A 72,089-nucleotide genomic window follows, 5' to 3' on the forward strand; every position below is an offset into this window, starting at 1 on the left:
ATTACAGAGTTTACTTTAAACATACTAGGTTAAATTGGGACTGAACAGAACACAGGGGGACTTAACCATATACTTTTTAATGACAGAACAATACTGGGAACATAACCAGTATAAACCAGGGGGTATAGGGGACACTACAATGCCCCGAGGGGCAGGATTCAACAAAGGCTAGACACTTACAATCATAGACATATTCATCCAGTTGACAAAAGACAGGGTTAACCAAAATGTAAAACGCAATGAGCAGAACAAACAATACTGGTTGGTGAACTATAAAAGGCACAAAATGTCAAATGACAAGGAATATAGGGCCTTGGTACCTGGAGGGGGAGAAAGTGGGGAAAACACAATGGCCCCTTTCCACTGCAAGAAGAATTTCTCCCTGTTAGTTCACTCCCACCAAGTCACCGCAGCTGGGACTTGAAATCAGATGTTCCACATTGCAGGCAAAAGCTTTACCACGCAGCCACCCTCACTGGTATTACTCCAAGCTGCTAGGTGTTTTGACCTTCCAGGAGCCCGGGTTTCACACTGAGCTGCCTGGCCTCTGATTGGAGGAGCTGGAAACAGAGCTGGGAACCTCTCAGATCGCTGCTCGGATCCTTGCTGGAGCTGGGGAGCCTCTCCTGCTGGCTGCAGCCTCTCATAGGCAATCCTGCAGCCCAACAGGAGCCCCTCCTGCCGGCCACACGCCGCGCTGCCGAGGGTCCAACTGCTGCCTGCAGGTCCCACTCCTGCAGGCTCTTCTGCAGCAACTGCTCCTGCTCTGCTGGCCCAGCTCTCACCAGCTCTGTGAATCTCCTTCCTTGTGGTCCCTCTCTGGTCTCCCTGAGTCAGCTGCACTGCCCCTTTTGGCCCCCTCCAGGTGACCTAAGGGGCCAATCAGGGAACATGGAGGGTGAGTCTCTGGGGCCAGATTGGTGAGGAAAGGGAATCCCAAGTCCTCCAATCATTTTTGCCTTTTCAAAACCCCTGGGCTAAGTCACTGCTAGCCAGCCCATCACATATGATAGGAGACAGGAGGCAGGGCTGGGGACAGAGGTTTTGCTGACTCGGCTCTGCAGCAGTCCAGGGGAGGGTGCAATGGGCACTCAGCCAAAGCAGCCAAGTACAGGCTGAGTTTCAGCATACCTGTCTGGAAGGGGAGGCTAGCAGGGACCCGCAAAGGCGCCTGGGATGCCGGCAGCCAGCAACCTAACTTGATTCAATAGAGCATTTGGTACAGAAGTTTGATACACCAGACTAACCTAATTTGTATAAGTTTGAGTGCACGTCCATCAAGGACTATTTTGGACTGGATTCTGCTAATTTTAGTCTGATCCGTGTGCCCCAGACTTCTGTACAGTTATGGGTTTGGTTTGATTTCTAAGGATTTGTTTTGGATTATGTGTAATGTCTATACTTAGCCTTGATTTGTGAAGCCATGTCCCAAAAAAACAAGTAACAAATTTTAGATACATTAATACTTTTTAGGAGAGAGAAAAACAAATGTATCAGGTCAACACTGGTTTTAAGCAATGTGAATATCAGTTTTGGAAGAGATAGCATAAATATGACCTGTTTTAAAATAATGATTTCTCAGTGACTTATTTGGCATCAGTGTAAGATGCACCTAGATAAGTAATATAGAATCAGTTCTGTAATGATGTACAGAAAGGAAGTGCTGATGTTTGAAATACCTGAGAAGAAGAATAATTCAAAGTTTAAAGGGCTTTTTTTTTTTTAATTTTATGAAGATTCTTCAAAATGTGTCCAATCAATCTGAAAAGTGGAATTTTTTTTATAAGTTTCAGGTTTAGAAGCAGAGACTGAAAATAGCCTACTTAAAGTTTTAAGATTTATTAGGAATCCAAATTTAATGGCCTGGTTTAGATCAGAGGATTCTAAGTCCTAATTCCTAACTGCAAATGGAAAGGGATTCAGATTCAAGATGGTTCTGGCTTTGACATAACTTTAATTATAATTCTATCTTTGTTATGTAAAAATGTATAAGATCCAAATGACAGTCAGGTAATAAATATATGCTGTTTCATTTGCAGTTTGACCTTTGGGCAAATCTCTGTTATTCTAACACTGTCTGATAAAAGATACTTCAGAAATTGAAAGTGAACAACTCTAAGGTCTTAACACTACTAAAACTTTAAAATTACCCATACCCCACAAAAATGGAAGACTGAAAATAATGCAGATTTCTTTTTCCCTTTTACTGAAAGGAACAAACATTATCTAACTCATACTTCCACCAATTAACTTTTCATTGTTGTTTTCACTGGAATGTATCTGTTTTAATGTGAGATGTGATGATAGGTTAGAGGGTTATTGGTTGTAGCTGTGTTGGTCTCAGGACATAGAAAGGAAGGTTCTTTGGGTAGCTGTGATATCTTTTATCAGACTAAATAACTAGTTGGAAAAATATTTTTTGCAAGCTTTTCAGCACAAATGGCCTTCTTTTGTGCTCAAAGGCTTGCAAAGGGCATTTGGGCCTGAAAACTTGCAAAGAACAATTTTCCCAAATATTTAATTGGTCTAATAAAAGATATCACATCTACCCAAAGGCCCTTGTCTGCCTGTGATAGGTTAGAAGCACTACAGAATTCATGGAAAGCCTTAATATATATGCAGAATTTATCTTGGGTGAAGGGTTATGAGGTGTTGACCAACCAAAGGCAATGGAAAAGACAGGAAAGGAGACTAGACCTCTCAGGAGAGTACCCCAACCACTGGGTAACAGAGTGTTTTCTAAACTTACAATGATCCACTTTGAATAAAGAAATTAAATATGCAGTGCAGTAGGGTCTGGAACTCACATCTCCCAGGGACGTGAAAAAGCCACAATAGCATGCTCCCACCATCTTAGTCCTCTGCAGTTTAGAAATGTATCTGACATATTTAAATGTGAAAAACAGAGATGCAGAGATAAAGGTACCTAAAGGCCTAGTCACATATTCACTTGCAACAGCTGCAAATCACTGGACTGTTGTGATGTATTAAATCTAGTACATATTAGGAGATAACCCCTGCCTGAAAGGGAACAACTTTGCAATGCTACAGTGGCACCTAACTTGTGCTAAACTGCTTGAAATGGTCTCCTTGCTTTTAAATGGCACTTAGTACCCATTTAGTAAGTGCTAAATTGAACATGTGAAAACGCCCAAAGACTAAGGCCAAAACTCACTAGGTGCCTCTCTGACTGACCAGAAAGATCCCTGGAAAGACTACAGCTCTGCAGCTGTATGTGTCTAGAATGAGTTAACAGCCAAGCAGCCAGTTTTCACTTAAGCTCCACAGGGTGCCTCTGAGCATCAAAGTTTCACTTAAGCTCCACAGGGAGCCTCCAAGCATACCTAACGCACACCAATAGAACCGAGATTCCATATTATATATTTTTATTTTTAAAATATGACTGAAAGAAGGTGGGAAGTTGATGCCCTACTTTTTTACAACAACCTATTGATTAAGCTGTTGGGCAACCTGGCAGCTGGAGCTCAAGAGGGTTCTAACTCACATCTCCCAGCAATCAGGAGGGTGCCATAAACACCAAATTAAAGTTTAGGGTAGGAAGATAGGAGCACCCTCCATCTTTCTTGTGGAAGTTGATCCCCCGGTGCAAAAAAGGAATATAGGATACATGAGACCAGAAAGTGAGAGAGAGTGCAAGTAGTTGTACGACTGCAGTACATTAAGGAGAACGAAGTTCTCAGAAGCTGTAGTACTGGAAGTCATAAGTAACACAGAGATGTATATTGCAATTGAAATGCATGTGAGAATGCTTGGCATAAATACAATGTCTTTATTGGCAGCAGAAGGAATTTTAGCAAATGTCCGTTATGAATTACTTTGTTTACTTTTTAATATAGTTTGACCAAATAAAAAACAAACATCAAATAGTAGAGATTTTTCAGATGCTTTTTATGCTCTAATGTAATGCTATAACTGCATTGCATAGTATAATACAGAAAAGAAATAGTAGTCTTAATGTACTTTCTTTTGGATAGCTAATTACATCACAAAAACAGTTGTAACATGTCCATTTAAATTTTTGGCACTCTTATTGGAAAAGCTGGGTGTAAAGGTAAAAGGGCATTTTCTTGGTTTTAGAGATTAGGTAGTACATTTAGTGGATCAGGTCTGAAGAACATTGATCAGGCAGTATTGGGAATATTTCAGTAACAATCTTTGCACTACCATCTGTTTAGAGAATAAATAGAAGCTTCAGTCTTTAGTGCTGCTTGTCTGGGTTCCTTCATGAGAAGTAAATTTACTGAAAAATTAAGACATTGCTAATCATGCTAATTTAAAAATCATAAATATGAGTAAACAATACTTTTACATGCCTGGATGAAAGGCATTATAAACTACTTAATAACTATCAAAATAAATAATGGCAAACTATGGGTCAATCACAAATACGTGATTGAGGGCCTGGACACATGATATTTGAGCACTAATGGGATTTATATTTAATTTACACTCTAATGTAAAATACAAAATGAGTCAGTACGGAAAAACAACCATTATCGCAGGGCAGCTTCTCTGCAGTGGCTGTGCCAAGCTGTGCAGCCCTGGCAGGGAAGGCAGCTGGCTCCAACACGCGGGGTTCCCTCCCATGCTGTGCAAGTGCAGGGGCTGTGTGTGAGTGGTGGGGGATGCCAGTGATACAGACGGCCCAGGTCAGGCTGCACCCCTCACTGTGATGTGCAGCTCTGGCTGGAGCCATGCCCTGCCAAGCACCTGCACCCTGAGCGCCTGGCCTGCTGCTGCTGCTACTACCTGCTGGGGCTGCACAACATGGGGGACTGTGAGGGGAGTGGGGGGGCGGCCTTCACACACCCCACCCTCCCTCACACCCACACGCTGCCCACCTGAGCTCCACGCTGCCACTGCCCACTTGGGCACAGGCTCTGTGCTGCCACCAGCCCAAGCCACACACTCTGTGCTGCTGCCCAGCTGCAGCCCCACCTCCCATGTTTCCCTATCTGCTGCCCAGAGCTAGCAGGAGACTGGGGAAGTGGAGCGGGTACCTGGGGACTGCAGCAATGACAGCAGTAGCCCCACATGGAAGCTGCATGCTGGCCGGGCCGGACCCTTCTGCCCAAGGGCGGGGAGTGAGGCAATAGGGTACATTTGGGGCTGTGTCTACATGTGGCCACCTCATTCCCACCCTTGTGGGCAGAAGGGCTGAGTGGGGTACAATTTGTTGGTGGGTGCTGCAGGCCAGATGAAAGTGCTTGGTGCATCAGATGTGGCATGCAGACCGTATTTTACCCACCCCTGCCTTAGAGACTAATAGGTTGAGAAAGGCATATGCTATCTCAGCTGCAGTCAGAGAACTGACAACTAGCATCTGTTTCTGGAGACAGTCAACAAATTATTACCCTATGCTATGGCATTGTGGATGAGGGTAAGGAGAGTAGCTTTCTTTCATGAAAACACAACGTGAGACCTCTCTCTAGCATTCAAAATCACCAAGATGTAGTTTCAGCAATGAAGCTGCCTGCATATGTTATATGGAAAAGCTGCTACATTTTCAGAAGAAGTTGAGGTATGGCTGCCTCTGTCTTGGGAGATACAATTCAAGACACCAGGCAAATCAGCAAACTGGCAACTGCTGAAGAGAGCAGGCTCCAGTTGCTGTATCAATCCTGTTTAAACAAGGATTTAGATTCAGAGTTTCCATGGCTGCTGAGACCACTATCACAACAGTTTTCCAAAGAGGTACAGACTTCAGCTCAGGTGCTGTCACTTCCTCAACTGTATGCTGCTCTTTAAAGCAAACATTAGTGAAACTTGCTTCACAGAAGAACAGCAAAACAGATATCACTGCACATCATCTCCATCATCCTATCAAAGCAGGTTTCCTTTTTCAGAGAATTTACTAGGCAAATGCAACATTTTCCCCACTCTGTGCTAGCCAAAGTGATTTACACTTCCTAGACTTTGCATCTAAATAGAAAACACTGTACCAATTAACCTCATGTTTAATATTATGGGTAGGTGTAGTCCCTGCCCTCATTTTAAGATAGTGGAAAAGCCATAAAGTGCCTTTATAAACCCAACTAGCTGAAATAATAGCAGCATTCAATGTAGTGCCATGTTAACACCCATAACACAGCCACATGAAAGGGCAGAGGAGTTTCATGGGCTCCTGACTGTGAGAGTTTGTGAGTGCATGAATAAAACGTAGAAGAACTAAAGAAGCAGGAGAAAAACAACAAGGAGGATAGGTAGAAAAGGAAACTTAGGACATAAAACAAACACTGTGAGAATGGCCCTGAGACAAGCTAAAAGAAGAGCTTTCAGGCCCAATGCCAACTGGGAAACTGTGAGCAAAGACAACATATCACTTAATTCCTCTTGTGTTCAAAGAAACAGTATCTAGTACATTCTGTGTAAAGGGAACAGGATTACATTGAAAAAACATCTGACTCCATCAGTTTTTGTTTCTGACTGGAACAACCTGCAAGAAGCTGATTTTGTATAGCCCCTGGGGTTACAAGGGATAACATTAAAATGTTTAAAGACTGGATTTTGTATTTATGGAACCAAACATACAATATTCACCACCTCTGTTCTAAACTATTCATTTTCCTTTTGCTTTAGCTCAATGAATGGTAACAACAGCAAGAAAAAATCTAATTAAATACTTTAACAATAAAAAATACACCAAATAAAAATTGGTGACTTTCTAGAGAAGAGAGGTAACATATATAATAGAATGAGAACCAACCTCTGAAGTGTCTCCTAGAGTTTTAGTACAGATTGTTCGAGCTGCTAAAAATCACATACAGTCTATGGAGATCTTATTTCATTTTTTAAAGAGAAAGTACAAGCTAATTATGCAACATATCAATTTGCTACTGAAAATTGGGATTTCTATGATATGTAATACAGATCTTTCACCTGAAGTCTTCTAATTATTTTAATTAGCTTTGTCTTTTTATCTCACTTCCTCTGAAGGGGGGAGAACGTGTTAAAGAATTGTCTCACATCAGTATGGCAGATGATATAAAGGATAGCGATAATTATTTTTTTTTAATTAGATGTGATCCTCAACCAAACATCTGGATCCAGAATAAACAAAAGGCTTCTGGGATTCGCATTTCCACTGGGCCAGGGTAAGAACTGGGAATAGACTGCACCTCTCCTAATTGCCACATGTCTTTAGATGGGTAAGTTCAGCTGTAGTACAGGCCTTCCTTCCTTCTCCCCTTCTCCCCAACCCTATTTACTGATAAGAAGGACTTCCTGATGCATCTCAGCTGTAAGAAATGGAAACTGCATGCAGGAGAACACGGGCTAGCATCCCAGGAGGAAGTTACAGCAATTGAGACCAAGAGAACAGAATTTGTGAGGTGAGGAGAAGAAAAATCTGAATGAAATCTTGCAAAAGCAGATATTCTTTTGGGCCTACCTATATTTCTAAGTATTAAATCAGATTCCTAATGAAAAATCCTCGCTGAAATTCTAAGCCCACATTTCCATTCCTGCAAACCTTTGTGTGTGTATAGCCCAGTTGAAAGTCACTGAGTTACTCAGAATTTATAAAATGAAGAAATGGAATTGGTGCAAAACCTGCAATTTATTTTGGTAGCATTCAAATTTGGACCCAGGTAGAAGAATTAACCCAAATTGAATTGATTACTGTAGTCTCTTGTGCATCTCCCCTGTGCATCGGCTACGTGTCGTTTTCTCTGACTTTGCCGTTGCTTTGAGGAAGAAACAGGCTTGTTAGAGGTTTGATTCTAGTCAACCTAACAGGGGGTCTTTCCTGCCATGATTTTGCTGTTAAATGGTTTGTTATTGGGAGGAAGATGATCAGTCCCATTCCCCCTGGTGCCTTCCTTTGAGCATCCTGATTGTCCTTCCTGCTTGGTGCTCCGCCTCCCCCGTACCCTGCCTAATGCCAACCAAAGATGTCACAGTTTGGCCCATCAGAATTGATGTACTGATCACTTTGGTGCTTGGGCCTGTTATATTTGTGACAGAGGGAATCAGAATATTGTTTTGGCCTGAGTGTTCCCTACCGCCCTCTTGCCTTACTTAGGCATCTTCCTGATGTGGTGCTATCCTGTGCCTAGGCATCCAGCTCCCTACTTGGGCTCTACACTTGCTGTGGGCACGCTGGTCATTAATCCTTGCTTTGCTTGGTCATGCCAGATACCAGTCTGTGCCATAGATGTCCAGTGTCTATGAAGCTCAGGCCAGTAAGTCACTGGACCTTTGCTGGCCCTGGGTCTTACCGAGAAGCCCTTCCTGGGGCAGCCACCAGGTCCCTGCATGGGGACCGGGTTCCAGATCTGGCCTCTCTGGGCCAGCTAGGGACCTCACTTCTGGTTCCCTTGATGGGTCTTCTGCTGGGCTTTTTATCCCCATCTCAGGGGTCCAGGCAACTAATTGGGCCCAGCACACTGCCACAAAGCATGCCTATCCTGGCTCCTTCTGGCCTGTCCATTTTTTTTCTCTTCGACCGCAGTGTCTTCACCTTCTGCAGTTTCATTTTTGCCGTGCTCCACTTCCGGCACGGTCTCACCAGTTCTGCTCCTCACCCAGCTGAAGAAAGTTTTTTCCACACATCCCCCCACTTAAGTTGCCTTGTGGCATCACATCCTTTGGATCCCAATCATTGGTAATCTTAATGCCAGTCTTGTGTCGGTTCGTCCTCACGCTCTCACTTTTGTTGCACCTTGATAAAAAATCCACACCTTTATTAGTTGCTCCTGGTCTGAAACTAATGCTAAACTTAAAAGGTTGCAGTGATAATGCCCAACATGTAATTCATGCGTTATCATGCCAAAATTTATTTAGCCATGGTAAAGGGGCATGATCTATGACTAACTTGAATTCTCACCTCATTAAGTAGTATCTGAAATAATTTATGGCACATTTTATTACCAGGCACTCTCTCTCAATAATCAAATACCTGATCTCAGCAGTGTTTAATTTTTTACTAGCAAAGGTGATGGGTTGTTCTTTGCCTTCTTGATCCTGATATAGCACCACACCTACAGCAGTCTCAGAGGCATCTGTCTACAGGATAAAAATTTTAGAGAAATCAGGAATCACAACTCCCACATCATTACATAGTGCCCCTTTTATCTCCTCAAAAGCTTTCTCCATTTGAGGAGTCCACTGTATGGGACCTTGTACTTTCCCCCTTACTGTATCTGTTAGTGTTGTTGCTTTTTCCATGAAGTGGGAAATAAATCTCCTATAATAATTAGCTAGCCAGGGCTTGGGGGTTTGGGGCCTGGGGTCTGAGGGCCTGGAGTCTTGGGGGCCTTCGGGGTAGGGGTCTGGGGGCTAGGAGATGGGGGGCTTTGGGGATGGGGTTCCTGGGGGATGGGCTCCACCAGCTCCAGGACACTGCTCCGCTCCCTCGCCTCACCTTGAGTGCAAGGAGACACGTGGCATCAGGGCCAGGGAGTGGAACAGTTCCTCACTTGGGGCAGGCAGCAGCTCCTCCCTGAAGTGAGGCAAGGCAGGGATGGAGGCTGGGGCAGGGCTGGTGTAGGCTCCACCGGCTCCGGGCAACTGCTCCGTGGGCTCTGTCAGGTCTGGGGAAGTGCTCCACCCCCTGGCTCTGATGCCACGTGCCTCCTCACTCTCCAAGGCAATGCGGGGGAGCAAAGCAATTCCCTGGAGCCGGTGGAGCCCATGGAACAGTTCCCCAGAGCAGTTGGAGCCTGCACCAGGCCCAGCCCCAGCCTCCATCTCTGCCTTGCCTCACCTCAGGGAGGAGCCGCTGCCTGCCCTAAGTGAGGCTCTGCCAGCTCCAGGGAACTGTTCTGTGGGATCTGCCAGCTCTGGGGAAGTGCTCCACTCCCTGGCCCTGATGCCACATGCCTCCTCGCTCCTCAAGGTGAGGCGGGGGAGTGGAGCAGTTCCCTGGAGCCGGCAGAGCCCACACTAGGCTCCTGATTTTGCCTCACCTTGGGAGGGAGGTTACCTTCTGTAAGTGTTCCTCACCGCAGCCCAGCTCCTATCCCAGCAGGTGTGCAGCCTAAAAGTTTGTGTGCAGCCAGAGTTTTATTTGTACATGGTCGCACATGCGTGCACCTTAGAGAGACCCTTGGCTAGCCCCAGGAAAGACCTCATATGTCGCTTAGTATGGGGTGGTACATAATTTTCTATCATCTCTATCTTACTAGCCAGTGGACGTATGATTCCATGACCCACTATAAATCCTAGGTCATTGGTTTCTTGCATTCCTAGGGTTGACTGTCATCTGCACACGGCAGAGTTCTCACAGCACTGCTTTCACATGTCGTAGATGTTTCCCCCAGGATTGTGAGTTTATGACAAAGTTATCAATATAAGCGGTGGCGTACATTGTCTGTGGGGCGAGGGTGCGGTCCATGAGTTGCTAGAACGTTGCCAGGGCTCCATGTAGTCCAAACAGTATCCTTGTAAATTCAAACAGGCCCCAAGGTGTACCAAAAGCAGCTTTCTGTTGATTTTTCTCTGCCATGGGTATTTGTCAATACCCTTTTGAAAGATCAGTTGTGGAAACATAATGAGCTAGAACTATCCTCTCCAATAGTTCCTCAATATGCAGCATAGAAGATATATAAAAAATGGCGATTTCATTAACTTTCCAGTAGTCAATACGTATTCAAAGAGATCCATCAATTATGGGCACTATTACCATGGGGCTTCCCCACGGACTGCACAAAGGCACAATGATCCATTGCGTCAACATTTTGTGGATTTTCTGATGTACCCTTTACTGTAGGTGATGAGGAACGGGCCTTCATCGCTCCCGGACAATAGTTCCCTTCGGGGTATTGATCTCGTGTCTCACCCCTTTGGGTGTCTAGGTTTTTCATTAAACACATCATTAAATTCCTTTATCAGAATTTGTCAATGTTTGTGTTGCTCTTCACTAAGTCCTGGTCCTTGTATTAGTTGATTATTTGGAACTACTTTCTCTTGCTAATCTCCCATCTCAGGTCCTAGGTCCTCCCGAGGATACTCTGGGCTTAGCATCCAACTTCAGTTTCCTGCCAGGCTTTTAACAAATTAACGTGGTAAATTTGTTGCTCTTTTCTTTGTCCTGGACAGTATACCTCATAGTCTGCTGGACCAGCTTTTCACACCATCTCGAAAGGTCCCTGCCAACCTGTTAATAACTTGTTGGTTGTAGTAGGGAATAATACAAGAACTTTGTCCCCTACATGAAAGTCTTGTATGTGGGCCCTTTTGTCATACTCCCATTTTTGCCTCTGTTGGGCCTCGGCTAGGTTCTCCTGGGCCAGCTACCTAGCTTTCCCAAGTCGATCTATCATCTCTTGCCTGTGAAGCTATACCCCAACTTCTGGCTGTCCTGTGCTCTCCCATTCCTCTCTCATTTCCTGTAACAAACCCCTTGGCTTATGGCCATATATTAATACAAAAGAGGATAATTTTGTGGATGTTCTTGGCATGTCTGAAAGTGAAAAGGGGAGTTATAAGAATTAAATCCCATCTCCAGAGTTGTTCTTGTGTGCAGCATTGCAACAGGCATTTAATCATTCCATTAATACATTCTGCCAGACCACTGGTCTGTGGATGGTATACCGATGCGTATGACTGTCATATTTTCAACATTTGGCACATGGCTCTGATGACCTCAGACATAATTTCTGTACCTTAATCCATGATTATTTCTCTGGGTACTCCTACATGATATCCAGTTCAGTAATTCCTCTGCAATTCGGGGGGATGTGGCTGACCTTAAAGGTATTGCCTTGGGGTAGTGTGTAGCATAGTCAACTATGACTAGTATATACTGATATATATATATAGTCGACTGTGACTAGTATACAGGATCCCACTATATCTAATGCTATTCTATCAATGGGACATCAATGAACAGCATCACCTGTAACGACGTGCATGGAGGCCCCTTTCTTGGACCCTTTGACACTCTGGGTAGGCCTCACAATGTCATGTGACTTCCTCCCTTATCCTTGGCCAGAAGAACCACTGCTTGATCTTGGTGAATGTCTTATTTACCCCAAAATGACCTCCCATGGGGTTGGTGTGTGCTAGTCCCCACACTCGACTGGAAAGCATGAAGGACCATTAACTGCCGCATCCATTCACCCCAGACTGGGCATTTCCTAACCTGATACAATGGACCATTATGTATCACAAAATGAGGATCACTTACATTTATTTCAGGTCATATGACATCACTATCCACACGAGCCACTTCTGTTTCCCAAATCCTCTGGAACTCCTCATCCTCTACTTGTGCAGTCTGGAATTGGGGCCCCTTGGTGCCCATTCTAAGACTTATTCAGTCATCTTCTCCTGAAGAAGTTGCCTCTTCTTCCGCCATCCAACCCTCCACCCAAGACCATCCTTTGAGTCTTAATTTGTCTCTTTGCACTCCCTCTAGAACTTCATATAGTGGTGGCCAATCTCGCTCCACAATCATTTGACCATGTAACTACGGTACAAATCTCACACACAGCTTCCCCTTGCAGTTGGTGATCCTTAAATTCACAAAAACGCTTTCATACTGTTCCGCTTCTCCATGTATACAGATCATTCTCACCAGCCGATCCCAGTCGATGGCATTCCTCGGGACTAGAGTTTGAGCGCAGCTGGTATCAAGAATGGTCTGAAGGGGTTTACCTGCCACCCAAGATGTCACCATGGGTCTGTCCCATACAGTTATCCCTTCACTATGCCCAAAGCTACAGTCCATTTCTTCAATGGGCTCAGTTGCTTCAGGTCATTCTTTCAGCCCTGTGTCTTCCCCTGTCAATTTCCACCTTTCTTGTGAACTTATAGTGCATTCCCTGGGTATATAACTGGCCTTCCCATATCAGTAACATATCACCCCACGCCTGGTATACTGGAAGGACCAAGGTTCCTCTTCCCTCTTAGTGGTGGCTCCTACTTTTCTATAGCCCTTTTCTTGGGAATGCTCTGCTTCAGATGCCATGAAAACCTCGACCACTCTTAATGCCTCTTCGACTGTCCTGAGTAAATGCTGTCATACCCAAAGTTGTGTATCATCATCTAAATGTTTTATAAATGTCTCTAATAAAATTTGATTGGCCAGTGTCACCTAGTCTACCTTCTCTGGAGGTACCTATTTGTCCAGGTCCTTTAAAAGTTGCATGAGATTCCTAGGCTTACAGTCCTCCTTCCTCTTTTGGGCTCGAAATAATTTATGATAATGCTCAGGAGTGAGCTTTAGGTGGCATAATATTGCCACCTTTACCTTTTCATAGACATAGGCATCATCTCTCGGGAGAGCACGATATGCGGTTTGTGCCTTGCCCACAACAAGGGACCTGAGCTGGCTTGCCCACTTCAGTTTGTTTAGCCCTATTTGTATCACTGTCCATTCAAACAATTCGACATAGGATTCAATATCATCGTCATGTGTCATCCGATGCATTTGAAATTTTGTCCAATTCTTCTGCATCCATTCATGTTGTCGCAGCACCTACTCCTGTTGGACTCCTAATACCTTTGTCACTCCATGCAATGTTTGATCCAACAATTCAATCTGACGGGTTAGGCTAACTTCAATTTGGGCGTTGGCCTCCAGGGTCACCCCTTCTTTAACGTTCCTGGCAAATGCACCAATTTGTAGTCTTCTGTGCCTCTCCCCTGTGCATCAGGTATATGTGGTTTTCTCTGACTTGATGCGGTGCGCTCCTGTGCCCAGGTATCTGGCTCCCTACTTAGGTTCTACACTTGCCATAGGCCCGCCGGTCATTACTCCTTGCTTCACTTGGTCCTGCTGGATACCAGTCTGTGCCCTAGATGTCCAGTGTCCATGAAGCTCCTGCCAGTAATTCCCTGGACCTTTGCTGGCCGTGGGTCTTGCTGAGAACGCCTTCCTGGAGCAGCCACCAGGTTCCTGCATTGGTTTCCAGATCTGGCCTCTCCAGGCTAGCGGGGGACCACACTTCTGGTTCCCCTGATGGATCTTCTGCTGGGCTTTTTATTCCAGTCTCAGGGGTCCGGGCAGCCAGTTGGCCCCAGCACTCTGCCATGAAGTGTGCCTACACTGGTGTAGGAAATGGTCCTGGCTCCTTCTGGCCTGTCTATTTTTTTTTTCCATTTTCTTCTTCTGGAGTGGCATCTCTGCCTGCCATGGTTTCATTTTCATTGTGCTCTGCTTGCAGCACAGCATCCTGCTGGCTCCACTCCTTACCCAGCTGAGGTAATTTTTTTCCACAGTTACAAATGACAATGACTACAGAGTTTAGGTAAGGATGAATAAAAATAACAAATGAGACAAATAATTAGGCCCCAAATCACAGGTATGGCAGCTGAGAAAAATCAGTGTTTTCTCTTTCCCAAAAAACTAAGGATAGTATCCCTAGCTCTTCTCAACTTTCAACAGAGATAGCTCTAAGATGTGCCATCCCATATCCCTGAACAATTGAGGCTCATTCAGGTGAATTGCCATTCACTCCATGTTTGTACAGGACTGTTCTGCTTTTCTTTTGTCCCAGGGTTTGATTCATATCAATCAGTTATATGTTTATCGGGGTGACCACCAGTACCTGATGTTTGTTCACCAGAGCGCCCCAGGGGATGACAAGGTTGAATGGTTATAAACTACTGCAAGACCATTTCAGACTGGACATAAGGAAGAATTTCTTTACTGTCCGAGCCCCCAAGGTCTGGAATAGCCTGCCATCGGAGATGGTTCAAGCACCTACATTGAACACCTTCAAGAGCAAATTGTATGTTTATCCTATGACCCCAGCTGACTTCCTGCCCTTTGGGCAGGAGGCTGGACTCAATGATCTTCCAAGGTCCCTTCCAGCCCTAATGTCTATGAAATCTATGAAATCTAAGAACTGCCTCCACTGTACCCTGTGTCTCTAGCCTTAGAGTTAGAGACAGTTTCATGCATGCAGAAAGATCCAATTTACTAATTGTCTTTCTCCTCTTTTTTAATTCAGTCTCCAGTCGGAAGCACCTCTTGGTTCAGAGAGCAGATGAGGCAAGTAAATGAATAACAAAGGAATGAGATATGAAGGAAGAAGATATGGAAGAAAAATAACAAATGCTATGTGTGCAACTACTATCTGTCCCGGGGGGGTGAACCAAGCCCCAGAGTCACGGTGGGCCGGGGTGGCAATTAGACATGGAAACAGGCCGGGTTCTATTGGCTATGGAGAACTGAGGCACGGGAAGCGTAGCGGTTTCTTAAACAAGGTGGAATTTATTTGACTTACACTTAGGTGCGTAGGAAAACGATGTCTTCAGTTACAGTTAGCAAACTTACGAATAACAAGAACAACAAAGGGGTCTGTTGGCCCACGAGGTTCAGTCCGGAGACTTAGTCCCAGGGCTGGTCAACAGCTCATTGAATGGATAACACAAACAACAAAATGAAACTGTAACGTGGTGAACAATGAAATAAGACGTGACGCCAGTCCCAATTGATGGACGATCGGGTAGCCGTAGAGTAATGCTGAGGTCAGGATGCCAGAATGCTGAGGTGAAGTCGCAGTGGGATGGTCCAAATCGTAGTCAGTAATCGGTGAAACTTAATCGGGAACCAGGAGATCAAAACCGCAATCGCTCTTATAGCACGAAGTGTCAATAGGGGAAGGAGATCAGTAGGCCCAAGAGCCTGACTGCCAGACAGTCCCTGGAAACACCAGCTTCTGTCTCCAGTGACGCAATCTTCTCCCCCAGAGGGAGGGGCCCTCAGACTTTTTATAGCAGCCCTATAGCCAATCAGGCTGCTTGGCTGAGAGAAATTTCTAGAGGTATTACCTCATTCCACTTGTACACTGGGCATGCTCTGCAATAAGATCTGTGTAGCAACTGAGTCTGCACAAGGCTGAAAGTGGGTCAGGGCTGATTGACAGCTCCTGAGGTCATAGAAAGGGTAGTTCAGGCCCTGTATGGAATTTTCCACTCTCAGTCAAACTGAGTTCATGCATTGGCAGCACCTATACTTAAAATTTTGCTCCAACACTATCCAGCCCATTATCTGCTACTTTGGGTGTGTTCAGACACCCTGTCAGGGAGGTGTTCTAACTATGACACTTTACACAAAATGCTAGGAGTTAAAGGGGCATTGAACCCAACGGGCCTGTTGAGTGTGTGTGTGTGTGGGGGGGGGGGGAGGTGCTCAGAGCTTGCCTGCATTGAGGCAGGGGTGCTCTAGCAGCCTCTCACCCTTTCCTCAGCCCAGGCCCCCCAACTGGGAACTGGTAGCAGTGGTGCGGTGGAGAGCGATTTCCCCTGCTGCATACTCCCCACCATCTAGCCCTGCTGTGAGCTTGGGCAGAGCTAGGCTGGGCCTGGGCAGCAGGGGGGCTCCTTTCGCCTCCCCTGTGTATCTTGACAGTGGCAGAGGCTGTTGCTCTTGGAGCTGGAGCAGGGGTGGTGGAAATGGAGTCTCCCCACCTCATGGACCAAGCCTGGATTCCCCCAACACCCCAGCGGGAGTATTCAGGCGGGCTAGGAGACAGGGGAGATCTGTTTCTCCCCATCCCAGTTTCAGGTGTGGCAACCTCTTCTGCTGTCAAAACACTCGTGAGGGGCAGAAGAGAAGGGACCCCCCCACCACCACCACATGGACCCAACCCATCTCCCCCCAAGACCTGAGCAAGTGTAATTGGGGGGTGGAGATAGAGATTTTCTGTTTCCTCTCTGTAACAGTACCAGGCATGGGGTTAGGGTGGCCCAGCTCTGCAAAGTCACATGGCTTGTGGGCAGAATCTCCCAAAGTTAACCCCCACAGGGAACCTGTGCACAAGTTCCTTAAGGTGCTCTGCCCTAGAGAACCCTATCTGATACTACATCAAACAAGGGTTAAATTTTCATGCAATCAGCCATTTTATAAAACACTTTTGGGGCCTCATCATGTTAAAAATGTAACTTCTGTACACACCCTTTTGGCAAGGAAAAGGTGGGGAAATGCACAGTACAAGGGCATTAAATTTTAAACTAGTATTTATAATTTAGTAACCCTTTAGGCTGTTTGTCACTGGTTCGTAGTAAATGGTCCCTAGTAAATAATATTTTATATGTAATGTGGTTTCTCAAATTCCATCATCTCTCTTAAGTGGTGGGTGACAAATATGAGTATGTACAAAGTTTGCCGCACTTAGTTTAGGTTTAGGCAGCTTACTTATGAGTAAATATACAGGGGTTTTCCACTGCTGGGAGCATGGCAAGTAGCCTGAAATAAGTAACTTGGCATGGGGGAAGGGCTAGTGATATCAGAGAAAGCTGGTGGTTCTGCAGAAGCATTGGTGGGTCTATGCAACTAGTGGGGAGAGTAACCCAGTCTGTGGGGGTAGTTAAGAAGGGACTAAAAAATAGCCCATCAGGGTTGGGGGTGAGGTAGAAACAGAATGGCACCAGGGCTAGGGCTAGTGGCTGGACTTTCCCAGCCCTGGGTCTGTACTGTGAATGTCTATGGGTGTTCACAAGACCAGGTTACCCCTTTCTAGAGCCATTACACCTTTCTCAATCTCAAGTTAGTTCATCTCCAGAGGTGAACTAACTTAGATTGGTCACTCCATTTTTTTGGGTAATTTAAGCACTGTGAATATCTGTACACTCAGAAATTTAGATCCACCTAACCTTGGTTTAGTTACACTAAATTCACACAAAGGCTAGGGACAGACCTTCAAAAAGCCTGAGACTGATTTGGTTCAATCTCTGCAGTTTAATCTATCCTGGCTAGGCTGAACTGGTTTGTAACTGAAGATACATTATCCCTGGACTGAGGAAATTCAGGCACATGTCTGCAGTGGTTCAGGCTAGAAGCTAGGGGGCACTACAGTAGCCCTCCCTTCCCTTGCACCATGCTGAGATGAGGGGGATGCAGCCAGGCCCCAGCAGAATGCTTTCACTAGGGAGGTCTGCCTGCAACGTCCCAGGCTTTTCTCCGCTGGCTGTTCAAGGGTCAGGAGTGTCGCCAGTCCCCAACCCATGGCTAGCACTCTGAAGTAAGGGGAGGAGGGGTGGTGCAGTGCATTCATTTGTTGATGATACAAAGATTTTCAATCTCCCACCCTGCTCCTTTATACTGTCTGCAGCAAACTGACAGGTGAGCAAGCCAGCAAGGTGACGTGTTTATCACCTCATCAGGAAAACAGTTGCCTCTCTCCATTAGTTCAAATTCTTCTTAAACAGCTTACCAATTGAATGGGGCTGGGGTCTGTGCTGTGGGAGTTGGGAGCAGGGGAGGAAGGGATTGCTGCTTTAGCAGTGAGTGGTGGGGTTGGGTGGGGCGATAAAACAAGGGGAAGCCAGCAGACCCTGCAATCTGCCAGACCTCCAGCCAGGCAGCAGAGGGGAGGGGCCAGCCCTGCTGTGGAACAGAGAGCCCCACCCAGCCCAGACAGCATGCCAGGATGCTGGGGGAGTCTGGTTTATCTTAAATTACCAAGGGATATGGGACAGACTTTGCATAAACCAGGTTTATCTCAAACTGGTTTCAGCCATTTTCACACTGGTATATATACACTAAAAATCTATTCTGTAATAGGTTTAAACTAGTTTCTGATCACTTCATAGATTTCATAGACATTAGGGTTGGAAGGGACCTCAGAAAATCATCGAATCCAGCCCCCTGCCCCAGGGGCAGGAAGTCAGCTAGGATCAAAGGATCTCAGCAAGACAGGCATCCAAATGTTTCTTAAAAGAGTCCAGAGTAGGTGCTTGTACCACCTCTGGAGGCAATCTATTCTAGGCCTTGGGGGCTCAGACAATAAAGAAGTTTTTCCTTATACCCAGCCTGAAATGGTCTTGGAGGAGTTTGTGACAATTTGACCTTGTCATCCCTTGGGGTGCTCTGGTGAACAGGTTCCCTCAGATCCTGATATACACCCTTTATATACTTATAGGTAGCCACCAGCCCCCCCCCATAAGCCTGCACTTTTCCAAGCTGAAGAGTCCCATGGCTTTCAGCCTCTCATCATAGGATCTGTTCTCCTGCCCTCTGATCATGCATATGGCTCTCCTCTGGACTCTCTTAAGCTTTTCCACATCCTTTTAAAATTGTGGAGCTAAGAACTAGATGCAGTACTCCATCTGTGGCCTCACCAAGTGTGAGTACAGTGGGAGGACGATATCCTGGGATTTAGTTGAGAAGCATCTATGAATACAAGCAACAGTTGTGCTGATTTTACCAGCTGCAACATTGCACTGGTGGCTCATATTCATCTTGTGGTCAATCAGGACCCCCAAGTCCCTTTCGGCTGTGGTGCTAGCAAGCGTAGCACTGCTGAGCCTATAAGGGTACCGTTGTTTGTTTGTTTTTCCCCCAAGGGGGAGTACCTTGCATTTTTCAGGGCTAAATGTCATCAGGTTTTCATCTGCCCATTTTCTGTTCCTGTCAAGGTCAGCCTGGATCACCAACCTATCCTCAGGTGTGGATGCTTTATCACAAAGTTTGGTGTCATCAGTGAACTTGGCCAGTTTGCTTCTGACACCAATGTCTACATTGTTAATAAAGATGTTAAAGAGTATAGGCCCAAGGACAGAGCCTTGGGGAACCCCACTGGTCATGGCATACCACGGTGATTTATTTGAGTCAATTACCACTCTCTGGGTCTGACCTCAGAGTTAATTCCCCAGCCATTGTACTGTGAAGTAGCTGATGCCACAGTTGGCCAATTTTTCCATGAGGAGATCATGGGATACCAAATCAGAGGCTTTTTTAAAGTCAAGATATATGACATCAATCTCTTCTCCCTTGTCCAGGTGATATGTCACCTGGTCATAGAAGGAGATGAGATTGGTCAGGCAAGGCCTACTCACAACAAACCCATGCTGGCTCCATCAGGATGTTGCCATCAGCCAGTTTGTCAAGAATGGTCTCTTTGATAATTTTTTCCAAGATCTTCCCTAGGATAGAGGTCAGGCTGATAGGCCAGTAGTTCCCCAGATCTACTTTCCTCCCTTTCTTGAAGATAGGCACCACACTGGCCTTCCAATCTTTGGGCACGTCATCTGAGTACCATGAGTTCTCAAAGATCTGTGTCAGTGGCTGAGCTATCATGCCTGCCAGCTCCTTAAGTACACCGGGGTGTAAACTGTATGGGTTAGCTAATATCTAGCCTCTGAAGGTTTTCCTTTACATGGTCTACAATGATGTAGGGTAACAATTCTCCCTCACCCTGGCCATCCCATACTGTGTTGAGCAGGCTGGTCCCTTTAGGCTGATGAAAAACCAATGCAAAATACCCATTAAGGAGGCTGGCTTTTGCTGGGTGTTGGTTGTTAGTTGTCCCATTTGGTTTAGCAGAGGTCCAATGTTACCCTTCATTTTCTTCCAGCTCCCTACATATCTAAAAAATGACTTTTTATTATCTTTGATACATGTAGCCAGTTGGAGTTCAGTCACATGCTTGGCTTTCCTGGTTCACCCCCTACAGGTCCAGACCAGTGCAGAATACTCCTCCTTTGTGGTGATTCTAGTGTTCCATCCTTTATAGGTCTTTCTTTTTAGATGCACAAGTTCCCTGCAGAGCCAAGGGGGTTGCTGTGCCCTTTTGCTACCTTTCCTTTGAGATGGCATGGACATTGCTTGTGCTTTCAGGATTGCTCCCTTGACGACCAACCACTTATCCTGAACTCCCCTTCCCTTCCCCTTCAAGTTGTGGTCCCTTACAGCCTTGCGAATAAGCCTCCAGAGCTTGTCAAAGTCAGCTTTCCTGAAGTCAAGTACTTCTGCTTTGCTGACTGACTTGCCAGCTCTGCAATGAATAGTGAAAGTGGTCATGGTCACTGTCTGCCAGCTTCCCTTTGATTATTAGGTTGCTGACTAGATCACCCCCCTTTGCCAGTGCCAGGCTAAGTAGTACTTCACCTCTTGTTGGTCCATAGACTTCTTGAGTCAGATAAAGGTCACCCACACATGAGAAAGCTTTGTGACCATTTGGATTTGGCCGAGTGCTCGTCCCACAAGATGTATGGGTAGTTGAACTCTCCCATGACAACCATACACTGAGATCATGCAGCTTCAGCCAGTTCTTTGATAAATTTCTGGTTGAGCTCTTGTTCCTGATCAAGAGGTCTGTAATAGACTCCTACCATTGTGTTCCCTGTGCCACTTTCACCATGAATTTTAACCCAGAGGGTCTTCAGTTGTTCTCGCTGGGTGCCACTGTGAGCTTTCAGGGAAGTGTACCTTTCCTTGACATAGAAAGCTACACCCTCACCCTTTTTATCTACACAATCTCTCCTGTGCAGGGTATAGCTATCTATACCTGTGGCCCAGTCATAGGTAGAGTCCTACCAGGTCTCCATGATCCCTATGAGATTGTAGTCATTCTTGTTTAGCAGGAGGATCAGTTCTTCCTGTTTGTTCCCCAAGCTCCTGGCATTGGTATACAGGCATATGAATGTCCCGTTGGAGGCCCTAGTCTTCACTACACTACTGGGAAGACATCATTCCGGGACTGGGGTAGGAGTAGATTCTCTTGTGTGCCTTATCCTTCTGGTTTTGCAAAAGTTGCCCAGTGGGCTTGCTGTGGCGATAGTCCACCCATCCTTCGGCCATCTTAATTTAAAGCCCGATCAAGCAGGTCAGCCATTCTGGCTGAGAAGAGCTTCCTTCCCAGTGAAGTGAGGTGGAGGCTGTCTTTTCCCAGCAGACCACTGCCTCTCTCACCAAAGAGCTAACTGTGATCATGGAAGCCAGAGCCTTCATGATGACACCAGTGCCACAGTCTTCGGTTGACTACCTCGATCCCTCCTCAGCCAATAACCTGAACCTGGGAGAATAAAGGAAAACATCACCTGTGCCCCCAACCCCCTAAGCCCCACTCCCAAATCCCTGTAGACTCTCATGACCCAGCTGGGATTGCTCTGAGCTATGTCATTCGTACCCACATGGATAAGGGGTACAGGGCAGGGGTCAGTGGGCCATATGATCTTCTCTGCTGCATCCCAGATACAGGCTCCCAGGAGGCAGCAGACCTCCTGGTCTAAGGGGTTGGAGCAGCAGATCATGCCCTCAGCCCCCCTCAGGAGGGAGTTTCCCACAACGACCACTCTATGTGTGGGAGAGCAGGGATGGTAGCTGTGGGTGGTCCTCCCTTGCCTGCAGGAGCTGTCAGCTCTTCAGGTTCTACGGGGCTGCAAGAGGTTCATACCTGTTGCAGAGCTCCAGAGGGGAGGAGACCCTGGTGCAGTGGACCTTGGGGCCATTGACCACCTTGGTCTAACCCCCTGACTGGACATTGTGGGGGATCCTCAAGTCCTTCCTTGCCCTGGAAGGTGGCCTTGGTCTATCCTCAGCCTCCAGGGGGGGAAGGGCCTGGCAGTAGGAGTCAATCTTCTGCTCACCATCCCTGATGACACACAGTTTCTGGACTGTGGCCTAGAGCTCCACTATCTGGTGCCCCAGAGAGTCCAGAGTGGAGCCGACCTCACAAGAGAAGGTGGCCATGCTCCTGGCCCCATGTACCTGGAAGCTGAGAGCCAGAGGCTCTGTCTGCATGGAGCCCAGAACCGTGGTTTCTGTCTGGATGGAGACCTCAAAGTTACCACACTGTATTGCCCTTGGGGCTCACTGGCAGGGCCTCAGGCTGTCCTGCTCACCCTCCTGCACAAACTCTTCCACTAAGTTGCATGCCAGGCCTAGAAGCACACCTTTTCTGCATTTTGTTTGTGAGGCTCCAGTCATGTGGCTCCCTGGGGGGTTGGGCCAAGTGGGAGCCAAGGGGAGTGTGACCCTCCTCAGCTCCACTCAGCTGCCCCACAGCTGACTAGGTCCCTCCCTCCCCTGCTGTGGGCCCCACCTACCTCTGGCTGCACTGGGGCCTGCTGGTGGGTCCTGGGTGTCCCTGGGATCCCTAGAATCAATGGGGGTGTGATAGGCTTCCACCCATGCATATCTCACCAGGGGTAAACTGGTTTATGTATAACGTCTGTCCCTAATCAAAGGGTTACATCAGCCCTGCTAGGATTTCACATAGTGATTCTGGGAAAAGTTCACAATTCAAATTTGAGCTTTAGGCCACCAAGCTGTTATTTCCTGCAACTGTTTCTTTGCTAATTCTCATTAGCTTACATTTTACCAATCTATTTATACACCACAAGTTCCTAGAGAAATGGTTCCTCTATAAAATGTACTTACTTTATTTTGTATGCCAGGTCATCCCTAAATGTTCAGTTCCAAAATTGTCAGAAGTGCTGTCCATAACATATTTTTTCACTTAATTTTGAGCATATATTTTAGGAAAATTAAATATATGCAATTAAAAGCAGTGGCTGATAAGGAATACAATAGTTTAAACAGGTATATTAAGACTTATTTGCATTTCCAATCTTTTGCATTCATGTAAGTTTCAGAACAAAAAGCAATCTCTGTGTTTAAGGGTACATAAAACCACACACCTGAATGAATTTGTGGTACTTTTCATGCAAATCACCAAGACCAACAGTAAGATTTTACATTCTAAAATGAAGACTTTGATTCCTAAAAGCATAAAAGCCACAATACAGGTACTTAAGAAAATTAGTTAGTTTCATTCTAATCAACAAAATATTCCTGAAATGGAAGATTAGCATAATACTTCCTATGCTATTAAATGTAACTTCAAAATGGTTTCCACTACTTTCTTGTTCAAAATGCTACTTCATACCACTCATTCTTGAACTAAGGGGCTCCTACTATGTTGATTTTTTGTAAAACTTAGAGGTTTATTTGAACCTAGTAAAGAAGCTAGTACTATATCAATTGGCAACTAAAACTGCTACTTGATGTAAAAGGAAAAAATAGTGTTCTAGTGTTCTAGTGTTCCATCAGACTTCTAAGTCCCTGGCAGATATGAGTAAAGGCACAATGGAATCTGATGCACAATCCCCACAAATTCATTTCCTTCCATGCCAGACAAGAATGGCAAAATATGTGATTGTGGGATCAAATATCAAATCCCATCATGACTTATTGCCAGCGCAGGAAGAACCTGGGATCACGATCCTGGGCTCATCCTACACTGGCAAGTAGAGGTGTGTGAAGTGGGTCCTATTTGGTTTGGATTCAGATTCAGCCCAAATCAGGAACAGTGATTTGATTAGTTGATTTGTGTCACTGTCCTTGATTCAATTTGGCTGAATCCAAATCCGAAGATTCAATTCTGATTCAGAGAATCAGCAATGTGGACATGGACACAGCTTTAAAAGTTTTTTTTTTTCTACATACCTTGAGGTGGCAGACATGGCTCATGAGTGCTGTGATGCTGGGATACATGGAGAGTCCCACAGGAGTGTGGGGTGGGGGGCCCTCCACATGGTCAGCAGTGACCCCAGAAGTAGACTGGAACTACTTCCAGTCCACTTCTGGGTCTGCTGGGGAGTGTGCTGCCTCCCAACTACACACACCCCTTTGGCTCAGCAATCGGCCACAGGGGGACCCTGGGTGCCCCCCCAGAGTCAGAAGGTACCAGTCACCAAAACAGGGGGGGCATTTAGGGGGCCCAGTGCACTCCTGGTAGACCCAGAAGTAGACTAGAAGTGCTTCTGGTCCATTTCCAGGTCTGCAGCTGTGCACACTGGGGAGTCCCCCACACTGCTGTGGAACACTCTGTGTGCTCCAGCATCACAGCACTCATGAGCCCCTGCTACCTAGAGGTATATAAAAATAACATTTAAAGCTGTCTCTATGTTGGAATTGCCAAATCTCTCCAAATTGATTTGGAGGGTTCCAATTCAATTTGGAGAGATTAAAGGGTTCTCTGATTTGTTTCAGAGATTCAGCCACTGAATCAGGCCAAATCTCTGCTGAATCAAATCAGGGACCAAAGCTTTGCACAGCCCTACTGGCAAGTATCAAGATTCTATGGCTTCAGAGGTGCACCATGCTCAGATCAGCTGATGGGGCTCCCAGCTATAAGGCTGCACCCTGTGGCTGGGAGCCCCAGCTTGGCCACACACAAAGATTATTTTATTCTACTACAGGAATTCCTTTTCTTAAGTTTAAACTAAACAGGCTTATAGAAAGACAATCACTCAGATTTCTAGGAAAAATCAATTTGTGTAAGCTTTCTGGTGTAGACAAATCCTTACTTTGGGCTGTCTATTTTACTTTGCCTTTTTATCTTTTTGTTAGTTTGTTTGTATGTTTTATTTATCATGGCCATTTTCCACAAAAAAAATTTAAAAAATTAGACCATCAACAGATATTGATGTAATGAAAATCAAAATTTATTGACATGAGAGATTCATTTTTAGCAAGAAGCAGTGAAGTTCAAGCTAATTTCCTTCAAGGATAAATGGCGAAGCCAATAATGTGGGTGCAGCTGGAAGGGCCTTTTAAGGATATATGTGTGTGCGTGTGCGTGTGTGCGCGCATGTGCTTTTGACCAGTTTTCACCTACAATTCTTCAAGATCTCAGGCATAAAATATTAAATATAGAATATACAAAATATAAACTTTTTCTTAAGAAATATCAGATTTTGAATTTGTTCATCAACCTTAACTTTCAAAAGTGTAATTTTCCTTTTTAAATTAATACTCTAAAGAAGTGAAGTTCAATAAATATTATATCTGGGTAATGAGAGATGAATAATATGAAGTCAGTGAAAACTGTTTTGGTAATTTAAAGCATTCAGTTGCCCACACACTGGACATGTCTACATGTGGCCTTTAATGCACAGTGGCCTATTTTTACTGCACACTAAAGCATCGTGGAAAAATTGTACGATTATGCTAATGCACAGTAAAAGAAGCTACTGCCCATTAAACATCAAACTTTAAACTTAAAAACTATGTGCGTTCATTACTGTGCATTAAGGCTGCCTAATGCACGTTTCTTCAGTACCTCAGATTGGAGTTACTAAATTTAATGCACATTAGAAAACAGCACCTTAAATAAACATATGGACATGCCCATTGATAATATTTAATACCTTCCATATTTTACTTTGGCTTATAACAAGGAACTTTGGCTTATCATAGAAGTATCTCTATTATACATAAACTCCATTAATAAACATATACCAAAATCCAGACCTTATAACAATTTAGATTATCATCATGTTAAGTATAATTAAAGGGATGATGCTATGCAGTTTATTGTTCTAACATTAAGAAAATATTATGTAACAGGCAGTTTAAGGAGCACTTACCTTCCAAGTGTCCTACATCGGGCTCTACCTGACTTCTTGAGGAAGATTATCCTAACAGAGACACCATATTTGTAATTGAGTATTATCCCCAGGAAGGGGATGCAAGATTCAAAAAGCACTTAGGGAGCCCGGGAATATTCCAGCCCTCAGGGATTGGCTGGGTGGTTCCGCTTAAAATCAAAGCATCTCCCCACCCACACGGTGGAGAGAGAGAGGTGCATGCTCCGTGAAAAGGGCTGGGAAGAGCCTACAATGTGGTCCCACCCCATGGTTCCCTGCTGGTCCCTTTGTGGGTGGGCCAGAGGCTAGCAGAGCACCTAAATTTTAAAATGTGACTGCCAAAGGAGGTGGTGATTGGTTTTGGATGGTTTCCATGTTTTACATCATCCAGTGACTGTTGGATGTAGAACACGTGACAGAAAAAGGAACTCAAAGACAGGCTTCACTCTCAACTGTACTTCTTCCCCAGCTAAAAGCCTTAACTACTAATCTACAGAATCATGCTTCTTCCTGCCACTCTCACCCCACAGCTCTTATAGTCTTTGAACCCCCATGTCAGTCACATTTTAAAGGAAAACAGTGAGCCCTGTTCAGTTCTTTTGAAAACAAAAAGTTATAGCATATAGAAATGAATTCTTTTAGCCCTGATTTATGTATCTAAACTATGGAGAAGAGCAGGATTTCAGACCTCTCTCTCTATTCCTTACTGGCTATATCTAAGCAGCTCACAACTGAGTATGTGGTCCAACTTTATTGCTGGGCCTTGAATGGGGGCTTGTAAAAGATGCTTTAGTGATACTAGTGAGGATGATACCAAAAGAACATGAAATAGTTGTCTGCTGTTCAACTGTTTGTCCTGTCTAAACAAGCATTGTTCACCTTTGTAGGGAAGCACTGTTTTTGTATTGCTAATAGTTTTACTCAACTTATCATCTTTATACCTAAATGTTGTCTTTGAATTGTTGCCTTTTCTGGTCAGTTTCATGAGTTTTTTATAAAGGTCATAAGAGAAGGAGAAAGGCAGGCTAATACATGACGTTCACGCACTCCTGCACAGACTAGAATCAACGCCTAAAAATTAAAACATCTTAGCCAACTTCAGCTTGCATTGAAAGACACCTAGTGAGTTTGTCTGCAGTTGTAATAGTTGTCCATATTTATAAGAATTTAAAAACTGTAAAAAATACCAAAATAAAACACAACAACAAAACAACAACAACTTTGGATATTTTCAATTAGCTTTGAATCCAATTAACCAGTGGCAAGCAGAAAGAAATATTGCATTGCATCAAGTCAGCAGGGATGGTTCCTCTACCAGTAAGGAGTCCCACAACTCTAGGTTAGTGATGAAAAAGATATGGATGTTATAGGGATGTGACAGATGGACTGGCACAGATTTGGGTACACTGACCCTTAGACCAGTGGCATAAGTTACCACAGACAGCTGTGTCTCTTTTAACTTAAACCAAAGCTCTCAGAATTTGGATAACTGGCTCCTTTATTTGCACTCATTTGACAAATGATTTGGAAAAGACTGGATCCAGAAAGAGAATATAGTCCACTGACTTTAGTGGAGGCATGCCAGAGTATTGTACTGGCAATACCATACCCATTTCTGGACCATAATTTGTTGTCTTTGTATATATTTAAAAATATACAAAAAAATTATGTTTTGCTGATCAAGCATATAAGTATATTTCCTATGACTTGGGAAGTACTAGTGTTTCTGACAAAAACAGAATCAAAGCTATGATCCATAGTTTCACAGAAATTCAAAATTTCTGGAGAAATAAATTAACTTCAATAAAAATGTGAACTGAAAATAAAAATGAATATTTCACTTTCTGCTTCTGCTTTTCTTAGCTACAAAGCCCATCTTTTCTTACCTATGAGGACAATTCAAGTATTAGAAGCTGCTTACACAGTTCTAATGAGAGCACGAAGGCAAAAGGGCATTTAAATTAATTATTGTTGTATTTTTATTTTATATATTTTTATTTATAGTTTAATACCTTCTTTTCAAGTTCTTTCAAAGCACTTCAAAAGTTGTTCTGTGCTCTGAAAAACCCATACTCAAAGAGAGGTCAGGACAAGAAACTAACAACAGCTGACAAAAATAAGTTAATAAATGAGAAAGTGTTGATCAGTTTGCATATCTCATACAACATCTTCTACCTTAGTGTTTGGATATTGAGTTTAGTTTAACATTTCAATTTGAACAGATCGGCATACTCTTACAGAGAGTAATTCTATTGTAGGATTGCCAAAACCTTGAAAAAGGACTCATAAACCTAATTCTCCCCTGTCCTTTTAAACAAGGTTTATTTGAAGGGCAACAGAATGTAAAATCAGAGAGGTTTGTAGAAGAAAAAAATAATCAATGCTGGTTTACAGCTTCAAAAGCTGGGAAGTTCATTCACAGAACAAGATCATGCATATTTAACGGAAGAAGTGACCATCACCTCAGCAGTAATTGACGGGATCTCAGAACAGTTAAAATGCATAGATAATATCTGAAAAGACTTTGACAGTTGCTTTTACCATCAGGAAAAATGATCTTCTGCTCTGTGAGCGTACACTTTTATATTTTATATTAGCCTTGTGTATCTTGGGGCAAGGGGAAGAAATAAAAAAAGGGAAAGAAAGTTTGGCATTGCCATAATAAAAATCATAGTTAAAGTGGACAAGGTCACAGAGAGGAGAATGCAGCTTATTACAGTCTTTAAATGGAAAATAAGGTCTTGGGTAGTCTACTCAAGAATAGTTCTGTTCACAATCTAGGATCCAGAGCAGATATCAGTCTTAATCTAGATCAGTGTATTAGCATGCTATATTTAAGAAAACCAAAAAATAAGCATACAGGCAAACAAACCTATCCATAGCACATGTTCAAAGAGGCCCTGAGTCTCACAACCAGTTCAGCCATTGGTTTTAGTAAACACAGGCATATGTGAATGAGAAGAACTAAGGGTCTTGTTACACATTGTATTTCTAGCTACTCAAGCACTGATCGGTGCTCATGCCAGCTTGAGTTTGGAGCAGTAACACTTCAAGGTTAATAGCCTTCACTAACTGTCTACCATCTACACAGGTAGAAGGCTAGAAAGAGAAGCCTAACTAAGAGCTACAGCTGTGAGTTGCCACTGGTGATCTTGTGAGCCAGGACAGGCTTCTATCTCTGCTCTGGATGGCAGGGGTGTTAAGATGGGTTGATGAGGGACATGAGGCTGGGAGGTGGAAAATTAATGATATAAGGGAAGGGTAATAAAATGCGAGGTGGAAAGGAAATAGGGGTGGGAAAAGGTAAGCCAGTCACTGAAGGATAAAGTAAAAAAAAATAAAAAATTAAAAAAAGAATGTTGAAAGAAAGATGCAATAAATTAAAGAAGGTCCCATGTTTTAATAAATTGAGATTTGGGATTGGAGTGTGGTGGGTGCTGGTGGTTCTTTCCAGAGCGGCTGGGAAGTGGGAATGGTAAGGGAAGGTGCTTTTGGCAAAGCTACTGTCCCTGTCCTAGGAAGGAAGCCTCAGCTTATGGGGACCCAATCCAGCCCTTACTTTGTCTTTCCCATCCTGCCAGAGCCACTCCTGGACCCATCTGTGCTCTGCAACCTGGCTAATTGGCATGTACTCTGAAGGCTGTTTCCATGGGGTTATACCCCTGGGGATGAGAAGTTCACAGCCCTGGAATTAGGAGAGGGAGCTGGCTTGGGTCCAGAACTGCCCCCTGGGTAGCGGAGTTCAGGGGGTGGATAAGTTTGTCCACACAAAGCAGGAGGGTTTGAGAGTAGACACTGCATCCTGAGATGCTGGAGGACTGAAGCTTGGGTGGTTCATCTATGGGAAGCGGCCAGACATTAATGGAACATGATATGGGTAACACAGAACAAAACCTTCTCTGGAGTCGAGTAACTTTAAGTCTTTCCCCACCCTGCTCCCCCTCCCTCTTCTCAGTTTCTGTTACCCTGAAAGACTGCCTTCTGAGTCTCTGAATCTCCAAATCTTTTTCTGAATCTTTTCCAAATTGATTTGGAGACTTTTTTTGGTTTCCTGGTTCTATTCAGATTCGGTGATTTGACCTCTGTATCTGGCCCAATTTTCACCAAATTGAACTGGCAACGAAAGCATCACACACCGCTATGATTCAGGAGTTAAGAGCTCCAGGAGCTGCCTAAACTTAAGGTGTAACAAGGTCCTAAATAATCAATTTCACTGTTGGGCAGCAGGAAACCTCTGAAGACTTTTAGTCTCTCAGTCACTAGCTAACTCCTCCCTAACTAAGGGAGTACCTAACTCCCAGTTCCTAGTTCCCTCGTTTTCCTGGAGCATCTCTAAATTATAATTTCTATCCCCATAGCCATCATTTATGCTCCTTTACCAGAGAGATTCACTCTCAAGGACACACTTTTACATGTAAAACAAACTATATATTTGACATATACCAATTAAAATAGAGTACTAAGATATTTTTATATTACACCTTTAGCCTTGGGAAAGCGTTCTAAAAATAGGGCATCTTCAATAGCCTGGTCTACATAAGGCACAGTGATAACTCATTACCATGGATGGATCCATTCAAGCAAGGGCAAAGCATTTCACTGGAGATTTTATGGCCAAATCTTATTATAGGTCTAAAGTCCAAATAGCATCAATTTGATGAAGATGGAGTCCACACTGATCATAACATGTAATGTAAAATTGTTATTACTGAGTGATAAACTTAGGCCAAGGACTATGCAGACATAAAGGAAGTCACTGTCTCTCCCCCAGGCATCTAATTATCGATATTCAGTAAAAAAAAATGGCAAAGAAATATACATTTTAATTCTAACCTATATAATATGTTGATTTTGACTTTTGCGGCAGTGATAATGATTTTGGTAATGAGCTATGTGTTCAAATAATGAAAGACAACTGCAGACCAATGTTTCTGAATTCCAGAAATCAAATGTATTATTCATTGTTCAGCCAGGTCTAATAATGAAAACTGAAAAATTGGAAGGGAGTATAAGGATATTGCAATAGCATGGCATGGAAAAACTTGACTCACTAAAATATTCAGTTTAGAGAAAAACTCGGAATTCAGAAAGTGTAAGTGAGCTTGAAGGGACCAGATGGAAGAATGATACCTCCATAACCAAAGCCATTTTCACAGCACTGTAAATTCACTTAATCATGTTATGACAAAAGCTATTTGAATGATGGATAGAGCTATGGATGGTCCGAATTTCAGCCTAAAATTTGAAGAAAATGTAGTTTCAGGTTTGCCCCATATTCCCCTGATTTGCAATCCCAGGTAAAAAAGCAACAAATAAAGGAACTTACATGAAAATAAATACTCTTCTGAAGGGAAAGTTAATCTATGATTAATGACTATGAATGTTCTCTGGAAAACAGAAAGGCTGGCAAAATTATGCACTGAAGGGAAGGATGCTATAATAACTCTAATGAATTACAGATGTAGATAAATTATGCAGACTAATTCTCAGGGGGTGAAAAAAAATGGATGAGCAGTTACAAATATTGTAAGGATTTTTTTCTATATTTATACTGGTGGGTCTTGAAAGTATCATACTCAGGCAATGGGTCTGCTAACGCACTCATGTGAAATGACTGTAGGAGCCTAGCTTGCTGAGTTAAGTCAGGTCAAATGGATTGCTATCTAGGTTAAGTAGGGTTGGAGTGTTGTTGAAGCCATGATGGTCTAGGCTCGTGTCCAAGAGGCAAGGATTTTTTGTGCCGTCTTTTATTAGACCAACTGTGTGATTGGGAGAGGTACTGGATCTGAGCTCTTCCTCAGGTCTAAGGGCCTTGTTGCACAGGACAGTTAGCACATTTTTTATTTAGATCAGTGGTTCTAAAATTTTTATTTTTATTTTTGCAGACCACGTCAAAAATGCTGCGGGCCTCAGAGGACCACGTAATCTCCATCACCAAAAATAAATCAATCAAGTAAAGGGCCAAATACAGATATTCTCCATCATTCCAAAACCTTTCTGCCGACCACCTGAATGGAGCTCGCAGACCAGCGGTGGTCTGTGGACCACAGTTTGAGAACCTCTGATTTAGAGCATAGTAAGCATTATTCCTCTGTGAAGCAGCCCAGTGATAGCTGAACATACGTTACTTAATAAGATTTGGAGATACTCCTTCCATAAAAATTCATAACATATAATTGCCCTTGCTTGAATACATAGACACTCTTATTAAGTACAGTTAACATGTCCTAAGTGTAACATGTGACACAAGCCGAAGAAAGAGGCAGAAACAGGTGGAACTAAATAGCAGAAGGAAGACGCCGTGTCAAGGCAGATTGTCTGCTGGAAGACAGCTGTGAATTAAGAATGAAGAAATACTATCGGGAGTCCTCGTAAGACAAAATAATAAGTGTAGTGGAATTGGCAGCCTAGTGGCAGACTGAGACCATTCAAGGAGTTGTTACTTGCAAAGTGCGAGGAGAGTAGTAGCAGTGTCTGTTAGGTTGTAGTAAGCCATAAAGCCACTTCCCATATTGAGTTAAGATTTTTTACTGTCTAGTAGAATAAAGAATTTCGTTTTCTGGGCTCTTCTTCTGGGGCTGTTTGGTAAATTCCCTTTGAGCATGAGGATTATGAAACTAGATGAGGGTGATTTATCTCTGAAGAGCATGCTCCTACTGGTGTTTGTGTGCCCCAGTCCTTTTTTTTCCCTGTGAGAGTTCATTCTGGTGTATACGTCCTGTCTCGTTCCACCCATACAGTTTCCATGAAAGCACCTGGTACACTGGGTGAGATGTACCACATTCTGTGAAATACCTGAGTAGGATCTGTGAATATTGATGGTTTGTTGTGAAGGATATTGATTGTTGGGGTGCTGGAGACATGCTGACAGATTTTGTGTTTAATGTTAAGGCGGGGTTCTGTTTCATTTGGAGTCTGTTGAGCAGAGAGGAGTTTGCGTCTGACGAGGAGTTGGCCAGGGGTGGGGAAGTTGAATACTTCCCTTAGGGTCTGATCCTTTTTTGGTCATAGGCTATAATTTTTGATGATCCTTCTCATAGGTTCCAGTGTGGGATGGTATGTAATAAGCAAGGGAATGCAATCAGCAGGAGTTTCCTTTTTGTACTGTAGTAGGTTATTGAAGGGTATTTGTGTATCTCATTCAAAAATACCATCTATTTCTATGCTCAAGTTGCATTGTTGATTAAAGATACTTTATCGTGTTAGTGAGGTGAATATTATGATTATTCTCCTAAAAGCAGATGTGGTGGTATTATGAGGCCTAATTATAGTTTGCAGACAAAAACCTTGACTTTCAATCTAGAATCTAACCATTTAATGGTAGCGTAGTTCATAGAGCTGTGTCCACTAACACAGTCACAAATAATACATGGAAATATATGCCACATGATTAAAAAATAGCTGATAAAAGTAGAATATTTTTATGAAGCTAATGTTTCTTATTAAGATGGTCCCCAGATAAGCTTTCTCTTCATTAAAAGACAACAACACCATAACATAAAATTGAAAAAGCAGAAGAATCTACTTATATTTACTAGGTAAATATAGGAATAATATTCACTAAATACAAAACATAACCGTGTTAAGAAAAAAAAATCAAGACCATATTTAGGGTAAAAGATCAACAAGGAACTTTCAAAGTGTTTATTTTTGCAATCTTTTTTCTCTATTTCCTTCTGTAGTCAATTGCTGGATTACTGTGGACTAAATTGTATTCCAAGGGAAGAAGTTTCCCCTTGTATTCTATGCAGGTTATCCAAGGTAAGCAGGTGCTATATGGCTCTTATTCCATCATCTCTGCCGGTAAGCAGAATGGGATAATTGATAGGGTGCTGGCTGTGTCCTCTCTATAGGATAGGGTAGGTTATAGCATTTGCTGCTGGCATTGGCAGTGGGAAATTACTATTCCTGGATTCAGAAGGAAGGAGGGATGAAAGACAGCATGTCTTCTGAGTCTACTCCTTAGGTAGCATATCTTCTGCATGCTAGCTTGCTCAGCTCTGTGATATCAGCATCAGAATGGCAACTAAATCATTCTGAGAAAATGAACCGTAACTAGGTAATTTCAGTTGCTGCCACTCCATCTTACACAGATCTGACACATACAGAGAAATATTTCTAAATTAACATTGGATTCTGTAATCAGGGCTCTGCTTGACATCTATTTAACAAAATTTGTACCATTATAATTCACATTCATCTGTTCATAATGTTCAGAGGCTGTGATTAATATATGTTTATGTTAGAAAAATCAAAACTGATTCTTTTATTTCCTCAGGAAATACAATAACCACTGTCCAAAATTAACAGTAATTTATTGTCAGCAGAGATTAAAAGATTCTGTGCAAAACTAGGCAGATTAGATCCCTGTTGAAAGTATTAACATACTTCATGATAATGATTTTACTATTATAACTCACTATTCTTTGCAAGCTAAGTGATATATGTTATTAGATTCAATTACATTTGCAATTGTTTTCTTTTATTAAAAAATGTAAATTAGGGCCCTGATTCAACAACGTATTTATGCACATATTTAGCTTTAACTACTGAAGTCTGTGTAAGCGTTTCGCTGAATCAAATAGTCTTGTGCACCTGCTTAACATTAATCAAATGTTTACACACATGGCTAAAAGCATTATTGTTTATTTAAATAAAGAACTGATGACTGCGTAAAGTCAAACAATATCTAAAATGTGTGCATTAATGAGGCAAAAGTTGTTTTATATCTTTAAAAGAGACTCCTATGAAAATGCAGTCTCTATTCTAATATAATAAAAGCTTTAGTCTGTCTGTCTGTAAGGCTTTATTTCCACTTTCATTGGTTGTCTCAGCAGCCAATCAGAGTGCTGACTGAAACAACTAATCAGAGTGCTCCAAGAGCGTTCTGGACAGGAGGTAGTAGCAGCGGCATGGCAGTGCCACCATGATGGTGAGGATGGAGCATGCTTTGCTCCCTGCAGGTGGTGGTGGCACAGGGTGCTGGCTCAGGGGCATGGAGGAGAGCTCCCCCCGACCCCGCTACTCCTGGAAGGCAGCGGTGTGGGGTGGAGGGTGCCTGTGCTCCATCCCTGCCTGCCCCTCCCCATCATCATTCCAGACAGGCAATTGGCTAGTTTATATATACATAGAAATCAAATTAGGTATTCAATATACCATTGTGGGGTATATTGTAATTGAACAGCAATTAATTTAATTTTGACTTGTCACTAAATTTGAGGTTTTTATTTTAAAATTCCATAAGTGAAAAACACTTACCTGAGCTCATGTTTTCAAACCTCATTTCCATACAAAGAAAAAAAAGCTCTACAACACTGCAGAAACAGTGTATGTATGTATATATGTGTGTAGGCATATATATCAGGAAGGCTTATATTTGTGGTGATCTCCATTTTCCCCTTCAAAAACACTACAGGGTGTTTGTTTAACAATTCTGATGGGCTTTCTAGAACTCAATACTACTGTTTTCACAGTATGATATCCACATCTCTGAGCAATAGAATGACTCCACAGCAAGACTGAACATGTGCTCTCCTATCTTCTTCCCCTTTTTGACAATGTAGGCTGGAACATAACTAATACCAAAGGCCACAATTTTCTGACAATGTAGCTCCACTGAAAAAAAAATGGAGATACATACTATACAAAAATGGAGTCAGAGGTGTATTACAGATCAAAGGCTTAGATCCACAAAATTATTTAGGCATCTAGATCCAGAAACAAGAAAAACTTCAACACACTTTAAGCACCTACATCCAAAGAACCCCCACCTAGCAGCACATAACCTTGGAAGCACCTAAAACTCATCAGGTGTTTTCCTCTTTTGCTTGAAAGTTCCTTAAGGGCACCGAGCAGTTTGGTGTCTAGCACTTCACCTAGATCCAGAAGTTTCCCAAGGGGCCCTGTCCACAACATATATCCAATAATACTGGCAGGTGTGGCTGCTTTCTTTTAAAAAGATGGCCAGAGGAGATGGTAAAGCCTTGTGCAGTACAGGGCAAGCTTAAACAGGAACACTAGACAATTTGATTCTTGTTTACACACAATGCTCTATAGTCTGGTGGGGGAGGTTTGGGTTCAGATTTCCTCAGGTTAATGTAGAGATTGACTTCAGGTCTCCCAGTTCCTTGGCAAGTAATCTGCAGAAATGCAGAGCAGCATTACCAACACCACTAGCCTTAATTTAAAAATAAAATACAACTGAGCAGGACTCACTAAGCCAGAACAGGTTTTGTCACTTGTCATCAAGGTATGGATGCCTGGTGGAGAGAAGCACATGTCTTGCAGCCCCAAGTCAGGTGCCTGAGCTCCAGAGAGGGGCATGTAAAATTTAACAAGTGTTTGACTATGAAAACATTTTTTAAAGATATTATCTCTGCTTTAAAAGCAGTGCCAGAGATTTCTAAAGCAATTATGTAAAACAATTTTACTCTTACACAATTAATATATTTGCCTATATTTAAAATATGTATGCACTTATGCTTGTAAATCATTTTAAATAGCAATGCAGCTACTAAAAGTTCTTTATTGTTTCTACTGACATTATGATTCTCATTGTCTATTAGCAATAAATGAAGACATTTGAAGTACAGTGAGTTTCTTAGAGAAATGAGGTTAATATGATAGGGATGTACTAAGGTTTAGAGTGTTCGTGCTGTCATTGATGGTCCTTGGGTTACAAATCTTTATGCCTCCTCTGAAGATGAACTCCCTTGCAAGGTTGCAATTCCATATCATTTGTCTTTTTCAAAAGGAAAATACAGTAACTACATTAGGACAGCTCCCTTACATGGGACATAAACTTCTGGTTCTTGTAGCTGTTGGACAAATCTTTGCTTTGATGGGACAACATACTCTGATTTGGGCTGGACTTAATGAGCTAATCCAATGGACATCCAATTTAAAAAGTTTACTTTCATTGAGCAGAGTAATAGATGTGCCCAGATGAATCAGAATGCTCTCTCCATGATTATGTAACTCAATGTTAGTAGTATTATACCTTGAAAAAGGTTTACCTAAAGCTGTTTAACTAAATGTCAAGCATCTGCTATTACAAGATTTTGTTGATTCTGGGATAAAGAAAATACTTCCTTTAACAACCATGAATTAATGCGATTGAGCTGCTCAAAGCAAATCTCTATGGCCATGCGTATTGTACATTAATTCCAGCCCCTATAGGAAATTCAGCGGCATAGCACACCTTATATGACTTGGGGTGCAGCAAACTAAAACTCCTTCAAGAAGTTTTAGTTTGATGCCCCTACAGTCACAAAGCGAAGCACTGGGCTCCATGCAGCTCCACGGCTCTGCAGGCAGCCTGGCAGCAGCCTGGAAAAGCAGCTCTGCCCAAGAAAAGCTACAAGCCTGATATCCCCCTTCACCCCGCTCCCCCGCAGAGCCTGCCTGCCTACTTGAGCTGCATGGGGGCCTAGTGCTTCCCTCCGCAGCTGCAGTGCCCTCCAGGACCACCCAAGCTGGGTTCCTGTGAGTGCATGCTTCCTGGCAGAGGCCGCCACTGCCATGGAGGGAAGCACCACCCCCCCTGCATCCCAGGGACTGCTTTGTCCACCAACAGCTTGCCACCCACTACCTGCTGGAGAGGCAGGTAAGTCAATGGGGTGTGTGAATGACATGGGGGTTTAATCAGCCCTAAATTAAAGTGGTGTTTTTTAAAACCAGCTCAGCAGGCAGCTCTGTCCCAGCTCCTCAGCCTTGGAGGCAGCTCAGGCTGGCACTGAGCAGGAGGGCAGGGGAGAAACTGTCCCGGATGTGTTGGCAGCTGTCTCACGGCCATGTTGTTTGGTCTCCTATGTATTTTCCAGCAGGGCATTTGGTGCACTGCATGTGATATATTACATTTCTTGAGGTGCAGCTGTAAGATCCAGGAATGCTGATTGTGCTGCTGTGGGGTTTAATAATTGTGGGGGGGGGGTGGAGATATGGTGGCAGGTTTTACATTTCTTGTCATGACATGGTCTGGATCCATTTTGTGTGTTTTGGGCCATAGGAAAGTTTGCTTCTGGTGATATGGTTAGTGAGGTTTGCTGCTTGTTTGAAAGCTAGGATGGGTGGTTATGGAAAGAGCTTTCTAAGATTTGGGTCTCCTTCTAGTATGGACTGCAACTGTTTGAGGATTTTCTATACAGGTTTGAGGGAGGGGCAATATGTCATAACTAGTGATGTGCGATTCATGGGGGTTTTCCTTCTGTACTGCAGCAATTCTTTATGTGGTATCCAGGTGACTCTTTCAAATGCGTGATCTGTCTCTCTGGAGGAGTGTCCTTGTTGGGTGAAAGCCTTTTTGAGATTTGTGAGGTGGTAATTCTGGGTGTTCTCCTCAGTGCAAATGTGGTGGTATCTGAGGGCTTGGCTGTGTATCACAGCTTTCTTGGTTTGTTTAGCATGATTGCTGGTTCTGTGCAGTTATGTAGGTTGGTCTGTGGGTTTCTTGTATAACGTGGTCTGTATTTTATCATTCTGGATACTGATCATGTCTAAAAAGGAGATGTTGGTGCTGGAGTGTTCAAGAGAATATCAGATGGCGAAGTGATGATTGTTGAATTTCTGATGGAACTCAATTAGAGATTGCAGGTTTTTAACCCAAATGTTGAAGATGTCATTGATATATTTTAAGTATAGCAATCGTTTGATGGTGCAGTCCTTGAGAAATTCTTTTTTCAGGTGGCTCATAAAAAGTTTGGCATACTGTGGGGCCATTTTGGTGCCCATAGCTGTGCCCATGATCTGAAGGAAGTGTTGGTTATTAAAGGTAAAATTGTGTGTGAGGAGGAAGTATATAAGGTCAGTAATCAGCATTCCCTCTAAGCTGTGCGGTGTGTGTGGCCATGCAGAAGCGCCTGGCAGCATGACATGAGCACACCTGCACAGCTGTGCATGCTGCACAGCTTAGAGGGAACACTGTCAGTAATATCTTTGGGTCTGTACTCTTGAGTTGCTATTCATAGTTTCTAGGGTCAGAAGGGACCTGAGTAGATCATCTAGTCCGACCCCCTGCCATGGCAGGAAAGAATACTGGGGTCAAACGACCCCAGCAAGGTGTTCATCTAACCTCCTCTTAAAGACCTGCAGGGTAGGAGCCAGCACCACTTCTCTTGGAAGTTGGTTCCAGATCCTAGCTGCCCTGACCGTGAAGTAGCGCCTCCTGATATCTAGCCTAAATCTACCTTCTGCCAGCTTGTGACCATTATTTTTAGACTTCCCCAATGCCTGCTGATCCCCCCGACTAGTTTGTAACAGGCCACTAGATCCCCCCTCAGCCTTCTCTTGTGGAGGCTGAACAGGTTCAGGTCCCATAGCCTCTCCTCATAGGGCCTGCCCTGCTGCCCCCTGATCATACGAGTGGCCTCCTCTGGACCCTCTCCATGTTGTCCACATCTCTCTTGAAGTGTGGCGCCCAGAACTGGACGCAGTACTCCAGCTGCGGCCTGACCAGTGCCGCATAGAGGGGGAGGATCACCTCCTTGGACCTGCTCGAGATGCATGTGTGGATGCATGACAAGGTACGGTTGGCCTTCCTAGCTGCTTCCCCAGACTGCCGACCCATGTTCCTCTTGGAGTCAATGATGACTCCAAGATCCTTTTCTGCCTCTGTACTGACAAGAAGGGAGTCCCCCAACCTGTAGGTATGGTGCCGGTTGTTCCTCCCCAGGTGCATCACTTTGCACTTGTCAGTGTTGAATCCCATCCTGTTCTCATCACCCACCCTTGTAACCTGTCTAGGTCCAACTGTAGCCTATTGCTCCCTTCTAGGGTGCCCACATCCCACCACATCTTAGTGTCATCAGCAAATTTGAACAGGCTGCTTTTTACCCCCTTGTCCAAGTCACTGATGAAGATGTTGAACAGTGCGGGCCCGAGCCCTGTGGAACCCCACTGCCCACATCCCTCCAGGCTGAAAATGTCCCATCCACCACCACTCTCTCGGTGCGGCCCTCCAGCCAGTTGGCAACCGAAATGACTGTGTGGGTGTTGACACCACAGTCCCCCGGTTTCTTAATGAGAACAGGGTGAGAGACAGTGTCGAAGGCCTTCCTAAAGTCCAGGAAGACTATGTCCACTGCTACCCCTGCATCTAATGATCTGGTGATCTGATCGTAAAAGGCCACCAGGTTGGTCTGACAGGACCTGCCACTGATGAACCCGTGTTGGCTGCCCCTAAGCATGAAATCCCCTGCTGGCCCCTCATAGAAGTGTGCCAGCATAATTTTCTTGAACAGCTTGCCTAGGATTGAAGTAAGACTAACTGGCCTATAGTTTCCCAGGTCCTCCTTCTTCCCGTTTTTGAAGATGGTAGGCTTGGATGTCATCCTGGTCTGGGATGCTGGTACACAAGCTAGTAATATCCATGGTGGCTAGCAGGGTCTTGCTGGGAAGGTGGTCTGTGTTTTTAAGTTTTTGTAGAAAGTCTGTAGTGTCTTGTGCAAAACTTGCTCTCTGGGTGACATGCAGTTTTAGGATTGATTTGATGAAACCTGATATTTCCTCAGTTAGGATTCCATAGTTGGATATGGTAGGTCTGCCAGAGTTCCCTTGTTTGTGGATTTTAGGGAACATGCAAAAAGCCTCTGAGTTAGGTAGCAGGGGGAACAAGGTGTGCAGTTTTTCTTGTAGTTCTGATGGAAATGGTTTGATTGGTATTTTTGAGTTTGAAAGTGAAGACGGGAGGAGGGTCTTCCTGTACTTCTTTGTAGTAGATGGTGTCAGAGAGTTGTCTGCTGGTTTCTTTTATATAGTTTTTACACTTAAGGCAGACTATGGCTTCTCCTTTATCTGCTGGTTGTATTACTATTTGGGAATTAGATATTAGAGATTCTATGGCATTTCTTTCTGATGGAGATAGGTTGTTATGGTGACATGTGTTGTTGATTATTTCATTGTTCATTCTTTCCCTGAAACAAGCAATATAGCAGTCAAGGTTAGAGTTTCGTCCACTGTGAGGTGTCCAGTCTGATGTTTTGGGGTTTTTTGGGGGTTGATCTTTTTTCTCAATGTTGTCAGAGGATGAACTATTGTTAGAAGTGGATTAATTTTGGTTCTGGAAATTATTCCTTGAGGCAGAGGTGTTGGAAGAAATTTTCTACTTCTCCACTTTGAAGTATTTTATTAGGGTATTTTTCTGGACAGAAATTCAGGCCTTTAGAGCAGACAGATTTTTCAGTTTTGGTAAGTGTGTGCATGGAGGGATTGATGATTTTCGAGGGTTGGTTGCTGCTTTCAGTTTCATCAAGTTTGAGGGTGGAATGTTGTACGGTGCTGGTGTTGTTTCTGGTGGGTTTTTTGTGGCTGGAAAAGTTGTTCCTGGAGTAATTTGTTCCATTTCTCCCTTTTATGTTGGATGGATATTGTAAATTTTTTTTCATAGTCTCTTTGTGTCCATTGTATAATATCAGGGAAGATGCCTAGATTTTTCTCTTTCAGTGTGTAGCATGTGGTGATTTCCTTCCTGAGTTGATATGAGATTAGGTGAAGATGATGATTTCTATTTTTTTCTAATTCTCTTCCCCTGTTATTCTACACAATTACTCTCACAGATTTCACCTTTGTACAGGAAGTATTGAACTTCATTCTACTATGCACCCTAAACAACTTAACATATTTTAGCTGATTGTTTTTGTAAGAATCCATGAAACTAAAATTAGGTCTTATTTGCAGGGGGTTGAGGTGTGAGTTTTGGATATTGCTGTCTAGTCTGTATTTTGCATTGCCTAAGCAAATGACTTTTATTATCAAGGCCATCTGTTGTTATGCTGTACATTGCTCATTCAGTATAAAATGTTTGTCTTTGATAGTTACTTTATATTCAAGTTCAAAATGGTCAGCTCCTTTGCTCAAGAATGCAACAGCTTGTACTTAGCAATCTCAAGATGTTTAGTGGTGAACTTGTAGAATTTCTCCAGGACAAACTGGCTAGACACTAAGGCTGAATGTAATTTATAAAACGATTAAGGACCTAAGCAATAGAAGAGAAGTACTATGTGACATGTTCACCCCAGTCTTACCTCTAGCAGTTTCAAATATCTTGCATCAGCTTCCTTGTACAGCTGGTCACCTTGGAGAAACTGACACTATAATTCCCATCAACATTTACAGTATTGGTGAAGAAAGGTTAGTAAGAGTTTAAAGGTGCTTGAGCTCTTATGCATTTATAAGCACAAAAACACATTCAAGTATATGACTCTTAAAGTATTTTCGAAAGGACATCAACCTTATCAAAACAAGTCTTCAAAACCAGAGCCCCATATGGTGAATTATTGCCTATTCATGTTACTTGCATCTAATCCAAGTATGTAAAATTGGACCAAAATGGAGTCTGGAGTTTTAGTACAAATTCATCTCAGGAAGATCAACAGATGGAAGAAAACCACAGGATACCTCATTAGATTACCATGGACTCAGCTGCTCTAAAAGTACAAGATAGGACTCAAAAGACAACCACTCCTTCAAAACTGTTTTCCCTACTTTTCTTTGGCTAGAAAATATGTCCAGTTGCAGGAGAAGAGGGGAAATAAAGGCTAAATTACCAGGATACTTTGAATTCACAACACATTTTTTTTCATGAACTAATTAACTGATTCTTCAACAAGGTTGTAGAAATATTTTTTCTTGCTCCCTAACATATTTTTTTTGCTCCCTCCAATACTAATATTTTTTTCCCCACAGGTTTAGCAAAATTTTTTTATTCATTATGTCAGGCTTTCATGTGTGAGTCATTGTGACCTTTCTCTTAGGTTTGTACGATGTTTTGAAAACAATGCATTTCTGGGCCAAAATCTCACTGACTTCAATCTGTGATTTGGGCATGTATTACATTTTATCTTTCTAGTGATTAACTTCTTTACTTGACTTTTCCTCTAATACATTCTACACATCATTTTTCTTTCCTACTTTTGTGAGAATGGGAGCACAGGGGGGTCCCCCACATGCTTGGCAGCAGACCCAGAAGTGGAACAGAAGTACTTGCAATCCACTTCTGGGTCCAGTGCAGAGCATATGGGGGACCCTCCCTACCCCCTAACTTGGTGACTGGTGCCTCCTGGGTCTGGGGTGCAACTGGGGTCCCCCCATGACTGATCACTGAGCCAGGAGAGTACAGGGAGGGGTCCACCACCAAGCGGATGAGGGACCCCCCCTGCACTCCCATGGGATTCTCCATCTGTCCCACCTTCTCAGCATTCATAAGCCACACTTGGTAACTCGAGGTAAGTAGAAAAAATATATAAAGCTGTGTCAAATTTGGACAGTGATCCAAATCAGCTAATCAAATCACTGTCCCCTGAATAGGGCTGAATCTGAATTGACTACTGCCTGCTTTGCACACCCCTACTAACTGACACTATAAAGCATATTGTTCCTCTTCATTTGATAGGCAGTATATTTAAACATATTATATTCATTAGTGCTATTAGCAGTACAAATTAACTCGCCATCTCTACTGGTTGGTTTGATTTCAGTTTGCAGTGGGTAACAGTTCCTCAGGCATAGTACCAAGCTTAGTCTTAGATGTCTTCATCTGATCAGCGAGGGCTAAAGGATAAACAGACAACTGGATTGCATTTTGTTCAAGCTGTTGGTCATCTCCAGGTAAACTGTCAGCATAGATATAAAACTTGACTTCTGCAGGCAAGAAGTAGCTGCAGTAGAATGTAAATCAAATGGGGGTGCTAACGAATGGTCCATGCATTTAGTCATCAGCAGAAAAAGATTGATCAGCCAATTACATCAAAAAAACCTCTTTCAGAGGTTGGACATGAGATCTACAGCTGGTTGGGCATTTGATTTTTCTGACACAAAAAAATTAACAATAAGAGTATGCCATCAATTTCCTTGACCATATGCAAGAAAGTTTTAGACATTTACATATCCAAAATGGACTAGATCATTCCACATGTAAAGGGAATAAAAATCACTGAACCTTAAGTGGTCAAAAAATGAATATATAAGTGATCTCTATATATAAAGGACTTAGTCCATCTGTCTGTGTGACTGTCTGTCCATAATGCTTTTGGGGGGTGTTCCCAGTGAGGCATGTCTCCAGCCAGTGCTGCATCAAGAATGCCCATCAAGAATGATTGGTGGGATGGGTGGGGACGGAGCACTACCACCTACCACCTCACACTGCTGCTGCCTCCAGACATGGAGCGGGGTTGGGGGTTGGCATGGGGCCAAGCATGGGGGGGCACAGGACCAGACGTGGAGCAGGGGGAGTGGCACAGGGAAGGACCTGGAGCAGAGTGGGAGATGGCATGGGGCTGGATACAGGGTTGGGGGTGAGGCTGGAAGTCGAGCAGAGGCAGTGCAAGGTGGTGGGTGGTGGCAGCACCCAGCATATACAAGCTTTCCCCCTGCTCCTGGAAGGTGGCAGTGGTGTGGGGTGGTGGGTGGTGGTGGGTGGTGTCACTCCATCCACCCCTCCCTTGTTATTTTTGATGGGCAATTCACTGGTATATTTCTAAAAGATATGGGGAAATGGTGTTGTCTATTCTGAAGACAGTTCAGTAAGTTTATACAAAACAGGCAACTGTGGCAGAGTTATAACAAGTAATTTCTCTACTCTGAGAGATGATAGTGGCCAGGGCAGCAGCAAAGGCTGGGCTTGGCTGGCAGTGGCAGTGGCTGCGTTGGCAGCAGTGGTGTCTTCTATTCTTGGTCCCTCTCCAAATCAGTGCCTGGGGACGATGCCCTGACCATCCACCATACTTGTACTTCTAACCTGTGAAGGGATGTGAACCCTATTATTTTCCCTTACAGGTGGGTATATATTAAAAGCAATAAAAAGGATTTTTAGGGAAGAAAGGAGGAAAATGACTTTGCCTAAGCAGAGCCAACTACACTTTGTGTATCATCTCAGTGAGGTTGTTGGGAAAGGAAGCAGGAGAAACTGAACAGATTTGATAAATGCCTCCTGGTATCTTTGAGAGAAGCACCTAAATATCTGTGAGGAAGGGCAGAATTGAAGGCAACTGTGCCCAAAGTAAAAAATTTTGGCAAACTCTAGGTTGCTGCTTGCTTTCAGTGCTGGCTGTTTTGAAGGCTTTCATAGTTTCATAGTTTGTAGGGTCGGAAGGGACCTGAGCAGATCATCTAGTCTGACCCCCTGCCATGGCAGGAAAGAGTACTGGGATCAAATGACCCCAGCTAGATGTTCATCTAACCTCCTCTTAAACACCCCCAGGGTAGGAGCCAGCACCACTTCTCTTGGAAGCTGGTTCCAGATCCTAGCCGCCCTGACCGTGAAGTAGCGCCTTCTGATATCTAACCTAAACCTACCCTCTGCCAGCTTGTGACCGTTATTCCTGGTCACTCCTGGCGGTGCTCGGGGAAACAGTGACTTCCCCAATGCCTGCTGATCCCCCCGACTAGTTTATAACAGGCCACTAGATCCCCCCTCAGCCTTCTCTTTTGGAGGCTGAACAGGTTCAGGTCCCGCAGCCTGTCCTCATAGGGCCTGCCCTGTTGTCCCCTGATCATACGAGTGGCCTCCTCTGGACCCTCTCGATGCCGTCAACATCCCTCTTGAAGTGTGGCGCCCAGAACTGGACGCAGTACTCCAGCTGCGGCCTGACCAGTGCCGCATAGAGGGGGAGGATCACCTCCTTGGACCTGCTCAAGATGCATCTGTGGATGCATGCCAAGGCGCGGTTGGCCTTCCTGACTGCCTCTCCACACTGCCGGCTTTCCTGAGACACCTTTTTTCCCCTTCTCTCTTTTGCACAGTACAAACGCTAGGCACAATGTTCCAGACTCCACTCCAGGCCAAGGCACCAAAAGGTAAGCATTTTGATGACTAACTTTTCAATTCCCAGAAGAGTATTGTACCTATTTGAACAAAACCCACCTCATTTACCTGGAAGCATTTCCCATAAGGAATGCACTCTCAGTCCAGTTGATTTTCACAATGGTATTCTGAAGTCTTCTGTAATACTTAGAGAATATTTTGTGCCTGGGATTGTTTTTGGCTTGACTGCTGATATCTGGAAGTGCCAATCTTTGTGCATTAACTCACTGAGATTCCTGCTTTCTCCAGATAATTTTTATCTTTAGACACTCTTTTAAAACTGTTCCTCCTTCTTCACTTCTTTGTATTGTGGCCATTTTCTAGCAGGAAAGCAGAGCACCATGCTATTATGAGCCTCTCTTTCTCTATTACGTCTGTTGCCAGAACTTTGTTTTTGTTTCAGCATTGCTCTTTTTCATGCTAGTATGTCTTTAGTGACTGTTGGAAATGTGGTAACATTTACCATCCCCACCTCCCACCCCCAAAAGTCTCTTGATCTGCTTTTGAGCATCTGTTTTCATGCCAATCCCACACTAACACATTACAGTTGACTGTTCCTTGCAATGTTTGTCTCTCACAAAGCCCTTTCCCTTTCTTTCTCTCCCTTTCAAAAGGCAGGTCAGATGGGGGAAGAGTGGCTCTAAGTACAACTTATTTTATAAGCATTTTTTCAATATTCTTTAATAGTTTAAATTCTTGATGCTGTCTTAATAGTACCAGCAGCTATCCTCTTACAGTCAGTAATTGTCTCATATCCCTCAAGTGATAGAAAGGGCATAATTCTTATGAGTTTTCTTCTCCCTGTAGGCATTTCTTCTACATTTCCCCTTCTATCCTGCATTGCCATTTCTTTGTCTGCTTTGCTACTGGCCATTCTTTGTCTGTCAAGGCTTTCCTATTTTATGTTCTTGTATTCACATTTTTTTTTTAGCTTTTGATGTCTAGTTGTAGCTCATGACTTAAATGTATTGCCCTGGGAGGTTTGTTTATCTAATTTAAGCCCTTCTCTCTTCCTCAGACACTCTACATAAGAAATCTTGACTTTTCCCTTTGTATTTTGGTCACTTGCTGTCAAGAAAGCCTGGCATGATAAATGCTGTACTCTTAGAGTGTCTCCTGCTTTTTAGGATTATTTTTAATATGCTGTCAATATTGTCTCATCCGTTCAGCATGATTACATTTTGGCTTCCCATCTTCCTATGTGGCCCACAAATCGAACACCTCCAAGACACAGATGCAATTGAATTTGTAGTCTTGAATTTACTTAAAAAACAAGGAACTACAAATATGCCAACAATGGGCATTTCAAATAAAATAACATAATCTTGGGAAAGAAGGACCACCACACCAATGTCACTGTGAACATGACACTATTAATAACAGTGTCATGCAGAATTTTGAAACTGATCACAACTACAAGCCTTGAAAAAGGCATTCATTAGTATTTTCAAGAAATTGTTAGAATTTTGTTTCCCAGAAAATGTCATATTTGACCACATTTATCTACCTACCTATAGATTTGTTATTGTTACAATGCAGAAAACTGTTTGTAGCAAACACTAGCCTTATGCTTGACAGGGAGATTCCAGGAATGCACTTCAGTGCCTAAGAGATTGTTCATTACTTGAAAGGGTTCGAGTATTTTAATATTTCATTTTGTGAATTAATTATTTTGAGCATGGCTTTAACCCACTGGTTTTTCATCACGTTATTTGTTTTGTTCTTTTGGTTTTTGTTTGTTTTTTTTGACTGGTGATATCAATTCTTATCTCTGATTAGGAGGTGGAATTTCTTTACTCTGCTTTTAAAAGACACCCCCCAAAGAAAATTGAGGATGGCCAGGTAAACTTTCCAAGTAGCAGCCAGTATCTGAGCAGACATTCTTATGAAGATTCTGGAGACATTCCCTTTCTATAACAATCTCATGAGCAAAAATATCAATTCTGTGACTTTTTTTCAAGAGAAAGCCAATTAAGAAGGGAACTACATAATGAAGCATATATTCATCAATACTTGTTTTCCATATTTCTCATTTCATAAGTACACCCCAGAAAGCAGTAGCATACATGTCTACTTCATGTTCTACCATTCTTCGGGTGAACTCAGCATGTGAGGCTAGTAGATCTCTGTCTGCAATGAAGTCCATGAATAAAACCTTCTAATGGTATTAGCCTTGATGATAATGAAACTAGCAATCTTGAAGTGAAAGACTCTATATAATATTACTGTTATACTAAGTGACCCACTCTAAGTCCATGCATTATGGGTGGATAATGCTTCAATGCTGTTTATAAGGCAGCTTAAAGGCTGGAGAACCTATAACACTCTACCTGCCAAAAGATTTTGATTTCTATATCTCTTTGTTACTCTAGGGTTGTTCATAACATTGACAATATCTGACAATGACTTACATTTCTCTCAAGAAAAAAAAGGGACAGAAGTGCAAACAACTAAGTGTACTTAAAGCGGATAAGAGAAGCAAGATACAGGTCAATGTTTGGGCCCAAAAACATTTCTAATATTTCATCACCCACACTAGGCTTTCCTTTACCTAGCATTGACTAGCATTCACCCAATTAGCAGTATGACAAGGACCTTGTTACACAGTAATTTTGGGCAGCTCCCAGAGATCTTAACACCTGTGTTGTCTGTACATTAATGCCTGAAACTAATTTTAAGCACTTGTTATCCAGCTCAAAGTTATGCCACTCCAAGGGCAGGATTATCTCTGGCCCATGCTTGTGTTACACTAAGTTCTAGACTAGAATGGCTACACCTTATTGTATACACCCACTCCTTCCTGCCCTGGATCAGGCCCACTACTACCCCCTGCTCTCCCCAGAACCCTAGATCCCTCTGCTGGCCTAAATATGTGGCTGCTCCAAACTTGAGCTAGCACAACACCAATCAACATTCATGCAGCTTACAGTGAAAGGTGTAACAACGCTCTAAAAAATAATTTCTTCAGCGTGAGATCAAACAGAAAATTCATATTAGAACAACTGACAAGGTCTCCTCCAAACTAACTTGAACAATCCTTTTTGCAACCTGGTTATCTTAAATATCTTTTTAATTGTCTTTTGATTATTTAGCCAGTTTTGATTGTTTTAGCAATCATTGTGTGATTTCCTAGCCAGTAAGATAATAATTAACATTTTTGAAAGGCTAGCAACTAGTTACACAAAAAGGGAGGTGATAGGGTAAAAGTAAATGAAATGCACTAGTCTTTCTGTGACTGTTAAAGACCGTAATATAGACCATTACTTTTTATCACTACAAAACGTACAGCTCTAGCATGCTACTCATTTAAATCAACCACATTTTAACCTTATTTTTATTGCACAATTTAGCTAAACACTCTGTGGTGCATACTAAATAATTGTTAAAAGGCTGATTTCTGCCCTCAGTAACACCCTGTTTCACGGTGGTTAAGAGCTTAATTTAAGTACCAAACTCCCATTGACTTTCATTGGCAGTTGAGCGCCTAACTCACCTAGGCACTTAGATCATCACCTTTTTGTTATTATACTTATTCTCTACTTTTATATCCAAGGTCACTCACTAAAATCTGTATGGAAGTCAGAAATCTAATAAGACTCTCCTTATTTGCAAGATGTGTCATTAGGCAATAGCTCTTCTAAAATCCCCTAGTGTCCATAAGAAAGGAAAAAATATAGTTTAAGCCTAGGTATATAAGAAGATAGTAAAATGTGTTTTACCCTTTCCATCCTATTGAACATTTACATTCAAATGCAATTTTTAAAGGTATATTTATGGAAAACCCCCAACGTGAAAGGAAAACTATTAGGAGGATTTTTTTTTCCTTTCTAGTTTCTAAATCATACTAAATCTGACCATTAAGAAGGTTTCGTACTATATTATCTTGTAGTATGCCAAAATGAGTTGTGTCTCAAGTTTCGTTGATATATTTGTTGATACTTGCCTGTTATTTAGTATGGCATACTTTACTTGCAGCGATCCATTTTGTTAACTATAGCAATATTATTCTCCAAAGAACTGTTAGTGAGCAGCCAGTAGTTTTGGTCAGGTGGCTGGTGTGATAATTGTATAAACCTTTAAGAGTTAGGCAGAGTTGGACAGAGCTGGATAGGGAGTGTATCATGGCATGTGTGTGCTGTGAGCATGAATAAAGAATGTTCTTTGTTAAATGGGGCTCCTGTCGCAGTGAACTGAACCCTGAACACAACATGGTACCAGAAGTGGTTGAAAGCAGATGATTTCATTGCACAAAATGAGCTTCAAAAGAAAAAACAAAACAAAATTGGAGCAACTATTGGCTTCAACAGATCTGAAACTCTCTAACCATACAGCAGAGAACTGGAAGATGTTTGAGCAAGAATTCAACCTGTACATAGCAGCAAGTGGAGCCACCAGGAAGCAAAGTAAACAAAAGGTGTGTTTTTTTTCTAAGTATAGAGAAAGGGTGGGCAAAATACAGCCCATGGGCTGGATCTGGCCCACCAGGAAATTTCATCCAAACTAACTGTACCCCACCGAACCCTTCTACCCACGAAGGTGGGAGTGAGGCATCCACATATACAGATCCCCCACCAACACCCTCTACTGCACCTCGCTCCCACCCTTGTTTTCAGAAGGGCCCAGCTCAGCCAGCACACTGCTTTCAGACAGGGCTGCTGCTGCCACTGCTGCAGCCACCAGGGGACCTGCTCAGCTTCCCCGGCATCCTGCTCACTCTGAGCGCTAGGTAAAGTGAACCAGCCTGCTGCTGCTGGCAGGGGCTGTGTGCCATGGGGGGAGTATATGGGTGAGCCCCACACCCTCCCACCCTCCCTCACACCCCACAACCCCCACACTCTGCCCCCACACCCCTGCACATATACACACTCCAACATATCCTATTGCCCCCCCACCCTCCCTCACACAATATATAAGAGTAAGATTTGTAATTATTATGGAATCATCTCTATAAACACAATGCAAACGCAAATCATGACAAAAATATTTTTTGTAATAAAATTAAAACATGTTATAGTAGGTGTTCAACTTTTAGTAGATGATTTGGCTTCTTTCTGTTTCTAAGCTAGCAACCCTCTCCTCTCAAAAGGAGTATTTCCGGGGGACAAAGGGAGGAACTTCTGGTGGCAAAGGTCAGGGATTAGGGGCAGGATTTCTGATTCCAAGACGGCAACCAGGGGGCAAAACATCTGTTAAGGAGTGGGGCTACTCTTGCGGCCCTCAACTGCTCATCAAAACTCATTAAGCAGCCCCTTCCCCCCACCCCCCGCACCCACCCCTCCGGATATAGAGAGTGTTGAGGCACTGGATGTATATGACATACTGCAATTGAACTAAGCAGAGAGAGCTGATTATGAGACTGCTCAAAAAGTTTAAGTACTGCACTCCAAAAAATAATGAGACTATTGAATTATATCAGCTCCACATGAGGTCACAGACAGAGGGAGAATCCTTTGGGGAATTTAAAAAGGATCTCAGACTGCTGAGTCAATCCTACAATTTTGGTGAACTCACAGACCCAAAGAACTGATAGATCAAAGATCAGATAGTAATAGGGATCAGGCCTACAGCTCAGAAAAAGATTGCTGGAAGATCCTGATATCAAGCTACAAAATGCACATGAAAAGCAGCAGACATCATCCAAGCTAGAATGAAGTCTCTCGAAGGAAAACTAGATGCTGAAATTGTTGACAGAATGATAAGCTTTCCCAGAAAAGAACAGACACAAAAAAGATATTGCAAAGGCAGCCTTGAAAAATGCAATCTTGAAGAGCTTAAGAATAGCAGCATAAAGAGCTTCACATGCTATGGTAACAAGTATAGACCACAGCAAAGTCCTGCTTTTGGACAATGATGCCACAAGTGAAGAAGTCTGAACCATTTTGCTAGAATGTACAGAAAAGAGGACTGCAGATGGAGAAAAGGACAGAGGCTAAGTACAGGCATTCAAGAAGCCAGAAGTGGAAGAGCTCTAACGTTCAAGCTTTCTCTAAGGACACATCTACATGTGCTATTAATGCAAAGTAATACACTTCTGTGAAGATTATTGTTCCTCAGCACAGTAGTTGTACCCAGAACCATAGCATGTTGAGCCAAGGTGGAGCAGCCCCAGGTGGCATGGGGCTTCAGGGGTCAGCCTACCAGCCTGGAGCTACTGCCCCCCAGCTCAACATGCTGCAGAGGAGCTGGGTGGGGCCCGAGGATGCTACACTGTGGGGCTAGCCAGCAGACAGACCCTGCACTGAAGCACACAGCCAGCCCCAGTGTCTACATGTGCATTGCAGTGAAGTAAACTGCTGTAGGATAGTACTTGTGTCTGGCAGTACTAGCCTATGGCGAAGTTAATTAATTTACTTCAGCCTAATAGCACTACATGCATAGAAAGTGACATTTTACTGCAGAGCTAATCGGTCAGCTCCACAGTAAACTTGATTATGACAAGGAGTCATGAGAATTAGAACCTTTGCTACCCCAGGACAGGTTGTGTGTGGATGCCAGCAGCAGTTGTCCCTTGTAAGGTCGTTCCTAGATCTTAGGAAATGGAGACAAATGGATGAAACATCTACAGACAGAATAGGAAATACCTGCAGCACTTCAGGGAAGGACAGGAGGATGAATAGTATCTGCACCTGAGAAGGACATGGACAAGACTAGAGCACAGATCGACTGAAACAACACAGAGACTACAGCACAGACCGATCAAGACAATGGGATGCTTCAGAGATCTGTAAGGCTGCAAAGGGCACCACAAAGACTGATTGGAAATTGTTAGTTTATTACAATGTGGCTGCTAAACTTTAGCTGTGCTTTTAATAACAAAAACCTGTATGTTCAACTTATGTTGAATTATTGTACATATATTGTTATTCGGTAAAATGGGTAGTGTTTCTGCTTGGAAAAGGAAGATGTGATGTTTGTATATGTCTTTAAGTTAGGAGGAATTGGACAGAGTGGGCAAGGAAGAATGATGGTGCGTGTGTGCTGTGAGCATGAATAATGAACGCTCTTTGTTAAAAGAGGCGTTCCTGCCTCAGTGAGCTGAACCCACAGCACAACAGCCTGTGTTTTACTTCTTAGATGATCTGCAGAAGAGAGGAGCCAAGCTTGGAAAACATGATTACTAGGAGCAGAGCAAGCAAAATAGAGACTCCCATTCTGCCCTCTGCATCTTTCACCTGTCTTTTCTGTTTCACCCTTCTCTTCCACAGATCCTAACTGCAACAGACTCAGGAAAACCATGGCTGTATAGCATTAAGGCTGTGTGAAATTTCACTGACTTTCATTTAGATGCTGTTTTGACTTCTTTCAAACTCGAAACAGCTAAATCTAAATGAAACAGAGGGCTTTGAAACAGCCTCAAAATGAAATGAGGCTAGACAAATAGTTTTGAAAGTTTTCAAACATTTCAAGTTTTGAAGCTGAAGCTGGACTTGCCTGCAGTGAAACAGAAAGTAAGGAGAGGGAGGAGGAATAGAGGGGAAGGACTGCTTTCATGGTTGACTGTGTAGCTGGCCAGTGGCTGTCATCCTTCCCTGAGGTCCCTTCCAATCCCAGTGCCCTGGGGGAGGGATGGAAAAACAGCATAAAAGGCAGCATTGTTTGTACTGCCCTGCTTTCTGCCTTGGTGTCACTTACTGTGCCGTGTGTTTCAGCAGCTCAGTGTCAGACAACTACGGCTAGCACTGATCTTCTAAAGGATTCCCTACTTGCTAGGCTAGACTATTCTAGCAAGAGGGATTACAGAATACCATTTTCTTCTGGGAGCTTTTATTTTATTATTATATTCATTGATTTATTCTTTTGAATTTTATACTTATATTGGATAGGATTACTATAGAATATAGTTTATATAGGAAGGCAAATGCATTTATATTTTATTTCTGTACATTTAAAGCTTTGCAGCATAGATATATACATACATACATCCATAATACAATTTATATAGAAAGAAAGATATTTTTATATTTGTTTTATAGGTTTAGTCTTTGCACCACATCTACTTTTTTAATGTATATAGGGAGAAATATATATGTCTATTGGTTTTTATACATTTCTTCATTGCACCACACCTACGTTATTGAATTTATATGTGAGAAAGATCTATTTCTATCAGTTTCATACATTTCTTCACTGCACCACACCTACAATTTTAAACTTATATAGGGAGAAAGACATATTTCTATTTGTTTGTATACATTTCTTTCCACCACAAACTTACATTTTTAAAATTTATATAGGAACACAAATACATTTATACATTTATGGAAAAGGAAGACATGAAGCATGGTGGAAAAGCAGGTGGTCAAACTTCAAGGAGGGACAGAAGAGGGGGTGGAAGGAGAGCTGTAAGTTCCATCCCCCACCACCAAACTGAGATGCAGCCTCTTCTCTCCAGCTAAAAGGGATGAGGCTGTTACAAGCAGCAAGGAGAGGGGAGCAGTGCCATGGCCTGTGCCCAAGACTGCATCCTCTCCATGAGCACCAGCCATAACCTCCCCACACCACCACCAAACTTGATTCTCAAGAGCCTGGTGGAGCAACAGAAGGCCATCCATCAGATGGTCTTGCTCAGGCAGATTGGGATCAGAGGCCTCCTGAACAGAGGTGAGTGGGATACCATCTGCCAGATCTTGGTGGTCCTCAACCCTTCCTCAAAGCCACTGAGACCTTCAGTGCTGCCAATGCCCTCCTTAGCCATGTGATCCTGTAGTAAGGAAACTTCAGAGCCAAATGGAGAGCTTCCAAGAGATCAGTGTTCCTCGCTGGCAGGAACTGGTCAGGCAGCTGAAGAAGAGCATCAGGAAACCTCTTGATCCCTTGCGGGCCAGTATCGTCCATATGCTGGCCACCATGTGTGACCTAAGGGTGACAGGCAGCAAAGCCTCAGCCAGTGGACTGAGGTGCTGGTGAAGAGAGTCAGGGAGGCAGAATGCCAGAGGTGGGGGAACATGGCACATGGCCAGCCTCTGGCTTCTTCGTATTTCTTCCATCCAGGACCAGCAAACATACCAGCTGCAAGTGCATCCTCAGCCTGAAAAAGGGTTTTACAACCCAAAAGCTTGCTAAGATACATTTCTCTAATTAGACAGTTGGACTACTAAAAAAGACATCCAATTATCTTACCCATTGCCGTTTAAAATGGTGGACCAGTTGAGGCTGTAGGGGAGGAGACCTCATTGGGGCACTCTACTCTGTTGTGTAGAGGCACCAACACCAGTGAGGGTACACCTTTTACACATGTGCATGCACACAAACACACACACACAGAGTCACTAAGTGATGGTGCACCTTAACAAACACACTGGAGAAGAAGCAGCTCCTACTTGAGAGGAAAGAAGGGCTCTCTGATAGTTTGGCTACCTGAGATGCTGCTGATGCTACTGTGTTAGTGCTCAGTCACTAAGTTATTTTACCTGTTGCCATTTAAAGTGGTGGACTGGACTGAGGATGTAGGGGAGGAGGAAACCACACTGGGGCACACTGTTTCAATGAAATGACATGAAAGAGCGCTTTTGGATTTAAACCCAATTTTAAATGAAACACTGTTCCATCAAAACATCAAAATGCTAGTCAAAATGGAATGGTGCCATTTTGCACAACCCTATACTGCATCAAGTGAAGCCAAGAGGCTACTAGCAGCTACAGCTGGTAGAGTCCTTGGCCCACTGTATAGCCACCTGCATATTTTCAGGGTTTCAAACAAATCTCTGGGGAAGCCACTTCACTACTGAGATACTGTGGGTGTGAGAAGGAATCTCTAGAAGGCCACACAGGTAAAGATGAAAGTTGTCAAGGCAGCAAAGATGAGTACTGGCAGAAAGTGTCCCTGAAGAAAAGCCTAGAAGAGAGCTTGCTAGGTCAGTGTCATTCTGAGAAGTAGGAAGTGGAGCATACACAACTAGCTCCTTTTAGCACTTTGAGGAAATTAAATACTTTGCCATGGAAGGGCTGGCACCCACTACCACAGTTAACTGTTAACCAACAAAAACATCTGAACAGGGTTCAAAGGAGGGCCACTCGTATGATTAGTAGCCTCTGTAAAAGACCCTATGAGGGGAGGTTGAGAGATCTGGATCTCTTCAGCTTTTACAAGAGACAGCTGAGGGGTGACCTTGTAACCACCTATAAGTTTATCAAGGGAAGACAGCAGGGAACTGGTGATGCGCTATTTACCAGAGCGCCCCAGGGAGTAACTAGAAATAATGGGAGCAAACAAGTGGAGAGTAGATGTAGGTTAGACATTAGGAAGAATTTTTTTATAGTAAGGTTGGCCAGAATCTGGAATGGGCTTCCAAGAGAGGTGGTACTATCACCTAACTTGGCGGTCTTCAAGAGGATGCTTGACAGTCACCTGGATGAGGTCGTCTGACCTTGGTCCTTTTTCCTGCCAGGGGCAGGGGGTCAGACACGATGATCCATTGTGGTTCCTTCCAACTCTAAAATCTATGAATCTATGACTTTCTGCCCCACTGCTACTTAAACAGAGAACCAAAACATGCTTCACTTATGGTCTGGCTTAGATGATGAGGATCTGTTTATTTAATATTTGTGCCATCCCAGAGCATAACTCCTTAAGGCACAGCACACAGTCACATCTCAGAGGCCCTGGGGAAATATATATATAAGGGAACATTAATCATTCTTGGGTTGCCATTACTTTTCAGAAGGAAGACATGTAGATATCTACCCATTCTTCAAAGCCACCTCACTACCCTTGCTGGGGGGTCCTTCGTCCTGTCCCTGCTGAGACTTACAACTCCTGGTCTCCACACCTGTGATCTAAGTAGAACCTTTGGAAACAAAGAGCTCAAGACACACTTTCTACTTCATTCTGCTTCATTCAACAGCTCCCAGGGCTGCTTCTTAGAGTGCTTCCAACAAGCTCCCTCTCTCTTTATTCAGGGTGCTAATATCCACAGCTAACAGAGCCTTCAGCCTCTTCACCAGCTACTTCCTCCTACTTAATCTGCAGCTTTTTATCACACCATAGGTGCTGATCAGCCACTTAGGTACAGGTGGGAAGATATCTGTTTGTTAATCCTTTAGTAGCGGGATTTGTCCGTACAATCTCACTGTAGGAAATGATCACTATCCTTAAGTGCTTATAATCTAAATAGGATAGATAGTTATAGAGATAAACAAAATGTTTAAAAGGAAAAATTGGTGGTCACTTTTGATTGTTTACTATTTTTCCTCAATATTCCTTTACCACGCTCTTGTGGACCAGTGTCCCACATAACCCCAAGTGACATTTCTCCAATATACCTACCCCACAGACATAGCCCCCTTTCCTAGGTAAAATGAGTAGAGATATGTTGATATCAGAACATGGGTCTACTGTTTGAAATGGCACCCACCTCTCTAAATGTATATACACATTTGTAGGTCACACAATTAATTTCCTTAAGCTCATCTCCAAATGGACCCACAATTTGCAGCCATCATGGATAATTCATTTGTGGGAAGTTTTCTGCTAAATGGCCTGGCCTGCCTAGTATGTAGAACCAGAGGCATGAGACATTTCTTGCCTAGACTGAGCTCCATATGAGCAGTTGGTATCATCAAGAAAATGACTCAACACTGATGTGACTGAAACCTGCAAGTCACTATTAATATTATTGGGCCAGCAAACATCTGATTTAACATTCTGTACATACTTATTACAGTTTTATATTCAGGTTTATCTTACCCTTTGCCAAAATATCAGTTTTTCAAAAGAGTTAGCTATAGTAGGGAGTTCCCATATTTCAGTGTATAAGTTAGCACGATATACAAGTCTACCCCACTTTTCTGATCCAAAAAGTTAGGAATTACATAGATCTAGTGTATAAGTTGACCTAACATTTCAGATCAGAAATATGGGGTGAACTTATACAGGTCCCTGTGCACCCTCACTGAGGGTTGGGCACTTGAAAGGTGGACATGTGCTGCAGCACCACTTGCAGGGGACAAGGCCAGGCTTGGTGCTCATTTGGCACAGCTCCATCCCCTTAGAGTGGTGCAGCCTGAGCTGTACCAGCTGAGCACTGAGCCCATCCCTGTCTCTGTCCCCATCCCCTGTGCACAGCACCAGGCTCAGTGCTTGGCTAGCACATCCCCATCCCCTGTGAGTGGCACTGCCTGGGCTGGGCCAGCCAAATGCCAAGCTTGGCACTGCTTGCAGGGGATGGTGATATGGTGTATAAGTTGAGGTTGAATTTTAAGAGCTAAAAATTAGGCTTCAAAACTCAACTTATACAACCATGAAATATGGCCATCACAGTTCATCATCTGATTTTGCCTCCTGCAGCACTTGTGCCGTTTTAAACTTTTCCTGTTAGTTAAGCTGTAACCTTTAAAGGCTTATGTTTTTATCCCTGCCTCCAACTTTTGCCAGTTTATTCTGAGTTTGATCTGATTTTCTAATGTTCTGACAGAGACATCCATACATTAGGAAGTTGAGAAAGGCAACCAAACTCATTTCCCATAAACTGTCAAACAGCCATAAGAGGGCAATAGCTTTTGGACACCACTGACACCATACTCCCTCTAAAAAGTAAGTACAGCACCCATTGTCTTTACCTTGAAAGGAAAGAAAAAGATTCACTCAAAGTGTGTATGTTATTTTAAACTTTTAATTCATTTAAAGTTTTTATTTATGCACTTTCCTTGAAACACAAATCATGTTACTGTGCAACTCGGAACAAGTTCCTTAAGAAATTATAAATCTAAATCATGTGAAAAATGTCCCTGTCCTTTTATCACCAATATTAAAACAGCTTATTCACTGTACGGCAATGGAACAATATATTATTTTTATATGATGATTGTTAACAGATTGCTTTGTTCTCAGCCTGCAATTTTTCTTCATGTTTCTGGTTGCATTTTACAATATATTCTTCATATAAGGTGAAAAAAACAACAACAACAACAACAAGATGAAGGATTAGCTTTTAGTGAGGATGGATGTAAGGTATGTGAAACATGATTGCTTGGGACAGCTGAATCGTGTTTGAACTGGTACTTGTCATCTTTGCCATAATTTTGTTCCTTCTTAGGCTGGCACTATTTCACTGAAAAAGCTCTACACTCATTCCTGGCTGTTAACTTGTGACTTGTCATTATGAACAAAAGGATTTTTCCCCCATAACTTACATAATTATATTCCTTCTATCTAAATCCCCACCACCCTGCTTTAATTGGATAATGTGCACTTCTTCATTTCATGTCCCTAAAGTTGTGTGTAATCCTGTTACAATAGCTGCTGCATTCCATTCCAGGAGTCGTTACATGCCTATTATTGCACACAGTTATCTCTGTACATCTGTATTTTGTAACTTATGCATAGAGTGTGAAAGGCAATGCATAAATCAATATATAATAGGAATAAACTCAGGATTGGCCTAAACCACAAATCCAAATGAGATATAATAGTTGTCATCTAATATTGATTATTTAATTATTATCTTTAAGTGGGGAAATAAAGGGGTTATGTTTGTTTAATTAAATCTGTAAGAGGAATGCTTGGTGCTAAAACAAGCTCTGCACCTTTATGTGTCAATTCAGAATACCCTTCTGCCAGTAGGGACTAAATGTACTGGGAATGAGACTCAGTGCTTTGTGATTTCCTGCTGAAATTGCCGCATTTCATGGTGTACATGCTTTTCTGTTGACTTTACTCATGAAAAGGCAAGACACACAATTCTAAAATTTTGAGTCTGCATTTTTCTTGTTCATTACTTCTCTCTCTCTCTCCTATACTTTCTCCAAATGATTAACTCCATGAGGCTTGTGCCAGGAAAATAAAAATGGAAAACAGACAAAAGGGGGAGGGAGGGGTGGCAGAAACAAGTGCAATCATCAACAAATTGTATCTGAAAATTAAAAGAGTGAATTGGCCAATTTCTAAAAACACTGCCTCCCTCTTGCTGTCAAGGCACATTCCAATATTTATTCTAATCACGAACATGAGATTTTATATTACTTTAAAAGAAAGCTTCACCCATTTTGCTGAGTACAGCATCTCGAAAGTGAACAAAGTAAAAAAAAAAAGCAATATAAATGGTGTATTGTCCAGGCAAATAAACTTTTTAATGAATTCTTATTAACATTGTTTTGTCTGAATATGGAAAGCAGCAAAAACAGTGTTTCCTTTTGCTTTGGTATGCCACCCCACCTCCCCCTGCCCCCCTTCCCGCCAATCTATTTTGAGCTGGCAATGTTGCAGAATATTTCCAATTTTCCAGTTTAGGATGACAGTTATTAAAAACTACTCCCTTATTATTCACCAAGGCTTAAGCACAGCACTTACATAATAAAGTAAATGAGGGCAAAGTAGTAAAGATTTCAGAAACCTAAATGTGTTGCAAAATTCATGCTATATTGGGCATGTCTACATATGCAGTTAATGCTCAGAAAGCTTACTGCACAGTAAAATACTGCACAGTGGGAGCATCTACATCTGCAGTGGACTGCAAGTTGTTTCTGTGCAGTCATTTAGTACATGCTTAACCAAGTAATAAATGATTGTGCAGTAACCAGTGTTACTGCACAGTCATGTCACTGCATGGTTATTTTTACATGCTACTGTACAGTAGGAATGAACTACTGCACAGTAGCGTTGCTATCACAGTTCGTGCCTGGCAATGCTACAGTGCTGTAGCAACAAGCTACAGCACAGTACCTTGTTGCTACTGCATCATAGCACCTCATGTAGATGTGTCCACTAAGCTTTCCTTGAGTATACATATACACATGTACCTGTCAGGAGCAAATTTGCTCCCAATGGAAGATAAGAATCTCCCAGCCTGCACTCTGTGCGAGTTCCCTGCTGCATGGGAAGGGAGACACTCTCCTTGCCTGGCCTCTGGTGGCAGAGCCCACCCCATCAGCAGGCAATTCCCAGGGGCAGAAAGCAATATCCCAGCCCCTGCCAAGAGACAGCCATCTTCTGACCCCATGGTCCCTGCCAGCCCCTAAGCTAGCATCTAGGAGGAGCCTAGAGCTTCCCCTGGATGCTGCAGGGGTCCAGTGCAGGGCCACAGAGAGCAGGAGCAGTCTGCTACTAGGAGCAGCAAATTTACTCTTGCATCCCTGCATGTGTAGATGCATGCCTAGGACAGTTTACTCTAGAGTAAACTGATCCTGCATTATTTGCACATGTAGATGCACCCACATGTTAGTAAATCTACTACCTGTGTTTACAGGTAGGAGAAAACTGCACAATAAACTAATCTACTGTGCATTGGCTCCTGTGCCCATGCATAGTGATTTACATGGTGATGCTTTATTGCACAGTAAAGCATGTCGTGTAGATAAACCCACTGTGATGCAAAATCAGTTCAAGGGAAAGTATATTAAATAAAACCTTTGTTTTCATTACAAATAGAATTGTTACTTTTGTTTTGCTATCAGTTACTTATATCTGAAAGCTGAACTGTGCTTTAATTAACATGCGTCTTTTATGCCATTGTTTTGCCAAAGTGTTATGTAACTCACGTATAACTGCTGGTGATTTTTCAAGGCTCAAAGTAGGCTCTAACTTTGATCGTAAAGGCAATTCACCAACCTGAATTGCATCTTACTAGCAGCACTTTATTCCTCCTTACTCACATTTTGTAATTCTTGAGAAAATGCTGTGCCAACATGGACTTCCTCCACTACATTTTTTTCTCTCCTTATCTTCTATCATATTCCTTGTCATGCATGTTCACTTCCTCTGTCTTACAGACAAAGTCCCAGATGCTTCTTCCACCTTGACTTCTTCCTAAACCCTTCCCTTTGTTGGAACTAATCAACTTTCTCAAAAACATGCTTATCAATTCTGATATTATCCTCTTTGCATCACTCTTTTCCCCTATCACCAAAGTAGAAGTTACTAACCTACCTTCATTTTCATATGCAGAACATGAACTTGTGCAACACACTTAGAACTCATTTCCCAGTTCTCAGACAGCAGCTATTGTCTCTGTCCCTGTCTCGTTCATGTCCTTTTTTTCCCCTTTTACTTTCCAAGAAGGGCTTATACAAGGAAAAAGGACAGGGTTTCCTGCCTTCCTTCTGCCTAAGTAGAACTCTATGGATGAAGACAGCAGTTATTCCCAGATGTATGTTCCTGTGCCACTCAGACTGGTGGTAGGTTCAGCTTCCACAACATTGATATTGGTCTGCAGAATGGGAGTTCACCTTTTGACAGCATTACCAGAATTTTAAAACTGATTTTTCAAAATTGTTGAGCTGTTATGATAGCAATGGTAAAGCTTAGATCTTGGAGTTTTGGGAATTCAGGACTGTAATTTAAGCAACTAATTATATCATTAAGAATTTAACTTTAGACTTTAGGGTTTTTTTAATCTTGGCCCATATAGTTAACACACTTTCTCCCAACTTCTACAAATATGTTTGTCCAGGTATGTTTTAGTAGAGTTAATATTGTTATCCACAATTCTGTTCTACATTCTGCATTTTAGAAGGAGTTTTACATATATTCCATAAAACTCCTGGGTTTTAAAATACATTTACTAAATACAGAGCAACAAAAATGTTTAAACAATAAAGAAAATGAATAGTTTAATTTCATGTAAAGTTTCAGGGGTAAGCATTTTATTGTTAGAATACTTTAAAAGGGGGGAAATAGAATATTCTCTGTGAACTAACAAAAGCTGATTGTTACATTAAGTTCATTTATTGTATCTGCAAAAGAAAAAAGGGAGGAGGACTTGAAAAAAATAAACCAAAAACACTTACATTCAGAGAGAAAATATAGGAGAAATCAGTTACAATGATGGAAGAGTAGAAGGAAAATTGAAGCTCTCACATTTATGAAGTAGAAAAAAGGGAATGAATAACATTGATCCAAATAAACTATATACATTTGCAAAAAAGAAAAGGAAAAAATAACACAAATAAAAGAAAGACTCCTAGTGTCGTGACACTAATATTAGGCAAAACCTTTCTCTATGTACATTCACAACTCAGTGATATAGAGAAATAGAGACAAAGATGAGAACCAAAAACAGCACCAAGAAGAAAATTACACAAGAATGCACAGTCCATTCCTGATGCATGTTATGATCCTTCTGATCCATCATCAGAACAAGGGAGAATACTGGAAGCTGGAGGAGCAGTACCCTTAAGTGCAGGACATTCTCCACATAGTCCACACCCAATTTATAAGGCTATTTAAATAAACCATGTTCTGATTTATATTATTTATTATTATTAACTTAAGTGGAAGGGAAGATACTCTGAGCAGGGTTTATGGGGGGCAGGTGCAAAATTAAGTTAAACAGATAAGAACCAGATGCTACAGACTAGGTATAGTGAGTTTCAGGATCTTTGGAAAGTGAATTTGGACTGTTATTAAACTTTAACAAATATACTATTTTATTTTATTACAAAGGGTTATCACCTGTAATGAAATAGTGAAAATAACAAATAGAGCAGAATGTATTTCTGTGGTGCAAGTAGGCAATTTCAATCCTCAGGACCTTGGTTGTGCCTCCTCTCATGGGCTAGAGACATAAACTACACATACACTGATATAAGCACCTGGTTCAAGTCTGTAACACAACAGAAGTTCAATATACATAAACCACTTTCAAAATGGCCCAAACCAGTTCAAGATAAACTTGGATGGATGTACTATTTAGGTTAAATCAGTTTATTGAACTTGTCCCAAATCTTTTCCAGATTCAAGTTAACTCTCAGTCCCCAATACCCCAGGATTCTTTGCACTTCACTTCCAACCCCCGCTGCCAGCCTTGCAGAGCGGGTGAGCTAGACTTGGCCCAAGCTCTCTGATCCAGCTGATCAGAGAGGCATGTTCTAGTGCCCCATAGCTTCTCGCCTGGACCACTGCAGGCATGTGGCTGCATGTCCAGAATCAAAAGGGAACGTCTGTTCACTTGCTTGGCATTTCAACCTGTGCAGCTTATGCTAACCTGTGAGGATTGAATCAATTCAGCCTCAGGCTTTTGGACTGTCTGTACTTAGCCATGGGGTCCTGAGATGTTCCATAGATATGACTTAGCAAATCCTGCAGTAATCCAGTTACTTTCTTTAGGGGGGAAGTTGGGGGTGCATGTGTGTCTTGCATAAATTTCCACTTGGTCCATCAGGATCCTTTGTGTTAACGCACCATTTTTTGACTATGTTTATTTTTTTTACATAAATTACTTTTGTTTCAGGAGCTGTCACTTTCTATAGGCTTTTAAGAATCTTTCCCGGCATATTCTTGTTTGCAGAGTATGCTTACCACCCTGTAGTGTAAAATGGGCTTCACAAGCCTAAAGTTTGTGTATCATATAAACCTGAGGTTAGCCACTTCTTTTCTGATGAATGCCCAAAGCATTATAAGAGTTGTGTTTAGCTTACTATAATTAGTTTTTAAAAAACATTTATGACCATTTTGGCTACATAAGAATAACCATTGAGTATCAATTGATCAACATGATCAAATTTTTCCCCATGTTTTCTTTTGGGAAGAGGCTAAGAGATGGAGTGAGTTTTCAGAAGATACAGCCTCATCGTAAAGGTCATACTAGTATTGGTTTTGTATCATGTTGCTGCCTATCATGAATGCCATATTTACTAAAATCTAAGATGATCTTCAATTTAAGACAACCCCCTAATAATTAGATCCCAAGAAAAAAAAAAGTAGTATTCTTTTTTATAAAAAGACCTACTGACAAAATCTATAGCAATACCAGTAAGTTATAAATACAACATTGCTTTCAATTCAATTCAAACATTAACTTAATCTTTACTAGGTTCTGTCCAGAACCTGGTGAGTGTTATTCCTTTCTTAGCCTGTACATGAGCATGGAGACTGCTCTGATGCACAATAGTTACAGATTATCAGAGCACATTCAATTAATTGTGGCAATTACTGTGCTCCAGCCAGCCTCCACGTCTCATGTATCAGTGTGCCCACACTTCAAAATGGCAGTGGGGGCACTTTATCTAAAGCTTGTCGGATGAGCTGTAGATAAAGCACCCCACCACCATTTTGAAGCACATAGAAAAATGCTCTTAGATCCTACAGTTTAGGATCCTCATGCTCACACTCATCCCCCTCTTCACTGTTCTCATCTTTTCCCTCCGCTTCCCACAAAACATTATCTTCAGTTTCATCCATGACATTGGATATACAGCATTTCCAGAAGCTTTTAATAATGGATTCTGAAGATATCCTGCCTCAAGAAGTCAGGATCTATTGGCAAGGTAGTGCTATGGTTGACGTCTTAATCTTCCTAATAGGTGTTAGTACATGGTTCCCTGTTCAGAGCCAGTCTGAGTACTGACACTGTACATAAACTTTAAAGGGTCCATTCACTATAATATCCAGTACTTGGAGTTGAGATGTCATACCAGCAGGCACAGCTACAAGATCACAGTTCATTGACTGAATTTTGCTTTCACATCTGTTGTTAAATGCCCTCTGAATGAATCTAACACTAACATTCTTATTTTCTTCAGCAGTGCCCTGGGCCTCCATTGCCACACATATAACCAGTCATCAGTTCACTTGACATCCTTCCTTGGTCCTGGCACCTAACTGCTATTCCTGGTGGCAACTGTTCTTTTGGCAGAGTTTTGCATTTTGGAATCACATAGGGTAGCAATTTTCTCCCATCTGCCATGACTGTAATTTCCAACTTTTTATTTCCTGTATTTCTCATAATAATGGATTCTGTGCCTCTCATGGATGTTGACATTGCTTGGCATGTCAAAATAGTCTGGAGTCTCAAAAAAAATTTGTTGCATTTCAGCATTACATATCTGTCCCAACAGGTAATCATGAGTTTGCATAGTCCAATAATGTATTGTTGAAATTCAACAAGCTTTTTGCTGTAGTCTGACACATAGGCAACTGGTAGGGGGTACATGGGGGTGCAAGTGCCCCCCCCGACAGCTGACACTAATGCTGTCAGCAGGGCTGGTGCCCCCACTGACAGGGCCGCTGCCATTGGTGGCTTCTGTGGGTGCCCCCCCAGATTCAGGAGGCACCATTCGCTCATGGTGTGACAGTCATTTTTTACAAGTGATGTTCTTCATCCCAGGACTAAACTACTACGTTGCATCATCTGGATACACCACCCACTACTTGCTTTGAGTTTTTGAAGGGAAATGTTCAATTCTTTCACTATTTCCAATGCTTTGAGTATAAGCTAGGGCTGTGTGAGCCTTTGGTTCACAATTCGATTTGGAAAACATTTGACAATTTGGAGGGCAGTCTTTATGGAGAAACAGGAACTTAGAAGAGGCAGGGGGAGCAGGGCAGGGAGGGGGAGTAGATGGGGAGGGACTGACATCTCTAGCTAGCCAGTAACTGTGACTGCTCTCTGACTGCCCTTCCACTCACAGTGTTTGGGGGGAGAGACACAGAAACAGCATAAAAGCCTCTGTCTCCAGGCTTTTCGGTCCCTTTATTGAGCTGTTTCTGCCTGAGCAACAGCATCTCAGCGGTGCTGTGGCTACTGGCCTGGCTTCCTAGTCAGTGGCCTGCTACTTTTTATTGTTAGAAAGGATTTGATAGGATATAGCTTAGTTTAACTTAGCTTAGAATCTCTCTACTTAATAATTATCCAATTAATGTCTTTCAATTCACATTTTTTCATTTTTTTTCTTTTTTTCTTTTTTTTTTTTTTGCAATACTTTTAAAATAAGAACGCTCAGTGTCTTCCCTGGCAGTGTGATCCATCACTGTGCGTGGAAGCAAACATTCCACATACATACTCACGCACACAGAAAAAGTCAGATATTCATAGAAGAAGAAGAGATTTGGACTTGGATTTATACAGTTATTAGTTATTAATATTATTATAGTTAGTTTATATACAGACTAAAGACAACACAGAAGTCAAATAGAGATTCAGAATGAGAGTAACACAAAACTCAGAGTCTTAGAAGAAGGAGATATATCATTTTAGGTACACATTACAACCCAGAAGAAGAACAAGAAGTACAGTAGTAGTCACATATTCACATTAATACCACATCACAGAAAAAAGACACCAAATATAGTTATTAATAACCAAAGCAGAGTCCAGTGCATGCATGCAACACAGGGGAGATAAAACACATAACAGAGTTACACTCCACATTCAGAATTCATAGTAAATAAATACATCACAGCAGAGAAGAAGACAGATAGACAGCACACATTTTTTACATAGCTCTTCATACTTATTATTGAATCAAAGAATCAGAGTCCAGTGCACACATGCAACACAGAGGAATAAAGCACACAACACAAAAGGAGTCACACACACACACACACACTCTCTCTCTCTCTCTCTCTCTCTCTCTCTCTCTCTCCCCAAGCAGCCATGAGGCTTCTGCTGCCAGTGGATGCAAGAAGGTGGGATCAGTACCTCTCCTCACTCCAGAAATAGGCACCGGCGCAGAATCACTGACTCCTCTGCCCCAATGTCATCTCCCAGTGTGAACCTCCCACTACAAGAGGAGAAGCTGGAGATGGAACCAGGGGACCTAAGCACCCTGGCTTAAGCAATTCTGGGGACCAAGGGGAAATCAGAGTTTGTGCTCCACACCCCTCAACGTTCCCCTAGAGTCTAGGGGTGGGCAAAATGCAGTCTGGGGGGCAGATGTGAAGAAATATTAAAGAAACCAGAGCCTCGCCTGGCATGCAATGCAGGCAAGAAAGCCAGGCAGTGAAAATGGAAATGGAGGCATTGGGGGTGAGGGACTGGCTAGGGTGGGTGGGAAAAGAGGGATGTAGCAACACAGATAAAAGTGCAGAGGTGCTTATTTGAATGTACAAAGCACTTTTCAGAGATGGGCCTATGAATTGTACTTCATCAGCCTCCTAGGTAGTAAGTACAGAAACTTATGGACTCAATATATGTTAAACAGTGGAATTCTGACACACTGCGACCTGCTAGACATTTGACTTCCCACTGTCCCAGGTACCTCTGCACTTTTACCTGTGGTGCTACATCCCCCCCCCCCCCCCGCCCCAGTCTGCTCCTCAGCCCCAATGACTCTTATTTCCATTTTCAATTACTGGCTTTCTTTCCTGCCTTGCAAGCCAGGCCAGCCTCTGGCTTCTTCACTATTTCTTCCATCCAGGACCAAAAGACACACAAACTGCAGGTACTTCCTCAGTTTGACAAAGGGTATTTCAACCCAAAAGCTTCCCAAAATATATTTCTCTAACTATTCTGTTGTTTTCTTAAGAAACATATAAACATAAAAACACACGATAAGCCATCACACACCATGAGTAACATATATTCAAGACAACATCTTTACTTCTTGCTGTCAATTCCTTTATAAAACAAAAGGCTCTGTGACAGTTCAGGTTGGCTATCTTTGATGCTGCTGGTGCTACTGGTGCTGAGCCAGCAAACTTATTTTGACCTGCCACTGTTTACAGTGGTGGACTGAGCTGAGGCTGATGTGGAGGTGGAGGCCCCACTGGGGTACACTGCCTTGTTGTGCAGAAGTCCCAGAGCCAGGAAGGGTGCATCTGACACAGTGTCATCCAGTCATGTCACAAGTTTTGCTTGCCTGGGGCCAGAGGTTCAGGGCCCCAGAACCCAAAATCCCCCTGCACCTATCTCCTCGACAGCTGGAAGGCTATGTGGCCACATCAGGGCCTAGCAGCCAGGCCTGCAGTAGTTTCTCCTTGCACCTTTGCCCCAAGATAGACACAGTTGCACAAGCACCCATGTCACGAGGTTTGCCTGTTTGCAGCCAGAGGTGCAGGGCCCTGGAACCAAGACATCTCCTGCACCTATCTCCTAGACAGCTGGCAGGCTTCATGGCCACAGCAGGGCCTGCAGTTTTCACCACCCTGTCCCTTAACACACACACACAGTGTCAGCTATGTCATGAGTTTTACTAGTCAGCAGCTTAAGGTGTAGTTTCCTAGAAACTCCTGCACCTATCTCCTTGAAACTTGGCAGGCTATGTGGCCTCAGCAAGAGCTACCATCCCTGCAGTTTTCACCCCATTGTGGCTTAACACACACACAACATGAGTTTTGCTTTCAGGATGTTGAGGTGCAGTTTCCCAGAAACTCCTGCACCTATCACCTTTAAGCTTGGCAGGAGTCATGCTCTCACCCCTGCATGTTTCATCTGAATCAGTCAAAAAAAAACAGTTATAGATGCTTCATTGATTCCTCATTATACTCTATGGCCATATTTCCAAATCTCTCCCAATTGGCTCCAAATCTTCCGAAGCCATTTCAGCTGAATCAAAGCGGAAAAGAAATACAAATCTCCAAATCAAATCACTGGCCAAAGCTGAATTGAATAGTTCCCTATTTGCACAGGTCTAGTATAAGCACTTTGCAGGGGATTGGTATTCCCTCCTTTCTCTTTTCTTGAATATACTTGAAAACTTACTTATCAATTTCCGGAAAGTAACCTTTTGGACTCCTGAATGTTTTCCAGGTGGACTATGCATTCTTAAGTTTTCTTTTTAATTGTTTGCATCGATACATATTTGCTTTAGTAACATTATACTTCCTTCCCACCTCACAATTATTTGTTTTTTCCCTGGCTGTGCTGCCTTCTAACTAACCTTGCTGTCCTCTGTGTATTTTCTGATTTCAGGTAAGTCATATGCACTCATAAAATGAGGCTTGTTTTTTTTTCCCTCATCCAACATGGAGAAAAATCTTCATCTTATAATCAAATAAATATGGTAATATGCATTATACAGTGGTGACTATATTTTCTTTCTATGAAAAACTATACTACTAAACTGCCAGTTTTCTGATAACTTTTGTTTTTTTCAGCAAAATGTATAACCTTTGTTTTAAAGCTCGTATCAGAGCTGCTCTCATTCCTTTAGGTATTTTCCCATTTGTAATGCTACTTCCTCTTTTTTCTATATAGTCTGGCATGGGGGTACCCCTGCCACCCTTCACCCCACAGAATTTACCACAGGTTTCTATGTTTTTAATTTTGGCCAGTCGGTGGTGATCAGACCCTATAATCTGCTGCTTTCCCTGATACTCTTCTGGGTGCCTGAATAGTAATACCACTGCTGCTATATGACAGAATGGGAGTCAAACTGGGAGGGTACTTCTGTTTTGGGCAGAAAATTAGCTTCCCCATTTAAGATGCTCACAACAATTGGTAGGAGTGGGGGAGCTGATATTTTGGGGGAAAGTGCACATGGTTTCTGAACAAATATGGTACATTACATGGTTACATTGATGGAAACTATTTGTTTAAGCTGCAGGCCTAAACTCCTCTTCCAAAACCTGTTCAAGTCAATTAGAACTTGTCAATTTGATTTGGTACGCTTTGAACCAAGCTTTAAGTATGGAAGCTGGCATACCTGGTCTCTGATTTACTCAGTTTCCATTCTGATGTTGGCCTTCAGCAGCTTAAAAACACAGTACCACTTAAACTGAATCATGACATTAAGAATCTGATGAAATACATTATGTTCCAAGTGTAACTGACAGAAAAAGATGAAACAAGCATTTCAAACTTTCAAGGACTGAATCCTCAGGTCAATGAATTGGAAAACTCCTTACTCAAGATAATTATCATTATAATGGAGGACAATCTTGTTCCCAAGATTAAGTTACATGATTTAAGAACAAGGTGTTAAGAACTGTATGGTAGTTGTTCTTGTGCATATTGAAGGACCTAACCCTGTGCAATTCTTCAAAAAATGATGTATATGTTGTGAACTAATTCAGAAAACATTAAGACTATAGGCTAAATTCTGAGTATAATCCCATTGACTTCAATCAAAAGGCTCTTCCCAGAGGCCCATAAACAGAATGAGATTTGTTAGGGAGTCACAAGTCACCTATGCCCTATTTTGCTGGTTACTTGGTAGCAAATTAACCCCCCAGACAGGGGTTGATGCTGCTAGGCCCCTGCAATTATATTTAGGAGTGTGAGAAGGATGTCAAGAGACTTTCCTGTTGTGAACTTGCTCTTCAGAATTCAGTCAGTATTCAAAGTAATAAAGGAACGTTTCTTTATTACAGCTTACGGTGGAGGGGCGGCAGTATCAGACCAAGCATAATAGGAGAAGTCAGGGAGAGGTCTGTGCATAACTGCATATTCTGTAGTGCTAACTGGCCACAGAGTGGGGAACAGGATTCTAAGGGATGGAATCATGTGATATCCTTCCTGTCCTCATCCTCCCTCAGGGAGTTACAGCATTATCTGAGACATATTCTGCTGGTTATTTTATGGTACTTAATATACCTTCTGTATCTTTGGAGCTTCACGTTACTTTCAATTCAGGCCTTTGTGTTAATCAGAGCTAGAGATTAGAAGACTATAATTAGGTAAAGACCCTTTGGTCCTCATGTATTATTGCTGAAATAATGTCAAATCTAATGATCTTGTATTAAGTAAAGTCTATACTAAAAAGTATAACTTCTTGGGGGGAGAGAGTCTCACTGTCAGATTTATATTATAAAAAAATCAATTTCCTTTTGTATATCCCTCAAGGGGATTTACAAGGCTTATTTGCCACTTGGAGAGAACTATCTAGAAAGATGAAGAGTAATTGAAATCTGCATATATATTTGAAGATGGAGGAACAATATGATACACTGACATTTTTATTTTTCATTGTCTAGAATTACTGGAATAGACTTTTCCAGAATATCGTTTTAAAAAAGGTACAGCCAGTATTTCTAAACTTTGATCATTAAAAGTTAGGTACTTAAATAAAAGTAGACTGATGTAATAATTTTACCCAGGAATCAATTCCTTTGCCAAACAAGCCACTATTAATAAGAAGCTTCACTACTGGTGCCTAGATTTAAAATTGTTGGCCTACATTTTTCTGAGCATATGGCCTGATACAAAAGCCATTTGAAGCCAGTGCAGTGACTTTCTTTTGGCTTTAATGAGTTTTGCATTGGTCTTCTAGTAATTATAGAACATTATACATGAGTTTATATATAAATATTAGTTTCTGTTTTAACAAATACTTGAAATCAATATAATTAAAATAATTCTGCTGCTGTGTAAGTTTTCAGTCATACCACTAGTAATGCATATTTGAGCAGCAATAGGGCTGTATCAGTTTTATATTTAAATTCCACAAATGACCTTCATTAAATGCTCAGCTTTTATGTTTTAATCGGAATATGCTTTAATGTTATCATGCCACTGAACCTGGTGATGTATTCATCCTGTGCCTTGAATATTGATTGACTTCTGTGAAGACTATACACATACAGTGGCTGCAGCTATCTATACAGCCCAATTTAGCAGGCAGAAGTTTTAGG

At 42.6% G+C, this 72,089-nt stretch overlaps 1 pseudogene; it reads right to left on the reverse strand.

The window, feature by feature from the left end:
• Positions 1–38,243: 38,243 nt before the first annotated feature.
• LOC149869560 (uncharacterized) lies at positions 38,244–40,644 on the reverse strand (annotated as a pseudogene).
• Positions 40,645–72,089: the final 31,445 nt, after the last annotated feature.

This window comes from Crocodylus siamensis, chromosome 3 (assembly GCF_052110815.1).
Source record: "Crocodylus siamensis isolate JL-2025a chromosome 3, ASM5211081v1, whole genome shotgun sequence".
In the NCBI taxonomy this organism is placed as follows: Eukaryota; Metazoa; Chordata; order Crocodylia; family Crocodylidae; genus Crocodylus; species Crocodylus siamensis.